This window comes from Sciurus vulgaris (genome assembly GCF_902686455.1).
Source record: "Sciurus vulgaris genome assembly, chromosome: 5".
NCBI classification, from domain to species: Eukaryota; Metazoa; Chordata; class Mammalia; order Rodentia; family Sciuridae; genus Sciurus; species Sciurus vulgaris.
In genome coordinates, this window is record NC_136465.1 from 26027686 (window position 1) to 26099774 (window position 72089).

Below are 72089 nucleotides of genomic sequence, written 5' to 3' on the forward strand. Positions count from 1 at the left end.
TTGATAGAAGCATTAGACATGTAAAAGCAGATTTAATCTATAATAATAACCTTGTTAGATATTTTATTGTATTGGAGGATAATTTTTTTAAATGTAGAAGAATTTTACAGTCTGATAGAGCATCAAAATAATGATGGCAGAGTTTTGAAAATAGAACATAAAAATTAGTATTTTAAAAATTATACTATTTTTTTAAATATAAGTTTTAAAAAGAGCTTTTATACAGAAATTGGGAAGCACATGGATTAAAATTGAAGGCACTCTTTTATATGCCTTCCTGGACATTAGAATACTCCATGGGAAACTCCTGTTTCTCAAAACAGTAAGTGCATCTTAGGTGAGAGGTTGCCATGACAGCACAGGGCAGCAGGTTTGCTCTCTGCAAAGATTTCACATGACTCACTCATCTTTCACTTAAAAGCAACTGACCAGGCTTCTGCTTTCCAGAGGGGCTAATTCTTTGTTCAATTGCATTAGCACTAAAAATCCAGAGAGAAAACAGTTTGCCAACTGGATCCTCAAACACAATTGGATTCCATCCAAATAAGATCGGCAGGACTCAGTTACAAAATGTGGGGAAAGTGACCAGAAGTGGCACTTTCTAATTTTGATGAAAATGTACTTGAAATATTTTCATCATGATATCAAATATCCACACAAGTAGAAACAGAGATTCTACTTGAAACACATGGAAACGTGTACCATCGTTATCTTTAAAAAAATAAAAGACACTTAAAATTATTTTCAATTTAAGCTTATGCTTATGTATCTTGGTAAAAACGCATTTAACGTTGAACATGTGTGCGCACTTCTGATTCTTTACCATCTAGTGCACTTTAGTCCTGTTTTCATTCATTCTTTAGGTCCCTTTTACTGACCACACAAACAGCCAATTCTGCAACTACTTATTATTTATCAAAATAAAGCCCAATCTTGAATTAATAGCCATAAATCTCAATCAGATAACATTAGAGGAAAACAGGAAATATTAGATAATGAATTTAGCCAAAATGAGAAATTTAAAGTTTGGCCATACAGAGATAAGAGTAAATGGCTATTATAAGAATTTGAAGACTCAAGGTTTCTTCATTATGGTAGTATATATAGATTTATTTTTTTCCTGCTCGCAAATATTAAAATTGTTTTATCCTTACATTTGTAGTGCTATCATACCAAAACTTTCAAATAATTTGAAACGCAGACACAGAAATTCCTTGGGGGGATTCCTATTTCCATAGAGGTTGCCTTGGCTAAGCAGACCCTCACTGCAGCTGTTGTCATTTATTTGTCATGATTATTTGTGGGGAAAAAATCTGTTAAAACTGAGTTGGAAGAAAGTCTTTCAATGCTGTATATGCACTGATGGCACAATCATAAATAAATTCCTTAATCATTCTGATTTCTCACCATTCATTAAAAGTGTTAGATTACTGACTAAAACTATTGCCACATTCTGGATTTATGAGAATGAAATTGAATAGGTATAGGGAGGGAGAGAAAGAGAGAAAGAGAGAAAGTGAGTGTGTGTGTGTCTTTACTTTTACATGCACATATACAATACTCTTTGATGTGTTTATGCAAATATAAAATTTATTCCTAAAATTAAAAATGCATTCCTAAAAGTTGTATAAACTCTTTTAGATTCCATGTAAAGAGTAGATTCTTTGTAGTCTATTGAATCTTCTTGGAATCATGGGTACCTTTATTAATCTCATAAGTGTATGGGTAATAGTCCATCAAAAAAGAAACATCAAACAATTTTGTATATAATCTTGGGTTTTGTAGCCTATGAAACTTGTTCATAAATTTCCTCTAAGTTCATTGATTGCAAGTTAAAATCTCTTGTAGTAGGACAAATGTATAGAAAATAATTTAGAATATCTTCTCTAATTCAATTGCCCTAATCTGAAAGTTGTCTTTGAGTCTATCTCCTGATAATTGCCTTAAAACAATATCACCAATACTTCAATGATAGGCAAAAGCAGAGGACAAATTATCCCTGATTGACCACACAGTTTGATCAACATGTCTGCTACTGATTCCACTGATCAGCCCCTTTTCCTGCTCCTAATGGAAAGCCATGATTGCCAGAACTATTTGAACTTTTGCAATATTTTAGTAAGTTTGACTAAGTGTGAATGGAGCTAGAAATAAGATATCTCCTTCCAAAACAAATGTATAAGCTTGTAAATTAGCCTTATAGATTCTATGGATGTTACCAGAAGCACCCACCAACTTAGATATGGTAGACTCCATCACTCAGGGAAACACTTTGGCAAGAAAATTAGTATAGCTGTACTTGCTGCTTTGCCTCCAATTCCATAGGACTATGCAGAGTGTTGAGGTAGCTAGCACATGTACTGGCTCCCCCACAGGAGTTTATGAAAACCACTGTGATAGGTCCCTAAATATTATGTGAGTCTAAGCGCTGCTTTTGATACATTGCCTCACCTCTCAGGTTTCCACCTGAATACACAAGCCAGAGCAGTGGCTCACATGAAAGAACTTGAGGTCACAGTCCTGCAATTTTTGCACACTCAGCAAGAAACATAGAAGTGCAAGACATCCATGATAGACTTCCTTCCAAAAATATAATGTAATGAAATGCATACAACACTTGGAAATTTTGCAATACTCAGTGAACCAAAATTTTTCTAGGTGACCAATGTGTGATGTCACACAATTATACATAGGTAAAACAACTTAGTCAAGTGTCAAAGGAATTGATGGTTTTAAATAGAGCATACTATAAAAGGATATTTTATATGTTTTCATATTAACACTGAAATTAAGCCTTAAGTAACTATGAATGGTGCAGTTTTGGTCTCATATCAAAGAAACACAACCATAATTATCTGACAAAGTTAAAATTCTCCTCTTTTCCAACTATTTATGAAGGAAATTTTATTAAAAAACCTGAATAAATGGCATAAAGTTTCTTATTTCTGTTTTGGAAAGTCTATTATTCTTCTGTTTTGGCAGGAGGGTAACTGGGAATTGAATTCAAGGGCACAAATAACTAAGCTATAGTGGTATTGTCATAAAATAAGTAAATAAATAAATATTAAAGGGACCATAAATAAACACATATATTGTCAAATGATTTTCAATAAATGAACAAAGTTAATTTTGTGAGAAAATGATAGGTTTTTTTTTTAAATATGTATGTAGTTGTCATGGGCATTTATTTATTTATTTTTATGTATATGTGGTGCTGAGAATCTAACCCAGTGCCTCACACGCGGGAGACAAGCACTCTGCCACTGAGTCACAACCCCAGCCCCATGATAGTATTTTTCAATGAACAAAATATTGCAATTACTTTGGGAGACAATTTGACAATGTTTTATATATAAACTACAGCATGCATTAACCATTTATTCAACATACATTAACTGTATATTAACCACTTGACCTATAAACCTTATCAATTTACATAAGTGACATGAAAATCTATTTTCAAAGATTTGTACATCATGAGCCACATAATGACACTTTGGCAAAGAAAGATCATGTAAACCATGATGATCCCATAAGATTATCACTTAGGGACATTGTAGTTATCATAGTTTATATGAGTACACTGTACAACATTCACACAACTAAATCACCTCACAATACATTTCTCAAAATGTATCCCTGGATTACTCAAAGAAGATTTATTTATTTTTGTCAAAAACAGAAAAATAATCAAATAACCATCAATAAGTCAATATATAAACAAACTGTGGTAACTTCATATATTACTCAGTCACAAGAAAACATGAACTACCAATTTAAGAAAAAATATAGGTGAATCTGAACATTGGTGAATACTAGCTTAAAGATACTAGAACAAAAAAAAGTGTATATAAATATATATATATATATATATATATATATATAAATCTGTGTGTGTGTGTGTGTATATATACACACACACATATACACATGCACCGTGATTGCTTCATATACAATTCTAGAAATGAAAGTGATCATCTGGAGGCAGTGTTGGGAGGTAGCTGAATAATTGCAAATCTGAGTAGAAAAACCTTTTTTATATTGATGGAGTTGTTCTTTAGATTGTAATGGTGCTTGCATGGTGTTTTGGACTGAATTGTGCCCCCCAAATTCATATGTTGAAACACATAACCCCCAATGTCATTGTATTAGGAGATAGGGCCACTAAAAGAGTAATGAAGTAAGGCAAGGTCATGAGGGAGGGGCATTAATTCAACAGGACTGGTGTTATTGTAAGAAGAGGCAGAGACACCACAGATGCATACAGATGGGAAAAGGCCATGTGAGGCCAACAGTGGCTATCTGCACTCCAGGAAGAGCCTTCAGAAGAGTCCAAACCTAGTGACACCTGACCTTGAACTTCTAGCCTCTAGTCTGTGAAAAACAGGTTTCTGTTGTTCTGCTAGGGCTACCATCGCAAAAGATCACTTGCTCTGTGGTCTTTTGTTATGGCAGTCCTAGCAGAGTAAACCACATGAGTTTTCACATCTGCCAAAATACATCAAACTTCAGTTTTTAGATGGAAGCATATTATTAAATGCAAATTACACTTCAAATAAAGTTGATTTATAAAACTTCCTTAAGGAATGACAAACAGAGTATTAGAACTACCTCTTTCTACTTTAAGAAGCATTCTTTAAGAAACAGAATATTTGTTCCTTGTTTAGGATTCCTACACAACAACTAGAAATTCTACAAAAGGCATATCGATCTAACAATGGATGTGTAAATAGCCTATATCCTGAATGGACAATTAGAGTGGGCAAGGATGTCTGGCTTTGAGATGGTTTTGTTGGCATCTGTGAAGAGTCAGCAGCAATAAACGATACTCCTCCCTAGCTCTGGAAGCAGAAAAAAATCACAAATTCCACTGTCATGAAAAGTGCAGTCTCTATACAAATACACCATACTCCAGAGAATCCCTAAACCAATTGAGAGAAATTAGAGGAAGCTGGAGTTCTTACAAGTGAGTACAATTAGAAACAGAAAAAGATAGAGTTGACTTGCTATCATTATTTTAACCTGATATATGTCCCCAGGTAGTTGTGTCCTGGGAAAAATAGTCTAACATAAAAATAGAGCATAGAGCTGGAGATCAGAGATAAACACAGTGACCAAGTTAGATAGATGCCTATAGATACAGTGATGTATGGATAGATAAAAATTATGTAAATATACTGGATTCAAAATGCCTAGATAGACATATGTATAAGTACATGAATATAAAGTTGGGTGCAGTTCATTTGGGAGAAGGTTTGGAGTTGTGTTTAGATAAGCAGTCATACTATACACACAATTAAATTAGAACACAGAGCAAGTTCTTGGAAAAAAAACTTTGCAAGTTTTTTTAAAAAATTCAAATTCCAAAATAAAAGTGATCCCAAGACAACTAAAAATCATGTATTTCCCTTTTAATGAGTAAAGTAAATTGAATAAATTGAGTAATTGAATAATTGTGTGTTTTTGCTGAAATTATTTTCCTTGGCTTTTCAAATTGAGATATGTTATTCCATTTAAAATATTCTCCTTGATCAGATAAATTTTTCAATATGTATATTTTGAATTCATCTCCTTTAGAGTGTTCTAAAACATTTGTAACTGTCCTGTCTGCATGAGCTGCATATTACCTGACATAGGTGGTAAACTAAATGTCCAAGCGAAAAGTACTCAATGTGCTAATATACTGCATATAAAACTATAAATATTTTATGATATGTCACTTGAGAACCACCAAATACTGGCACTTTGATGATGTAACTGCAAAGCTTAATCCAAGAAAGCAAGAGATATTCATTGATAATGTGCCATTTTCCTTTTCTCAAGTTTAACTCACCTGAAAAAGCAGGATGATTTTTAGCACAGGAAAAGAAATATCATATTTTTACAAAGACTTTAAGCCACTCAAACAAAACTAATGATTGCATGTAACATTTTCATTTGAAGATACTTTTGGGTAAATTTTGGTTTCAAGGTAACTACTAAAGAAAGCTTAAATAAATACAGTTATCTTATACTAGAAAAAGTCACCATAAACATACAATAGAGAAAGGTAACCTCTTCAACAAATGATGTGGGAAAACTGGAAATCCATATGTAATAAAATGAAATGAGACCCCTATCTCTCACCTTGCACAAAATTCAATTCAAAGTAGATCAAGGACCCAGGAATTAGACGAGGGTCTCTGGTCAACAGGACTCCTACGATGCAAGAAATAAAATCAAGAATCAATAAGTGGGATTGTATCAAACTAAAAAAACTTCACAGCAAAGGAAACTATCCAGAACATGCAAATAGAGCCTATAGAATAGGAGAAAATATTTACTACCCACACCTCAGATAGAGCAGTAATCTCTAGGATATATGAAGAACTAAAAAAACTTACACACACACACACACACACACACACACACACACACAAATTAACCCTATTAATAAATGGGCAAAGGAACAGAACAGACAATTCACAGAAGAAATACAAATGGTCAATAAGTATATGAAAAAAAATTTCAACCTCACTGGCAATTAGATAAATGCAAATAAAAACTGAGATTTAATTTCACTCAAGTCAGAACAGCAATTATCAAGAATACAAGTATCCAGGCACAGTGGCACACATCTGGAATCTCAGCTGCTCAGGAGGCTGAGGCAGGAGGATCCAGGTTTAAAGCCAGCCTCAGCAAAAGTGAGGCACTAAGCAAGTCAGTAAGACCCTGTCTCTAAATAAAAAAACAAAATAGGCCTGGGTATGTGGCTCAGTGATCAAGTGCCCCTGAGTTGAATCCCAGGATACCCCCCACAAAAAAAATTTAAAAACCAACAAAACAAAATGAAAACAAATAAAAGTAACAATAAATGTTTGTGAGGATTTGGGGATAAATGTACAGTCATATATTGCTGGTGGGACTGCAAATCAGTGCATCCACACTAGAAAGCAATATGGAGATTCCCCAGAAAACTCAGAATGGAACCACCATTTGACCCAGTTATCCCACCCCTCAGTTTATACCCAAAGGACTTAAAATCAGCACACTACAGTGATGCAGCCACATCAATGTTTATAGCAATGCAAATCACAATAGCTAAGCTATAGAACCAACCTAGTTACCCTTCAATAGGTGAATGGATAAAGAAAATGTGGTACATATTCACAATGGAATGTTACTCAGTCTTAACGAAAAATGAAATTATGGCATTTGCTGGTAAATGGATGGAACTGGAAGTCATCATGCTAAGTGAAATAAGCCAATTCCAAAAACCAGTGGCCTAATGTTCTCTCTGATATGCAGATGCTGACTCACAATAGGCTGAGGTGAGAGAGGATTGGAGGTTCACTGGATTGCATTGGGGAATGGGAGAAAGGGATGGTGGTGAGGATGGGAAAGATGGTAGGATGAATTCGAAATAACTTTCCTATGTTCATATATGAATACACAATGAGTGTAACTCCATATCATGTAAAATAAAAGCATAGGAAGTTTTATCCCATGTATGTATTATATGTCAAAATACATTTTACCCTCGTAAATAAAAAGAACAAATTTTAAAAAATTTTTTAAAGAAATTTTAAGATGATTTTCAATGAGATATTCAAAACCTAAATAGATTATTATTCATAGATTATGCATTAAACAAATTAATATATTTCTGTAATAACAAAGAAAATCTCTTCTTTTATTTTATAAGCAAATTTAATCAAACAAGGGGAAGAAAATGTCGGATGGCAACCTACAGCAGGTACCATACCACTTTGAGATTATGATGTAAAAAATCTAATTTATAGAAAATAAGATTTCTGATAAAACATAGAAGAGCCTTTAGAAAAGTGAAATATCTTTTTGTTATAATTACCATTTAAGAAAAGGATGTTTCTTACATATTGTGAATTCCTTAGAGTCTCCATTTTTTTTAAATGGCACATTATATTTTATTAGTGTTTAGACAGGGACTTTATTTTACAAATTCATTTTTTTAAGTATTGCTTCCAAATACCTTTATTTCTTTTTTGTAGACAGAAAAAAAAAAAAAAAAAAGTGATCCACTGTTAAAAATACACTAGAACAATTTAATTGAGCTAAGGATACTGCTCAATCTTGGGATTTCTTTCCAACATATTCCAGGGATCTTCCCATTAATTCTTAAACTGCTGGTCTTCCTCTTTCTCAGTCTCTTTATGATTTGGAGGAATAAATGTCATTATGATACTTGGATACTTTGAGGCATAATCTCATTAACAGATTGTGTAAAGCTTATATTTATCTAAGCATAATTATAAATGCTGTCAATATTTTTAAGAAATTAGCTTGACAAAGTGGGAAAAATTATAGTGATCAAGTCACAAATACTAAAGAACCCTGGCAATACAAAAATTGTGGAGTTGCTCAAAACCATTAGAAGTTAGAGGGTATTAGGTTTAGACATCAGGTGTCCCAAAAGGCTCATGTGTGACACAATGCAAGAAAGTTTAGAGGTGAAATTATTCAGTTGAGAGCCTCAACCTAGTCAATGCATTAATCCTCTGCTAGGGATTAACTGGGTGGTAACTGTAGTAAGGTGTGGCTGGAGGAGGTGGGTCACTGGGGCCAGTCTTTTGGAATTCGTACTTTGTCCATGGTGAGGGGAGCGCCTGCTCTCTCTCTGCTTCTTGGTGGTCATGTCCCCAGGTCCTTTCCTCTGCCATGTCCTTCACCATGATGTTCTTTCTCACCTCTGACCCAGAGCAGTGAGTTGGCCATCTATGGACTGAGACTGAAACCAGGAGCATCAAATGAACTTTTCCTTCTCTAAAATTGTTCTTGTCCAGTCTTTTGATCACAGGAGCAGAAAAACTGACTAAAACATTTGGGAAAAGGAAAGCAACTCTGAAGATTTTCATCTTCTTTGAGAGAAGAGGTTACTGCTTAAATTTCTGGAGAAAAACACAATGATCTACATATAGAAATTAATATTTAAAAAGAAACTGATAGAAAACTTTAAAAATAAACATTGAAATGGGATAAAAAAGATGACAATATTGATACTTTTTTTCTTATGTAGCAGAGAGTAATAAGTATTCCTTCAAGTTGATTTATTAAAGAATATAGATATATCAGCTTTTACAGTCAACCATCTATAGGAATATAATGGGAAGTTTCAAGGGTAGGTATCACTGAAAGAGAGATTGATATTTGCAAATGAGGTTTGCCAAGAAAGGTATATTTCATTTGAAACTTTGATACTTTGCAAATTATGTCTCATGTTTTATTTCATTATAATAATATTAGACATACCTCTCAAAATAAGAATAGATGTTTCACTAATATTACACAACAAAAATCCTTGCAATTTCTAGGAAAATGGATAGATACAGTTTGAGAAAATTTATATTAGGCATTTGTTCAGTGCAACTTGTTTGAGAGAATATATAGTTTATCAAGTATTATCTGTAGTTAAAGTGACATGATTATAATAGCTGCAATATTAACCTTTATGCATCAAAGAAAACCTTATGTTCACTTGTATTCCATGTAAACATACGGACTACTTTGGAAAAAGGCCCACACAAATAAGTCCTGATATAACTACCCTTTAAGAATATAAGGAAACTTTGTTGATTTCCTTTCCACATTCTCAATTCATAATAAATAAAATCAAAACTGATTTTCAAAGACATTTGAATTTTTATATAGGTCATAGCTGTAACTTTGAATTATTATTTCTAGAAATAAACAGGTGTATATTTTTGTTTATAATTTATTTATTTATCCTAGGGCTTTGGGGTAAAAGTCACTTAAAATGTGCTCATGTTTGCTTTTTTGTTTAACCAATATTTCAGAATATTTTCCAAATATTTTCATCCACTTAATCTCTAAAGATGTTCTCAAGTATATTCCAGGACAAAATCAATTTTAACAGATTCAATATTTGATTAGATTTGTTATGTAGTGCTGCATTATCATTTAAAGACCATGTTAATACTAGTGTATTTAATTCAATCTAATTCAATGTTCTCTGTTGCAAAATCAGCAGCAATTCAAATGAAAAACAATAGGAAATGGATCATTTAAATTCACAATTAATCCACTGACTTATCTGACAAGCTACTCTGTCATTCTCTAACATAAATATTAATATTGCTTTGACAAACAAAAATCCATTTCATTTGCACCAGAAACTACTTATGTTACAGAACACATACTTATCTAACTTGTGTGATAGTAAAATGAACCTGATATCTAGAAATTACTATTCAGCTTATTATTTTTGTGTGTATGTGTTTTCCCTGACTGTGAACATAGTTTAATTGCTCTATAAACTTTAAAGAGTTTTAAAAATTGCCATAAAATTAAATGAGATAAAACCTATGCTAAGTAAAGTGTCAATTTGTTGAACTATTTTTTTGTTTGTTTTTTAGAAGTGATATAAAAGGGTCAGAGCCATTAAAGTTTTATAGCAACTCCAAAATCAAGTTGACAGTGTTTTTCTAGGTTTTGAAATCCCCTTGACTCCATAAAGTGTCAATTGAAATTAAGACAGAACAAGAAAACAGACCTTTCCAGGAGCAGCTGGGTTGAAGTCCAGCCTCACAAGAGCAGTAGTTGTTCAGCTTCTCTTCACTTGTGGTTCTCCTTCCTTGTAAGACAGGGTGGAATATAGCAGACTGGGAAGGCATCTCTTCATAAAAGCATCCACACTTTCAATAAAAATAAAGTAAGATGGTAATAAATTAAAATGTTTCCCAAATGATTGATCTGTATTCCTGACACTGATTGTCACAATAGATATCCATTTGAAGCATGATCGGTTGTTGTCCCAGCTAGGGACAGAACCTAGTGATGTACTAACCATGCTTCCATAATGAAAGAGAAGAGCAACATTATTTATGCTTTTTGAACCTTACTCTTATTTATATGTTAAGATGAATTTGTAAATCACATATATGGTTCATGCCAGTCATCCACATTAGGACTGTTCCTGCTCAAAAGGATAAAAATTTACCTTATTAGAAGTGTTTAAATTTAGAAGATAATGGTGTAAGGAACGAACGTGTTCTACTTTTTACCTTACAAGGAATTAAATTGCAAAAGTGATAGAACAAAACAGGAAAACTGTTGGTGCCACGCATCATCGCATGCTCTTCCTATCTTTTTTTAATCTCACCAAACATTTTCCTGATAACAAACCCACCTTCCCTTGCATATTCATATGCTTCACAGCAAGTCAAACTCATATATATTCCTGAGAGAATTGAGACAACCTGAATAAATGCACGACTTAGACCTTGCTAAGAATTGGTTGGAACAAGGGCTTACCATGAGTATGGCTCTTGACTGAAGGGCAGTTGTCTTCGTGAGACCTCATCGCATGGATAGCTAGTGACATGCATGTAGATGTCTACTAGCAGACTGCTACAAAGGGATCTCTCGTTCTTCGAGTGATCCATATAAAAGCCTGTTGATTTTGCTTTGAGGTTCTTCCACCTAAACCTCCATTCCTGGTTGAGTCAACTGAGGAGAAGCTGCAACACTGAGGATGGGAGCACCAGAAAGAGGTAAAGCGGAGATTCATGAAGACATCACATAACTGCTCAAGAGATGCAGCTCTGTACCTGCCTTGCTGTTGGGCTTCTTGCTTGGTGTGACAGTGCTTGCTCTTACTGCATACACTAATGCAGGCTAACTAACAGAGGACACCAGCTTCAACAGCTGGAGTTACCTATACCCTCCCAGGATGTGCCTGTTTTGGAATTGCATATGCAGCATAGTGGGGAAGAGGAGGAGAGTTTATCAGTTACACCCATTTCCCCCTCATTTATTCACTAATGTACCCCTTTATTCATGTAAAGAAATTGTATGAGTAAGATATGGTTCTGTACTTTAAGGGTCACCATACACATATAAAGTGTACAGGTACATTAAAGTCATATAAGTAGGGGTCTAATGGAGAAGAAGTTGCCCAATCTATTAACCCTACATGAATCCTTCATCTGATCATTCAGTACAATTGACCTCAATGAGTAGCTTCACATCTGTTTGTAGCCAAATTGAATGTATAGTTACAAGTAACCTTTCTCTTAAAAGTGATAGAGTAAATAGCAAAACACTTTAACAAAGTGATTTTAGAAAGAAAATCAAAATCTTTGATAGTATTTATCCCTTTTAAACCAGAAATTCTTTTTTTATTTGGAATTTACTATAACGAAATATTCAGACTCACAATGCATTTGTAAGTATATTGATTGCCAATCAACTTGTGACACTGAAAAATGGGAATAATATAAATTATCAAAAAGGGTGATTTTTCTTAGCAAATTCCAGAATATCCATGTAAGAGAATAATATGACATTATTCAAAGACGTATTTGGGAAATGCAAGTTATATTGTTAAATCAAAAGCAGAAAGTTAAAAAAGAAAGGAATCCTGGGATCACACAGTTATGCCAAAAAAAAAAAAAGAACAAAGAGAAACTATGAACAAAAATAACTACTTTTATTATGCATTATGATAATGAAAGACTTTTGTACTTCTATTTTTGTATTTTTCTGTGCAATACACATTTTATATTCAGTAATTGTTGTAATCAGGAAATGTGTTTCTTTCAGAGAATAATTTTGACGTTTAAAATGTGGCTTTGTCTCCAGTCTGACAGATAAAAAACATGGGAGTCATCACGCCAATCCTTACAAAAAGGAAAAAGCTTCAATATACAGAAGCCAACATCTTGCCTTATATCCATTAGAGAATTGAGATCTCAGGGCAATCTTCCACCCTGAAAATTGGAGAGAGGTAAATACAGAAAATAACTGCTTCCTGGGAGCAGTGGCCTGTTGCTGGGCCAACACCTGTAGGAGCATATAAACGGTGATTGATAAATTGCTGGAGGCTTTAGTGTGCAAAAGCTTGAGAGTTAAAAACTCAGAGGTGGGGCCGTCGTCTTAAAGGCAGTACTTTTGAGAGTTTTATAAGCTCCATCAGGATCTCAATGTAAAAAGCTTGTTGAAAAATTTCCCACAAAGGATAAAAGTAGTCATTTTGAGATAAGTACAGAACATTCTGTTCTCCTAAACAAAAGTCTGCATTTCAGGAAAACTGTTTTGCTAGAGTCTAACCTGGGGTTATCAGAATTTAACTGAACTGGGAGAAGGGAGATAATTCTGGTACCTTCTAGGTCTTCTCTCTCACCTAAGGGGAAGCGGTTGGGATGCTGAGAGGCATTTGTGAAGATCCAAGTATAGGGACAAAAATTCCCTAAGAGATGGAAACCTACTCAGAACTATAGGACCCTTGCCCCCACCCCACCTGACCTTCACAACAGAAAGAACTGCAAGTCTTGGATACCCTTAAGCAAAGGTATCTGGTGAACCCAAAGCCACCAGGAGAGATGAAACCAAGAACACTAGGGGGAATTGTTAGCCTCTGATATCTCCAGCAAACATCAGACACATCAAAACTACTAGCCAGAGATGCAAAAATGTCACACTAAAGTCCTATTTAACTCAGCTTTATTTTTTTAACTTGCTATGTCACATTTAGCATCAATAAAAAATTACAGGGTATGGTAAAAGGCAAAAAAGAAGTTTAAAGAGGGAAAGCACATGTCAGGATCATATTCAGATATAGTAGAAATTTTCTAAAAACTAGGAATGTAAAATAATTTTAGTGTTTAGAATGCTAAGGGCCCTAATAGGGATATTGGACAGTATGAAACAACAGATGGATAATGTAAGCAGAAAGATAAAAACGCTGAGAAGAACATTAAAAGGAAATAGTAGAAACAAAAAAATATTTTAAAATAAGGGATGATTCTGATTCCTCAGTAGAATGGATGTTTCCAGGGAAGGAATCAGTGTGCTTTAATATATATTAACAAGGATTTCTCGAATGGAAAACAAGAGAAAGAAATGGAACAAACTGGAATAGAATATTTTAAAAAATAGGACTATTAAAATAGGTGTAATATGTGCAAGTTGAAAAGAACAGAAAAGAAAGAGAAAAGGGAACAGAAACTACTTGCAGTAATAATGACTGGAATTTTCCTAAATTATTAACAGAAACTACACATCAGGGTCAGGAAACTTAGAAAACATCAAACGTGCTAAAAGTTCACAAATCTATATCTTAGTGTATCCTTTTCCATCTGCAAAAATCAACCACAAAAGAAAAATCTTGAAAGAAGCCCAAGGAAAAATTATTTTCCTTACTATAAGAGAATAAGGGTTAGGGTTACATTGGACTTACCTTCAAAACCACAAGGAAATAAGAAAAAGGAAGCAGATTAAATAAAAATAAGAATAAAAGAAATAATAAAAATTAGAGTAAAAGTCAATGAAATTGTGAACAGGAAATCAATAGAAAAAATAAATGAAACCTAAAACTGATTCTCTAAAATAGATGAATATATTGATAGAAACTCTATGCAGGCTAAGGAAGGAAGAAAGGAAGGAAGGAGGGAGGGAGGGAGGGAAGGAGGGGAGGAGAGGAGAGGAAGAGAGCGATGACCCCAAATAGATACTTAATAGTGTGCTGGTTTCAATAAGTGTCCCCCAAAGACCCAAGAGTTAAAAACGTGGTCACTAGTTCTGGCACTGTTGGGAGATGGTAAAACATTTAATAAGTGGGGCCTACTGGAACTAAGTCAGGTTACTGGGGACATGCCCTTGAAGGGGATGTTGGAAGCTCAGTGCCTTCCTATCTTTCTCTCTTTCCTTCTGGGTAATCATGAGGTGGATATCTTCACTGCCATGCCCTCCTCCCATGATGTACTGCACTTCCACAGGCCCAAATAAATAGGGTCAAGCCACCATAGACTGAAACCTCTGAAGCAATGATCCAAAATAAACTTTTTCTCCTTTAAGTTATTTATCTCAGATATTTTGTCACAGTGAGGCAAAATTGACTAACAAAAAAAAAAATAATTCAGCATATGGAACTCATATTTAGGTCAGCTAAAAATTAAACTAATACTAAATTGAGTCTAGTACTAGATGTGCATTAGATACCTAGATGTTCCATGCATGACAGAATACTGAAACATTAATCACTAAGCAAAATTTAGGGTTACCTATGTTTTGTCTTTTATTTTTCTCTGGTTCAGAGAAGATATACATATTTGTATCCAATAAGCACATTTGTTAGTACATCTGTGAATAGTTGTACTATAAGTGATGTGTATGGCTAAAAAAAAGCACAAAATGTATGTTTATGAGCTTTGTTTTTCTGCTGCAAAATCTTGGTGTATGATGGTGTTACCCTCCTGTCTTCTAGGCCTTTTCTGACACCATCTCAAATCCTTATACCAAGTGAAGTTGGGAATTCAGGCTCTGTGCAATCTCTCCTCACCCTATGCTAGGCCAACAAACTTTAACAAATGTAACAGAAACGGTTTCATGGGAACTGCGATTTCCAGTAACAAGGGACTCAAGCTAGAAAGAGATAAACAGAAAGATAATAGGAGAACCTTCAAAGTTTCAAACAAATTTCTAAGCATCCCAGGAATCAAAGGTAATATGAAGAAAAATGAATAAAATTGAAAACACAACATAATATTGTGGGACAACAAATGCAATGCTTTTGAGAGGGAGATTTACAGCAATATATTAGAAAAGAGAGAAATAATTTGAAATACATTAGAAAAGCGAGAGAGTCTGGAATCAACAGACTCTAAGTTCCAACCTCAAAAATTTACCGCCCCCCCAAAAAAAAAAAAACGGAAGCCTAGAGTGGCAACAAGTGAGTGTGGCCAAAGAACATTTTAAGAAAGTATTACAGTTAGCAATTCTTAGTATTCAGATATAGTCTATAAATTATTCTTTGGTATAATTGGTATATTTTTTATTTTTTCCCACTATTTATAAGAATAAAATATAATATGCTGAAAGACTATTTCTTCAAAGTTTATATATGATCCAGAAATTTGAGTAAAATTTCATTTAAAGCAAATGGTATAGTAATTTTGAAATATTATTTACCTAAATGTTACATGGATAGAGTGTTTATTGAATCCCCTTGGCACTGTTTTTGAAAAATTGAATTTTTACATTTTTAATTATAATATATACCGTGATTTAAATTGTAATAAAAATTCATGTACTTGAGTTTTTTCCTCATGAGACAGTGAACTAGAATATGCTATAAGAATAAGTTGAATTAAATTAGAGTGGAAAATACGGTTGAATTATCTCTATTTAAGTTATCCAGTTTTTATTTTATGCCAGCTATTTGTCCTTGTTGAGATGCTTTATATATGATCATTCCAATGGCTAATATAATTAAAATTCAAATGATTCTCCCATCAAGAATTTGGTTCCATCTTACCCCAATTAGAATGGCGATTATCAAGAATACAAGCAACAATAGGTGTTGGCAAAAATGTGGGGAGAAAGGTACACTCATACATTGCTGGTGGGGTTGCAAGTTAGTGCAGCCACTCTAGAAAGCAGTGTGGAGATTCCTGAGAAAACTTGGAATGGCCCCACCATTTGACCCAGCTATCCCACTCTTTGACCTATACCCAAAGGACTTAAAATCAGCATACTACAGAGATGCAGCCGCATCAATGTTCATAGCTGCTGAATTCACAATAGCCAGATTGTGGAACCAAATCAGAAGCCCCTCAATTGATGAATAGATAAAGAAACTGTGGTATGTATATACAATGGAATATTACTCAGCCATAAAGAATAATAAAATTATGGCATTTGCAGGCAAATGGATGAAATTGGAGAATATCATGCTAAGTGAGATAAGTCAATCTCAAAAAACCAAAGGAGGAATGATCTTGCTGATAAGTAGATGATGACATATAATGGGGAGTGGGAGAGAGGCAAGAAGGGAGGAAGGAGGGACTGTATAGAGGGAAAAGAGGAGTGGGAGGAGGGGGGGAAGGGAAAAAATAACAGAATGAATCAAACACCATTACCCTATGTAAATGTATGATTACACAAATGGTATGCCTCTACTTCATGTACAAACAGAGAAACAAGTTGTACCCCATTTGTTTACAATAAAAAAAAGAAGAAAAAAATGAATTAGGGAGCTGGTCATTCTAACATTCCAAGTTGTTCTGAAAATATTATTTTAAAAATTCAAAGTTATGTGCTTTATGAAACCAAGCGATTTGAATCATAGTGGAAGTTTGGGATCTATCCTTTTAAAAAATGTTTTCCATTTTATGTGGAGAAATTTGCACTTCAAATTTTTAATTATATTTCCCTAAAGAATGATAAATATCCCTTTAAAATGTTATTTACATTTATATTAACATGCAGAAGGTATTTAAAATTAATTAGAAAATTATGAATCTATAAACTTTGCACAAAAGTATTGTGGAAATAAAAAGTGGAAAGAAAAGTGAATCTAGCAAAGGATGCTAAGCAGTAAAGGTGATACAGACTTTGCCCTAATCAAATTTATAGCACATGAACAATAAATAGGTTAAAAATGTAATTTTTAATGATAATAAACACTATAAGGAAGACATGAAAGGATAATGGATGGAGATAACATATAAACTGAGATCTACATGAAAAGAAACAAATGTCAAGATATAATATTCGGAAAAACTTTTCCAGGTATGTAGAACAATTAGTGCAAATGCCCTGAGACAGAAACAAACAAAAATGGTTTAAAGGATTGAACCGGAAGTTCACCGACACAAGACAGGATACAGGAACTAGATCACTTGTTCCAAAATAAGTTTTATTCTATTCTAAGTATTTTAACAACTATAATCAGAATTCCATCATGCTTTTGATTACATGTTAAAACTACTTCACAATAGCCTGAAAATTGGTTAACATTTTGAGGATTGGTGAACAGGAAGCAAAAAAAAAAAAAAAAACCAGTAAGGAATAATTGTGGAAGTCAGAACAAAAAGGAAAAGGTGTCAGAACAAAAACCAATGGAGGTCTAAGCATAGAGTTCAATTTGCCACAATTAAGAAAACGTGATACTACCTCTAAATAGAATTTCAGATATTAAAGTTCTAAAATGTCTTACACATAGTTGATGGATTCCAAAAGTCTTCATAATATCTAAAACTTCCAAATCTGCTACCTTGACATGAAGAAGATTAAAACATGTCTCCTTGTTTCTACCCTCTTCTCTTCCTTCAAATCCCAATAAATCACCCAACATTCCGGCTCATTTCTGCTACCACAAGCAAATGTCAACAAGTGTGTGAAGCCATGTGTATTTTAGGGATGCATTAGGTCCTAAGGGATAATTAATGTGGATTGTTCCATATAAGAACAAAATGTTATCAAGAAGACATTATAATTGGAAATTCAATTCAGAAAAGAAAAGGAAACATCTGATGAATACTGAACCCCTCCTGAGTTTCTTCATGTTAAACTGCACTTCTTACACTTTGGACCACTAAATTCACATGGGGAAGGTATTTATGGAGTCTGAATCCAGCATAGGTTCTGGGTGCACTGAAGGATAAGTTGACATTGCAATGCATATTGTGACTTCAAATACTACAAAATTATCAGTCTATTTTTAAGACTGAAGTGATTCTCCCTTATTGAAAAGAAGAAATTAGAAACAGAACAGTGAAGTGATTTTGTACAGGTCACATCCCAAGTTAATTGGATAGTTGGTAATAGAACCACAACAACTGATCCTTGAAATTCATCACCAAAAGATCATGTTCTCTTTTAGAATGAATGAAATAAGTCTTCCAATGACATATATTATTAGTTCTCTTACTATTTTTGCCATTGTTTTTTAATCAGCTTTATTTAGGTGTGATTTATATACAAGAAAATGCACCCAGTTTATTTGTGCAGGCCAATGATTTTTAGAAGTAATATCACCACCATAGATCATGGAACAATTTCACTGGGGCGAAATGGTTCTCTGTAGCAAATTCGCAGTCACGTCTCTCCCTGTCAATCTTAGACAATCTATTGCCACTGATTGGTTTTATCTTTTCTAGTATTTCACTTACTTTTCTTCATTTGACTTCTTTTACTCAACATATTTCTTTTGGTATTCATTCATGTCCTTATGTATACCAACCAGGGTCACCTTTCTTTAATTGCTGAGTAGTTTTCCCATGGGATGAAAAATTTCTTTATCCATTGAATTGTTACTGGGCATTTGAGTAATGGCCATTTTTTTTACCAGCTTAGTCAATAAAGTTGCAAAGAACATTCATTTACATACAAGTCTTTGGGTGCGCATATGTTGTTGTTATTTGGATAAATACCTGGGAGTGGATTCATTAGGTTAAAAACTCAATTTATGTTTGATTTTATAACAAATGGTCAAATGGGTATTCAAGGATGTACTCCTGCCAAAAGAGGTAGAAGGTTCAGTTACTCCACACACACAGCAGCAGTTGGTATTTCCAGTGTTTTCAATCACAACCATTGCTCTATCCTTTGTAGCTCCCGATGAGTATTGTGCACATGTGTACTGGCCATCTGTACATCTCTTTTGGAAAGCGTTCATTGAATCCTTTTTCTATGTTTAATTCTTAGTAGTAAATGATGCTTCTGAATTGTCTGCATACTAGTCCTTTGTCAGATATATAGATTATGAATATCCTCTTCTAATGTGTAGCTCACCTCCTAATTATGGTAGTGGTATCTTTGAAAGAGGTTATAATACAATGAAACTTAAAAGGATAATTTTTATTTTACAGTTGATTCTATTGTATCTTTGCCTAGCTATTTCTGAGAAGTCTTTCCTAGCACACAGTTGCAAGGATTTTCTCTCCTAATTTCTGATAAAAAAGTAAACATTGTATTTTCAATTTCAACATATGGTCTGTTTCATGATAGTCTTCAATATGTTTAAAAGGAGGATAAATAGGTTTATTTTTAAAATATTCTAGTGCCTTTCATTGAAATACTGTCTCTCAAGTGTGAGATTTTCTTGGTAGCTTTGTTGAAGATCCATCAACCACATATGTGTTGCTTTATTTCTAGATACTGTCCTCCATTACAGAGGTCTATACGACTGTCTCTGTGTTGGTTCCAAACCATCCTGATGACTGTAACTTTACAGCATAGCTTAAAAATCATGCAGTGTAAGTTTTCCTGCTTTGTTCATTAAGTTGTCTGTGCTCTTTTAGTTTAATTGTGTGGTCATATGCACTTTTAAATAAGCTTGTTTATTTTAAGAAACATCTTTCTGCTGGGATTGCAATGGAAATTGTGTTGATTCTACAGATCAGGTTATAGAAAGATGACTGATACCTAAATTTTAAATCAATGAACACAGTTTATCGCTCTAATTTTTAGGTCTTCTTTAATTTCTCTAGGTAAGATTTTAGAGTTTTATTTTATTTTTTTATCTTTTTTAATTTTTATTTTTACAGACTGCATTTTGATTCATTGTACACAAATGGGGTACATCATTTCATTTCTATGGTTGTACACGATGTAGATTCATACCATTCATGTAATCATACATATTCTTAGGGTAATGATATCTGTCTCAGTCCACCATTTTTCATACCCCCCTCCCTCTCATTTCCCTCTATGTAATGTAAAGTTCCTCCAATCTTCTCTCACTCCTCCACCCCCATTATGTATCATCATCCGCTTATCAGGAAAACATTCAGCCCTTGTTTTTTTGGGATTGGCTTATTTCACTTAGCATGATATTCTCCAATTCCATCCATTTATCTACAAATTCCATAATATTATTCTTCTTTATGGCTGAATAATACTCAACTGTGTATATATATCACTATTTCTTTATCCATTCATCTGTTGAAGGGCATCTAAGTTGGTTCCACAATCTAGCTATTGTGAATTGAGCTGCTATAAACATTGATGTGGCTACATTATCGTAGTATGCTAATTTTAAGTCCTTTGGGTATAAACTGAGGAGTGGGATAACTGAGTATCTCCAAAATTTATCAAGGACTTACAAAGCTTTACATCAAAAATAGAAAGAACCCAATCAATACATGGGCCAAGGAACTGGACAGATACTTTACAGAAGACAAACAGGAGATTAATAAATATAATAAATACATGAAAAAAAAGTTCAACATCTATAGTAATTAGAGAAATGCAAATTAAAACCACCCTAAGATTTCATCTCACTCCAATTAGAATGGCTATTATCAAGAACACAGACAAAAATAGATGTTGGAGAGGATGTGGGGGAAAAAGGTACACTTTTACATTGCTGGTGGAGTTGCAAATTGGTGCAACCACTCTGGAAAGCAGTGTGGACAATCCTCAGAAAACTTGGAATGGACCCTCCTTTTGACCCAGTTATCCCAGTTTCCCAAAGGAAATTTAGAGTTTTAAATGCAAAAACAGATGTGATGTTTTAATGAATTTAAGACATATGTTTTTATGCATTGTAAAATTATTTTAATTTTGTCTTGCAGTCTTTTATTGTTAATGTAGTACATATAAAACGTTTTGCGTGTTGAATTTGTATTTCAAGCCTTGTTGAATCTGCTTCACAGTTCTAGTTGCTTTTGTACAAACTACCTAGGTTTCCTATACATACGATAGATATTTTTGCCTCTTGTTTTCCAACTATTTAAAAAATATTTCGTGACTTTTTCTGACCTGTGACACTTCACCTTCAGAACACCACTGGAAACAAATGGAGCAAGTGTACATCCTTGCCTTATTCTCATAATAAAATCATTCAACCATTCACTATTGAATATATTGACAAAAGTAAGATTGTTGTGTGTTTTTTTTCATGTTGAATTGCTTCTTTATTTCCTGAACTGATTATTATTCATGGCTTTAGAATGTGTTAAATTATATTCTTCATTTATTAAAATTAACATGATTTTGTTTCTTTTCTCATATTAATATGGTGAATTAAATTTTTGAAGGTTAAATCAAATTTGGATCCTTAAGAAAAGACACAGACAGGTCACTTTTTCATAAACAATTATAATTTATTTGAACTCATTTATCTTTTTATTTAAGAAAATATACTTTATAAGAAATATTTTATATGATTTAATTCCTTTTAATAAATTCATTAGGTTTTGTAGTAATGAAACACCAAATTAGGTTTTGTAATAATGAATGTCATTAGGTTTTGTAGTAATGAATATTTTTGCTGAATATCAAAGGAAAAACTAAACTGGAAGTCCTTTTCCTCCCATTTTCTGAGTTTGTTTAGGTTGATAGAATGAGATTTTGCCACATAAATAATCTGCATCTAGAGATTACTTCATGATAAGTTTTGCATTATATATTTATTTTCTTTAATTGACATGATTATACTCAGTTTTTTGTTTTGTTTTTGTTTCTATTTTTTTTTGAAAGGAAGGGTATGAGGATTAAGCCCAATGGTGCTTTACCACTGAGTTACATCCCCAGTCCTTTTTATGTATTTATTGTTATTTTGAAATAGGATCTTATTAAGCTGCTGAGGGCCTTGGTAAATTGCTGAGGCTGGCCTTGAACTTGCAATCCTCCTTCCCTAACCTCCAGAGTATCTAGAATTACAGTCCCCCATGCCCAGCTCAGGTTTTCTATTTCTTTATAAGTCTTTGCTATAAGATATTTCACAAAATTGTCTATTTGATTTAAATTGTGAATTTACTGGAAAAATGTATATATTTTATGATATTCTTTATTGGATCTTTTTAGTTACACATGACTGCAGAGTCCATTTTGATAAAATTATACATGTATGGAATATATCTTATTCTAATTAGGGCCCCAGTCTTGTGGATGTATAGGACTGTGGAATACATAGTGAGGTAATCCTGTGTATACATAGGAAAGTTATGTCACTTTCTTTCCACTGTCTTTCCTATTCCTCTCCCCTCTTCCTTCCCTTCATTTCCCTTTGTCAACAAAGGGAAATTCTTCCCCTCCCTCCCTTATTGTGGTTTTACAATCTTTTAATATTTGCAGTAACTTTAGTGATGTCTTCTTCTTCGTTCTTGATATAGGTCATGACGTCTTTTATTTTTTAAGATCAGAATAGTTAAAGATTCATCAATGTTATTTATCCTTAATGAAACAAGCTTATGGCTTCATTGACTTGACTCTTGTGTATCCATTTTCTCTTTTACTGATGTGTGACTTTATCTGAATAGTTTCCTTTCTTCTGCTCACTTTGGTTTAATTTGCTGTTCACTCCCCAGTTATTAAAGTGAAGTTTAGATCATTAATTTCAGACCCTTTGTTATTTTTGTTACAAGCTTTTAAACCTGTAATGATTCCTGTAATGACTTATTTAACTACTTCTCATAATTTAATTATATTTTTATATTTCAATTTTGCTTCAGATATTCTGTAATGTATCTTGTGATTTATTCCTTGGAACCATGTTTGCTTTAGAATTTGACTGAAGGTCATAAATTTTTCTTTTTTTATATGTTTATTATTTTCAGATTTGATGTGATCAATGAATGTACTATGCATGATGAATGAGATTTCTCCCTCCCACACCACCAGAAAAGTGGTTTCTCTTGAAAATTATCAGATGAGTTATGTCCTACTGTTTTGAGACAGTTTTGCAAAAATCTATTAAATCTAGTCTTTTCTTGGTGCCAATTAATCGTCTAAATCATTAAGGTCAATATTGCCTATTTATCTTACTTATTTGTAAAAGTGCTAAAATAACCTCCAAGTATAATTATAGATTTGTGTATGCTTATTGTTAAAAATTTTGCATTGCACTTCTTGAAGATCTCTGCCAGTACATGAACATTTAGGATTTGTTTTTCCCTTGTTTTATATATCAATTTGACTATTTTAGAATTCTTTATATAAATAAGATCAAATTCAAGTTGGGGACTAACTCTGAAGGATGATTAACTTTGTGATTAGTAAATTCAGAAAACTACACAGGTAAATTAAACTATGTTGACAATATTTTATTTTAAATTCTATTTGATGAATATACAATATTTGTTATTATTCTTTTATATCTTGAATGTCTTAAATTTGTGTTACAATTAAAATATCAATAAAATGACACATGCAATACAAAGTAACCATCCTTTCCTCTTCTGTAAACATAAGTAGCCTAAATAGGCAATATGTAGGACCTTGTCTGAGACTTAATTTGCATAATGCCACTTTGCTTTGGGGAAATTAAACATTGACAAAAAAGATAGTTTTTGCCAAGTTTAAATACTGCCAGAGTTAAAGAGATGATATCTTAAATAAATGTGAGCATATGCCAAAGAAAACATTAAAGTATCAGTGACAGGAGAGCTAATAATAAAATATTGTGTGATGCTACACAGATTTTATTTATGGAAGTAGTCTTGGGGGCACGTTTCTTTAAAGAGTGATGCGGGCCAATAACTATCCTTTGAGAACTCACCAGGGTTAATCTAATGAGCTTCTATCTTACAAAGGAGGAGAGAAAATTACCAAATGACCTAAGAACTCTTGTAGCACCAAGAGATATAAAATAATTGGAGAACATTGAAAAGCAATTATTGGGAAAATCATCGAAAGCTGCTGCAACCAGGAGTGGAAATTGCTGCCAAGAAGTGATTTACTGTAAATTGTTAGGTAAAAAACTAACAATTTTGAAACACATATAGTACTTATTTAATTATGAGCAGCTAACAGGATATCTTTTTAAAAGCATAGCATCACCATTTCACAAATAATGAACTGAAACTCAAAAATAGAAAACTAATCCTATAATTAAACAAACAGCAAACTATAAATTCAGACCCATTTATTTCATTTTTGAAAAGATGTATCAGCAAGATGGCAGATGATATCCCAGTCTTCCTTCTTTCTAGGAAGAACAAAACTTGGCATCTTTTCATGGACAAAAATAATTGTAGAAGAGCAGAAGAGTCCATTTAAGAATACATGGCAATACTGTGAAAGAAAACACAGGAATATGCACATAAAAAGGGTAAAGAAGAGCCTTTTCTTTTTTCCAATATTTCCAAATTCTCCCACCAGACACTGCTCAGTATCGAAAAGGAGCTCCCTGAGGCACAAATCCCTGTCTGAGATAAAATGAGAGTAAACTGAACAATAAATTCCCCCAAATTTAATGGGGGGTGAGGATAGAACAAGTGGCTTTAGACTCACACCCCACCCCCAGATCACAGGAGAGACCTATGAAGATGACAGGGAGCAAAGAACAGTGAGGGTCATCACTACCCACATTACAGCAGGCATCTGCTCCTGACTTGCTCTCTGAAGACTCCTGGCTACCTCTTGTGTCTATCCAACAAGGAGTCCCTAGTGTTCCCCGGTGAGGACCCAAGCGGCTTCCTACATAGCAAACCCAGCTTTCACTGTTGAGGAAACCAACATCCAGCACAGTCACATCAGAACTCAGGCAGATTTTGTCACAAAAGATCCCACCAAGATCCAAGATGGCGGACTAGAGGGTGACTGCATCTCCAGTTGCTCCAGAACCCAGGATTCAAGAATGGGAGGCATTGAGAGACTCGGACTAAAATAGAGCCACGGGGTGAGTCTCCCCCACCTGGTGAAGCCCAGCCCAGGCGGCAGGCCCGAATTCAGGTTGCTTATTAGAGTAGGGCAGGGCAGCCAGAGACTTCTCCACACAGCCCTGCTCCCTCTGGTGGCAGGCTCCTTACACGGCCAGCTTCTCAGAGCAGACCGCCCAGCGAGAGCCTTTCCACACAGAGCCAGCTCCAAGCCCTGGAACCAGTAGCCAGCTAGCGACAGCATTTTTAGGAAGGAATGCATTATCAAGTTCCTCCAAGACTTCACACTACTGAAGGCTGGGAGGTGATATACTGGAAATATACAGGGACACTATAAGCCAATAGAGGAAATCTGCAATATCACAGAGTCCCACTGACATCTGACCAATATGAGAAAACAAGGAAAGAAAATGTCCCAAACAAAGCTAGATGCTATATCAATAAAACCCAATGACAGCACAGCAGAAGAAATGTCAGAAAGGGAGTTCAGAATGTACATATTAAAACAATCAGGGAAACAAACGAGGAGATGAAAGAGTAAATGCAGGCATTAAATGATCACACCAATCAACAGTTAAAAGAACAAATATGGGAAGCAAGAGATCATTTCAATAGAGTTAGAGATACTGAAAAAAAACAAACAAACAGAAATCCTTGAAATGAAGGAAACAATAAACCAAGTTAAAAACTCCATAGAAAGCATAACCAATAGGATAGAACACCTGGGAGATAGAACCTCAGACATTGAAGAAAAAATATTTAATCTTGAAAACAAAGTTGACGGAAGAGAGAAGATGGTAAGAAATCATGAACAGAATCTACAAGAATTATGGGATATCATGAAAAGGCCAAATTTAAGAATTATTGGGATTCAGGAAGGCTTAGAGAAACAAACCAAAGGAATGAACAATGTATTCAATGAAATAATATCAGAAAATTTCCCAAATCTGAAGAATGAAATGGAAAATCAAGTACAAGAGGCTTATAGGACTCCAAATATACAAAATTACAACAGACCCACACCAAGGCACATTATTATAAAAATACCTAACATACAAAATAAAGACAGAATTTTAAAGGCCGCGAGAGAAAAGAATCAAATTACATTCACGGGGAAACCAATACAGATTCAGCAGATTTTTCAATCCAGATCCTAAAAGCTAGAAGGACCTGGAACAACATTTACCAAGCCCTGAAAGAAAATGGATGCCAACCAAGAATCTAATGCCCAGCAAAACTTACTTTCAGATTTGATGACAAAATAAGATCCTTCCATAATAAACAAAAGCTAAAGGAATTTACAAAAAGAAAGCCGGCATCACAGAACATTCTCAGCAAAATATTCCATGTGGAAGAAATGAAAAAAAAAAAAACAATGCAAATCAGCGACAGGAGGAACTAGCCTAAAGGAATAGACAAATAAAGGAGAAACAAAATATGTCAAAAAACAAAAATGACTCAATGACTGGGAATACAAATCATATCACAATAATAACTGTGAATGTTAATGGCCTGAACTCATCAATCAAAAGACATAGACTGGCAGATTGGATTAAAAAGAAAAATCCAACAATATGCTGCCTGCAAGAGACCCATCTCATAGAAAGAGATACCCATAGACTAAAGGTGAAAGGATGGGAAAAAACATACCATGCACATGGACACGGCAAAAAAACTGGAGTATCCATCCTCATTTCAGATAAAGTGGACTTCAAGCCAAAACTAGTCAGAAGGTATAAAGAAGGACATTATATATTGCTTAAGGGAAGCATAAATCCGCAAGACATAACAATCATAAATATCTATGCCCAAACATTGGCTCATCCATGTACATCAAACATGTACTTCTTAACTCCAGAAATCAAATAGACCACAACACAATAATACTAGGCGATTTCAACACACCTCTTTCACCGCTGGATAGACCCTCCAAACAAAAATTGAATAAAGAAACCATAGATCTCAATAACACAATCAACAATTTATACTTAACGGACATATATAGAATATACCATCCAACAAAGAATGAATACACTTTCTTCTCAGCAGCACATGGATCCTTCTCTAAAATAGACCATATTTTATGCCACAAAGCTACTGCTAGCAAATACAAGAAGATAGAGATACTACCTTGTATTCTATCAGATCATAATGGAATGAAATTAGAGATAAATGACAGAATAAAAAAACAGAAACTTCTCCAATACCTGGAGATTAAATAATTCACTATTATATGATGAGTGGATAACAGAAGACATCAGGAAGGAAATTAAAAAATTCTTAGAAGTAAACGAGAACAAAGACACATCATATCAAAATCTCTGGGACACTATGAAAGCAGTACTTAGAGAAAGATTTATTTCATGGGGCACATTCAACAAAAGAAGTAGAAATCAACAAATAAACGACTTAACACTACAGCTCAAAGCCCTAGAAAAAGAAGAGCAGACCAACACCAAAAGTAGTACAAGACAGGAAATAGTTAAAATCAGAGCTGAAATCAACGAAATTTAAACAAAAGAAACAATCGGAAAAATTAACAAAATAAATACTTTGTTCTTTGAAAAAATAAACAAAATTGATAGACCCTTAGCCACATTAACAAAGAGAAAGAGGGAGAAAACTCAAATTACTACAATTCGGAATGAACAAGGGAATATCACAACAGACACGAGTGAAATACAAAACATAATTAGAAGCTATTTTGAAAATCTATACTCCAAAAAAACAGAAAACCTCGAAGACATCAACAAGTTTCTAGAGACATATGAATTAACTATACTGAATGAGGAGGACATAGACAACTTAAAAAATCAATTTCAAGCAATAAAATAGAAGAGGTCATCAAAAGCCTACCAACAAAGAAAAGTCTGGGACCAGATGGGTTCTCAGTCGAGTTCTACAAAATCTTTAAAGAAGAGCTCATTCCAATACTCTTCAAAGTATTCCATGAAATAGAAGAGGAGGGAACCCTCCCAAACTCATTCTACAAAGCCAATATCACCCTGGTACCTTACCCAGACAGAGACACAATGAGGAATGAAAATTTCAGACCAATATCCTTAATGAACATCGACGCAAAAATTCTCAACAAAATTTTAGCAAATCACATCCAAAAATATATTAAAAAGATAGTGCACCACGATCAAGTGAGTTTTATCCCAGGGATGCAAGGTTGGTTCAACATCCAGAAATCAATAAATGTAATTATTATATCAACGGACTAAAAGTTAAGAATCACATGGTTATTTCAATAGATGCAGAAAAAGCATTCGATAAAATACAGCATCCCTTCATGTTCAAAACACTAAAAAAATCGGGGTAGTGGGAACATTCCTTAACATTGTAAAGGCCATCTACGCTAAGCCCATGGCCAATATCATTCTAAATGGTGAAAAACTGAAAGCATTCCCCCTAAAACTAGAACAAGGCAGGGATCCCCTCTTTCACCACTTCTATTCAACATCATCCTTGAAACTCTAGCCAGAGCAATTAGACAAACCAAAGAAATTAAAGGGATACAAATAGGAAAAGAAGAACTCAAACTATCCTTGTTCGCTGATGACCTGATTATATATTTAGAGGAATCGGAAAATTCCACCAGAAACCTTTTAGAACTCATAAGTGAATTCAGTAAAGTAGCAGATTACAAGATCAATGCTCATAAATCCAATGCATTTTTATACATAAGTGATGAATCTTCAGAAAGAGAAATTAGGAAAACCACCCCATTCACAATAGCATCAAAAAAAATAAAATGCTTGGGAATCGATCTCGCAAAAGTGGTGAAAGACCTCTACAATGAGAACTACAGAACACTAAAAAAGAAATTATAAAAACCTTAGAAAATGGAAAGATCTCCCATGTGTTTGGATAGGCAGAATTAATATTGTCAAAATGGCCATACTACCAAAAGTTCTGTACAGATTCAATGCAATTCCATTTAAAATCCCAATGGTGTACCTTACAGAAATAGAGCAAGCAATTATGAAATTCATCTGGAAGAATAAGAAACCCAGAATAGCTAAAGCAATCCTCAGTAGAAAGAGCGAAGCAGTGGGTATCACAATTCCAGAGCTTCAACTCTATTACAAAGCAATAGTAACAAAAACAGCATGGTATTGGTACCAAAATAGACAGGTAGATCAAGGGTACAGAATAGAGGACATGGACACAAACCCAAATAAACACAATTTTCCCATACTAGACAAAGGGGCCAAAAATATGCAATGAAGAAAAGATAGCCTCTTCAACAAATGGTGCTGGGAATACTGGAAAACCATATGCAACAGAATGAAATTAAACCCCTATCTCTCACCCTGCATAAAACTCAACTCAAAATGGATCAAGGACCTCAGAATCAGACCAGAGACCCTGCATCTTTTGGAGAAAAAGTAGGTCCAAACCTTCAACTTGTTGGCTTAGGATCAGACTTTCTTAACAGGACTCCCATAGCACAAGAAATAAAAGCAAGAATCAACAACTGGGATAGATTCACACTAAAAAGCTTTCTCTCAGCAAAGGAAACTATCAGTAATGTGAAGAGAGAGCGTACAGAGTGGGAGAATATCTTTGCCACTCATACTTCAGATAGAGTGCTAATTTCCAGAATCTATAAAGAACTCAAAAAACTCTACACCAAGAATACAAATAATCCAATCAACAAATGGGCTAAGGAAATGAACAGACACTTCACAGAAGAAGATCTACAAGCAATCAACAGATATATGAAAAAATGTTCCACATCTCTAGTAATAAGAGAAATGCAAATCAAAACTACCCTAAGATTTCATCTCACCCCAATTAGAATGGCGATTATCAAGACACAAGCAACAATAGGTGTTGACGAGGATGTGGGGAAAAAGGTACACTCATACATTGCTGGGGGGGTTGCAAATTAGTGCAGCCACTCTGGAAAGCATTATGGAGATTCCTTAGAAAGCTTGGAATGGAACCACCATTTGACCCAGCTATCCCACTCCTTTGCCTATACCCAAAGGACTTAAAATCAGCATACTACAGAGATACAGCCACATCAATGTTCATTGCTGCTCAATTCACAATAGGCAGATTGTGGAACCAACCTAGATATCCTTCAGGTGATGAATGGATAAAGAAACTGTGGCATATATATACAATGGAATATTACTCCACCATAAAGAATGATAAAATTATGGCATTTGCAAGCAAATGGATGAAATTGGAGAATATCATGCTAATTGATATAAGCCAATCTCAAAAAACTAAAGGACGAATGATCTCACTGATAAGCGGATGAGGACATATAATGGGGGGGGGTGGGCGGGGTTAGCGTTAGGGTTAGGGTTAGGTTTAGGGTTAGGGTTAAGGAGTGTGGTAAGAATGGAGAAAGGAAGGACTGCATAGAGGGAAAAGAGGGGTGGGAGGGGTGGGGGGAAGGGAAAATATAACAGTATGAATCAAAAAACATTTCCCTATGTAAATTTATGATTACACAAATGGTATGCTTTGACTCTATGTACAGAGAAACAACATGTATCCCATTTGTTTACAATTAAAAAAAAAAAAAAATCCCACCTTTTTTTTCCATGAGTGTTTACAGGTTCCTAAGTCACCCCAGCTTTTGTGACAAATGTCCCATCCCTGTTACCCAGCACAGCTACTGAACACGTACCCAGAAAAGGCCTCAGATCCCCCACCATGGACATAGGCATTTATAACTGTGTGAGTGCCTACAGTTTACACCACCTTCCAGGTTTGTGAACACTGCCTGCCCCTATAGTTTTATATGTGCAAAGGGCAGTGCACCAGTCCCCCACATTTGCTACACGACCGTGCTTTCACCCACAGCAGACTCCTGCATTTGCACACAAATGCACCATTCTACCTTAGACTTGCAACTGCCCATACCCCCAAAGCCAATCTGATCAATGACTGGCATACAATTTGCTCCTTCAACTGCATATGTGCATATTGTCCATCCTTCTACAACCATGTATATAGAGGTACAGTTGTCCATAGACTTTCCTTGCCTTTTACCTTTCCTGAGTCAATGGAGCACCATCCATTCCCAGACCTGGATCCACCACATCCCCCATATTTGGTTCCTTGTATCACTAGACATGGTGCCACAACACACTTCACTTTACCCCTATGCCTCTGTGAAGCTCTTTCCTTTCTGAAACAAGTCCATAAAGTCTGGAAGAGGTGAATGCTTGTTCGATGCAGAGACCCCTTTGCAAGACTACAAGAATTATGACGAATCAGGGACCATGACACCAACAAAGGGATAAAATACCTATGTATGGCATTATACATTACATGCTTATAGTACTCTATCTTTCAATCATCTATTTATGCATCCATCTGTCCTCTTTATCACATTAGAGAGCCTGGGAGGAAAGTGAAGAAAGAAATGATATGAACAAAATCTTTGAAAAAGCTGAACTTGTCACCTGGAATTGGTTAAGAGAACAAAGTATATGGAGGTGGGATGGCCCGAAAAGAAAGAGAACAAAAGAATGGAAGAAATTGTTTCAAAGACCCAGGGAAACATATTTTGTAGAGAAGGGGTTGAAAGTTGTGTGGAATCTTGCTGCAAGATCAAGTAAGATAAGGACAGAAACATGTCTATTTGTGACAGTGAGTTCTTCATGATCTCAGCAGGAGCACTTTCACTGACTTACTGGGATCAGTGTCTTTCTTAAAGCCAGATTAGAAAGTGACTAGATTTAGGGTCTGAGCATATAGCTGGGCACAAGTGATAGAGTGCTCAGCTAGCCTGCATGAGACCCTAGTTCAGCACCATAAAAACAAAACAGAGTGACTGGATTTTTTGAGGTGAGTAAATCAAAACCAAAATAGTTAATTCCTTTCTAATGTAAGTTTAGCACTGAAGAGTAGAGAGAGAGAAAATGTAGTAGGAAGAAGATTCATAGCTCAGAAAATCAGTGAGGAAGACTAATTCTTGAAAAGGCAAATAATAAAAGAAAAAAAGGACGATTATGTTTATGTGAAGTTTGAGATTAAAGATCCAGAGTCAAGGAGTTTCAAGACTTTGCATTTCTTAAGACGGTAAGAAAGAGTGGTATCTAGAACATGAGGAGTAGCCGTGAGAGGGACGATTCCTCCATTGAATGAAGGACGAATAGAGAAGAAATTGAGGGAAAATATAGGAACTTTTCTGAAGTTTGTGTTTTTTTTTAATGGAAGTAATTCGAGGTGATGCTGCTTTATTGTCTCTGTAACATATAAAACGGAGATGGGTTCTAAGAGGCTCAAACACACCTGATAAGTCAAGAATGTTTAAAATAGTAACTTTTGGATATGACCAGGGTTAGAGCTAATAAATATTCAGCACAGAGTCTGCACAGTGAGACCTGTGATCATTAGTGAGGGGAATTAAAAGCCTAACATTTGTATCGTTTTCTTTAGCTTGTCTCCAAACCAGGACACAGGCATTGAGAAGATGGCAAGTCAGCGTGGCACACAGCTTGTTTGAGCTGGGTTCCCAAGATTTGGGCAAAATACTGATTCAGATGATTTCTCCCCTTGATCCTAAAATAATTATGCACTGAAGTGTAAATTCCTAAAAACAGCAATTATGATTCAAGACAGGAAATAGGCATTTTGGATTGAACATGAATAAATAGCTTGGATATTAAAGGATGGGCAACTTCAATTGGAAACATGGCTGATTGTCCTGGAAGCAGAGGTTCCAGTGGTTGAGAGGAGATGGGTGAACAGTAATGGCAAGCTGGAGGTCAGACAGCTGAACTTCTTATACATGAGGTACCAACCTCAGAGGTTCTAACGCTGGCTGCGGTATTAATTCATCAGAAAGGCCAGCATATTCATGAAAACTTCTTTTAAGTACACGATTTTTTAAAATCTCATCTTTTTGAGTTATCTCTCCATGTCCTCACTCCTGTCTATTGTGTGTAGTTTGAGAAGCTTCAGGATTACATATTTTATATTCATGATTTGTCTTCAGAATCTTTCCCAATATAAGATTAATAAAATCATTGCTTTCTATCTCTGGCTTTTCTCCAGACTTCAGAAGATTTAATTCATTTAATTAATAGAATATTTAGTATTCATAGGAAGGATGTCTTGAAAGTAGAAATAAATGATCCTTCATGATCAGGCTGATTATATTGAACCTAGCCTCAAATATCAAATGTATCAAATGTGTATGTAAAAAGCTCATATAAAAATATATAATCAAGTGATAGAAGCTTAAATTTATATTATCTCTGTAAAAATACTAACATGTTTTTTATTTAAAAATTAATTATACAAGCAATACACAAATACATTTTCATTATAAATAAAGCAGTAAAGATACAGTATATAAAATAGGAAATGCCATTCTTTAATGACCTACTTCCACCTCCTTTAGAGGCAGTAGTTTTGTATTTATCCTACCAGTCTTTCCCCATTTTAAAAGTCATTTTCATTGTAAAAGATGTTAAGATTTATTGAAAAATATAAATGAACACTGTTTATGTTAATCAGTTTGCTATAAGTTGTATATGCAGTTACATTCTGCTGATTTCACTTGCTCTTCTCTATAAATATCATTGATCACTGTATAACATTTTATAGATTTAACTAAAATTGATTTAATCCCCCTATTGCTACATTGTTAAGTCACTCTAATTTTAATTAATGCATCAGAGAATATCTTCTAATCCCTAATAGCTTAATTTCTGATTATTAAAAAAAAATTCCTAAGAGAGAAAGTTATGGATAAAAATCTATGAATAATTTAAAGAATCTTGAATTTAGTCACCAGTTGCTCTTCTAAAAGCAAACAGTTTTGTTAGAGATTTTTACTGATATTGTATAACTTGAGACAATATTTTCATCATTAATAATTGTATTATAAAGTGGTTAGCTAGAATTTGTATTCATTTGATGACTTTTTATAATAAACATTTTTTACTCATTAGCTATCTTTACTGGGCTTATTTTTGAGACATACATTTCACCTAGGTTAATCCATTATTTGTTTGTTTTCCTGAAAAAGATAGTTCATTATCTAACACTAAGCAAAAACAAAAAAGACTCATTTGTCTAATTAATCAGTCTCTGGTGAATTTTTACTTATCTTACAGTTCCTTCTGGCAGCAAAGAACAACATATGTATTATGAGAGGATGTGCATATATATTTCTTTATCTTCTCTTTCTCCTCCTCCCCTCCCCACTTCCTCTCTTCCTATTTTCCTTCTTGTCATTTGTTTTATTTTATTCCACTTTTACATTTTGGGGAATATGGTCTATAGGAAGACAGAATCCTAGGTATGAAATGTTACTTAAACAGTACAAGATACTGTTATATATGGACATCCTCTTCACTCCAACCTGGGAAGAATGAAAAGTGAAAGAAAACAATGATTTTTAAAGTGCAATTAGAGGGTAGGACTGACAGATGAGTGGTGGAAGATTAAAGTAAACTTGCTTAGTATACATTTTATCTGTCCTCTGCTGACATGTCCACTTCAGACTTCGGGAGTGTCATTCAAGAACTTCCCGAGGTGGGGCAATTTCTCATTTGCCTTTTTCAAATACTTGTGTCTACGTAAACAAAAACTATCAAACCATTATAGATGTTAATATGACCACAAAGGATACTCCCTTGGAATTGGAGAGAACATTATTCTGGAAAATTAGCATGGTATAATTGTTTAGAAGATATAAATTCGTGGGAGGAATATTAACCTCTTTAGCAGAGTGGAAGGAGTAGTAACATACAGAGTCTGTGAGGGGGATGTCAATTGGAAATTAACCAAATATCCCCACAGAATACTTGAGACATTATAGCCTTAGTGCACACAAGTCACAAAATGTGGGGATAGAACATGGAAATAGGAATAATAGCACAAAGGCTGGGTGTGATGGTTGGAGCATGGCATGATGTTATCTACTTTATACCTAGAATCCAGGGGACCATGTACTCTTTTCCCAATACAGGCAAGAGACTTCAGGTTTACTCTCTGAAGAACGTGAAGGTAGTACCTGTGAACCTGGATATACAGGTGTTGGCAATAGAACATAAGATGAAGTGTCTGATGAAAACAGGGTTGACTAAAAACTTTGTATAATGAATTCTGGGAGATAACTGGAATTTTCCTTTACCTACCTATTACAAAAGCTGACAAGCTCACCCTCTCTATTTCTTGCAATCTTGTTCCCCAGGAGCACATGAAGGATGGAAAATGGTGGAAAATTCTGGGAAAAAAAAAAAAAAAAAACTAAGGGTACTCATAGAAAAATAAACTCTTCCAGAGATTGAGAGTGAGGAGTTAGTTACATTAGATAGTATGGGTACCAGACTAAAAAGAAACTTATCTGGCAGTTAGTTGCCTCCACAATCACAAAACCATCAAATTTTAATACTTCATTGTTAACTGTGAATGATGAGCAGATAAATATCACCAATCCATTGGAGAATGATTGCAAGAGGAAAAATGTCAGTAATATCAGGTAAAAATATATGAATAAGAGGTTAAAAATAATTCAGAAACAGAAGAACAAAGTAAAATTATTATTATCCACAAACAAAAGAAAACCTAGATTTCCATAAAACAAGAATGTGATTCTATGATAAAGACAGAGAATAATGAAGGTTTCTTGTATATTAAGTATGTGGTAGATGAAATTAGAATAATAAATAGGACTATTATGATTTGGATATGAGAATTTCCTGGAAAAGCCTTGTGTGAGGCAATGCAACAATGTTTAGAGGTGGAAGGATTCAATTATGAGAGATTTAACCTAATCAGTGAACTAATTCATTGGATGGCTTAATAATTGAATAGATGAGTTTGTGGTAAAGGTAGGGAAATGAGGGGTGAATGGAAGATCACTGGGGGGAGGTGTCTTGGGGGATTATATTTTGTCCCCAGCCGCTGCTTCTCCCTCTCTCACTCTCGCTCTTGCTCTCTGTCTTTTTGCTTCCAGGATGCCACCAGCTGAACAGCTTCCCCCCACCATCCACCATGCTCATCTTCCATAATGTTCTGCCTCATCTCAAGCACAGAGCAATAGAGCCACTGACCATGGACTGAACCTCTGAAACCATGGACCCCAAAATAAACTTTTCCTCCTGTAACTTGCTCTGATCAGGTATTGTGGCCACAGCAACAAAAATCCAATTCACATAGGGATCATTGAAAGAAAAAGTTCAGGAAATGTAACAATCAATTTTTAAATCATTAAAAACAGAAGGTAGAAGTGGAAATAAAGAATGTTAGAGAACATGGAGGAAACAGATTGTATAGATGACAAATTCCCATTTGAACTGTCTAAATTGTGGCATTTTCCAACAATATGAATGAAAAAGATTCTTGCTAATGAGGTTATACATTATTAATTTTTAGATTCTGTGTATCACAAACACACGAAAAGTTCCTAAAATATATAAAGGAGAAAAAAGGACAATAAAACAGGTTATATACTAAAACATTGAAATTCAGCGGTATCATGTTTCAATAGCAAACACAAAGCAATGTTTGCAAAGTTTTGAAAAAAACATATTAAATATAATCCTACATCCAAATTATTAATTCAAGTGCAGAAAGAATACAGATCTTTCAATGACCAAATACTTACACTTTCTTTTAAACTCCTCTTAGAAATCTGCTCCTGAAAAACAAGAGTGCAGCTTAGAAAGAAGATGAAATGAAACTCAGAATAGAAACATTCCCAAATAGGAAAGGGGTGAGGCAAATTTCAATGATGCCAGATACCTTAGCCTCCAATATGATAAATAGACCTGTTTGAAGTAAATTGACCAAAGACTTCAGGAAAGATAGCCCTATGGATATCAACCAGTACAATTTGATAAACAAAGATAGGTAAGTCGCAAAATGAAAGCAAAAATACTGTAAAAACCATAACAGTGATTTTTTTTTTTTTTACACAATAGACTTCGAGTGGGGAAAATATAAAGAACAGGGCAGCTTTTCACTGTAAAATCTTAAATATATAAGCAATACTGCTCAAATATTTTTGATAAAATGGAAATATGAATATCTGTCAAAATTAAACCAAAAATGACTACAAATTGAAAATAACTCAATAAAAGTAGACTCAAAAAAGGGAGAAAATAAGCTAATAAATGTAGTAAGTAGAAAATAAAAAGCAAAAATGTCTATATTTGATCATTAAAACCAAAATGTCAGAAAAAAAAATCAATAAACTGAACTCTTCTTCAGCAAATTTTAACCAAGAGAAAGGCAGTGCAAAATATTGCAATTAAATCAGGAATCTAGCCAGAAGTGGTGGTGAAAGCCAGTGCCCAGTGGCTTGGGAGGCTGAGGCAGGAGGATCTAGAGTTCAAAGGCAGCCTCAGCAAAAGCAAGGTGCTAAGCAACTCAGTGAGACCCTGTCTCTAAATAAAACAAAAAATAGGGCTGGGGATGTGGCTCAGTGGTTAAGTGGTTCTGAGTTCAATCCCCAGTACCCGCCCCCCACAAAAAAAGGAACAGGAATTTAACACTAACAATGAAAGAGAAGAACGACTCAATACCAAAATGGTATATAGAAGCCAAAAATTTGGAAATATAGACGAAATGAATAATTGCTAAACAATTAAATTATATCAAAATTACCTGTATTCTAAAATGAATATTCAAATGATCATAAAAGAAATTAAAAACTGTAAATGATCTAACCAAACGTAGCATATCCAAGGAATTTAATTGGTAAATCCTATCAGCCCTAGGAGGTTTGCTCTGCCGCAGGAACACAGATTTTCAAAGCATTTCTTTCATTTGCACTTGAGCTTTTCTTCCCCCTTTTGTTCTACTCTCTGTTTTTTCAGTTTCTATCTTCTCTTTAGCTCCCCATCTGTCCAAAATTGCTGAATTATTGCCAAATGTTCAAAAAATGGATAGTGAGAAAGTTGTGTTTTTTTCATTCATTTATTCAGAGTATTTTTTTTTCTTGCATGTGATTGGTGTATGTGTGTATTATTCGTAGAGTTGAACAGGAAAAAAAAACAGCTAACACTTTCTCCTCCCACCTCAAGCCACAAGAATGAACTGTGACATAAGTAGCACTGATTATGCTCTGTTAGAACAGGTAGAGATTAGCTACCTCCCGTGAGCCACAGGGAACAGGGTTCCATGGGTATTTGCAAGATATCTAATACTGACCCAATCAGGAATAAAGATTATTAATTTGAGATAAAAATATTTTAAACGTATAATAAGAGATTCATTCCTTCTTTCTGTTTACATCATGTTCAAAACCAGATCTGTGGTTTTGGTCTACTTGGTCCAGGTGGTGTTAAATCCAATCAGTTAGTTGCAACTTAGTATTATTGTTGTGTTAAGATATTCAAAGAGCAGTATTTTTGGTAACAAGTGGAGTTTATTTTCAGCAAGTTGAAAAATATGGTGTGATATCCTTCTTGTTTTTTTTTGTTTTTCACTTAATGAAAAAAATCCATTTACATTTTGCAATGTGGGAAAACACATGCTGGATCTTAGCGACTTGTTTGTGAGAAATAGAAAAGTTTACACCTACGTTCCCTTAACGCTTCTCTCCTTATTTTTGTTCATTACATTTGCAGATATGAGTCAGAAGTCTATATCGTCTGGAGGAAAAGAAAACACAGATATCTCCTTTGGGTGTGTGAGAGATTTTAAATGGCATGCCAATGACGTATGCAAGAAAAAAGTGCTCAAAATAGGAACAAATAACAACAGTCAGAAAGTCATAATCTCAAACTTAACTGTGAACAGCTAAGTAGGTAATATGTTAACAGCACATGCAGCTGTAAAAGCATCAAACAGTTCGAAATCACTTCAAATCAATCAATGTGTTTAATCATTTTCTCATATCCTGAAGGGCTACCTTCATCTTCCTCTGATATATATAATACCACAGAATTATTTATTAAATTCATCTAATGGTATGCCATTTTAAACATTAAAAGTACAATAATTCTTTTAACAGTGAATCTGACACCAATTTTATTTAGAAAAATACTGTTTCTCTCCAACTTTCATTCTGATATGCTATTTTGAAAGCTTATGAAAGCTCAAGAATTTTTACATACCCAGAATTACCTATGAATATATGCCCTTCATGAATGCCATTCATCTTATGTGTATCTGGAAGAAAAATGTTTAGAATAATTTTATCAAAAGGTGAAGCTAACAGCCAAAATAAAAATTGTTCAGGTAACATGTAAAAGGCGGTGATTTCACTATATGGTGTCTCTCTGTCCCTGTCTCTGTCTCTACCTCTGTCTCTGACTCTGGCTCTCTCATTCTCTTCATGCCTATCTCTCCCCCCATCTCCCTTCAGTGTCGGTATAGTTGTGTTAGGTAATTTTATTTTGATAGTTAGCATGTAAATACCTTACATATTTTAGTAAATGTTTCTAAATCCCTGTAAATATAATTTGATAATGAGATTTTTAATAGTATTTTATTCCTTTGTACTCTTTCATCATGGCCTTCTTTCTGACATCAGACAAAATATTTTATTTTAGATACTGTCACAGTTACCTCAGGGTTATTAACCAAGGTTAATCTGAACATTTCAGGATTTGATGGTGATAGCTTAAACTACATTTAATATTATTAAAGTATAACTTGGGCTTGTAATGGCAGCTTTTGGCATGGACACAAAGATTGATATGCATCATATTTCACTCTAAATCACAAGTAAAATGAAATAGTTCCCTTGTGCTTGATCTGTTCCTTGTGACCATCTTAGTGATTGATGCAGATAACCACACGATCAGTAGCACCTGAAATAAGTATTGATCTTCCTGATGGCTGAAAGGAGCAGATGAGCTATAACAAGTCGTTTGACAGTTTGGACTTTAAAAAGTACCTTTGACAAATTTGAAGTTTCAGTTATTTGTCTCTGGATACGCTCTGCTTCTAAGTATTAGAAAAGAACAGGTATCTTTCTCTCTTTTAAATACTTTGGATTTATGACTCACTAAGTGATTCAGAAATACTATTCTAATGCATGAGTTGAAACCTTTCTATGAAATTTAAAAATATGGGTAACAAGGCACTCTGGTGAGTGGGGAATGATACTGAAAATAGAAGCAAAAGATGTAAGTACAAACGAATCCCTCGGGAGAACTTAGGTCCTACCACTGATGCCGTTTAAAGCAAAATGATAATGACCTTGGATAATCACAGGTTTTTTAAAAATATGAAGGAAAATATCAATGAGAAAGCTTTCTAAAATTGTAAGTTATACCTTATTACAAACTAAAACAGTAATTGGTAAGCACTTGCAAAGTATAAGCTAGGTGATCAGGTCAATAAGGGGTGTGAGGAGTTTCATTCCTCCTGGTCCCCACACATGATCTATGCAAATTAATCTGTTACTTACATGCCAATTGTAAATAAAAAAACAACTACATAAAAGCTGTCTACTTGCTACATAATTGGTAAATCGTCACAAACCCCATAGATCCCATCTGACCAGATCATGGGTTCCAAGATATTCTCAGAGTTTCTAAAACTGTTAATACTACCCTGTGAAACTATGAATATTTACACATGAGTTATTTTTTCCTTGTTCATTTTTCCCAAAGTTCTGAAATGGAAATTTCTACCCTTGAAAGTTTTGATTTTTTTAGGAAAAAAAATACATGTTTCTAAGTTCATTTCATCCATAATACTTAGAAATGGAACATCATAATATTGAGCCTTGGTCTCAGAAAAGGAATAAAATTTCAATCTAAGTATAAAACCCAGAAAAAAGCTCAAACCATTACTCAAAAACTTGATCTCAATGTCTTATCCACCAACAAATCCTTGGCTAAATAACCTAATTTCGATACCTGTGCATAGCAGCTTCCGTCAACCAAACCTGTAGGATCAACACAGGGAGAAATTTTTAAAAAGCTAAATCCAAAGTAGAAATGTAGTTTCTCTTAAAACTGTCTTTAGTTCAGACATTTCACTATGTCAGTTCTTTCTTATTCCACTCTTGTCATTTTCCAGTGGTTATTTGGAAATGAAACATTTCTTCTCTGGTAATTAAAATTATTTGCAGGTATTCAACTTTTTAGTTTCTGTTAATTAAGCCCTCACATTTTGAACACCTTCATAAATTATTATTGTGAAATTAATAGAAAAACAAGGGCAATATTTTTTAGTCTATCTAAAAAAGCTTGTCATTAAATTGTTACATAATGGTCACATTTATCCTTTAAAGACCTATTTTTGATGTAGTGATTCCTATTTTCTATCATTAATATTAGAATTAAGGAAGAAGCAGCATTTTTGAGGTGAATATGTACCAAGATTGACTTCTCAAACATCAATGCACTTTCAGAATTTCAAAGGCAGAAAAATAAATATAAATAATTAAGCCATACAACAATCTTCATTTCCAGTGTAAAAGACAATATACATTTCAAGATATTTATATAAGTCCTATAGTAATTTAGTTTTTTAAACTGGTTAAGAAAACGATTATTAAAAATAAACTGAAGGGGCTGGGGTTGGAAGTCAGTGGTAGAGCACTTGCCTATCATGTGTGAGGCTCTGGTTTGATCCTCCACTACAAACAAATGAATAAATAAAATACAACTAAAAAATCAAATAAAAGTACAAAATAAGCAAAAAAATTAAATAATAAATTTCAAAATAAATAAATAAAATAGAAATTTCACAGATCAACACCAAACTTTTCAAGACAAATAGAAACAACATAAAAGTAAAATTTTATAGTTATATATAAGGACGTTGTAAATAGAAGCTTTGCTCCCCTAACCCTCCTCTCTCTCTCTCTCTTTCTCTCTTATTTTCAGTACATGAAGACAGCTCTACATTTTTGCTAAGGATACAGCAGTTGTGAAAAGGATAACTGGAACAGAGAATTCTCCTTCAGGATAAATGACCCTTGCTCAATAAGAAGGGCAAAAATGCTTCAATTAGTCTGAAAACATCATTGAATGAGTCAGTCCAGGGAAATAAATTTTCTAAAACTCATTTTTATTTTTTAGAAACTTCTATATTCTCAATGATAACAATTTGGGATAAAACTTTTAAAGCTAGGTATATCTATTTGCTTTCCTCCAAAAAGAGATCAATTTACATGTATAACTTACCTTGAAGGTTCTATCATTATTATAATACAAATTACCATGAATATTATAATGAACATATTTATAAATGATATTTTAATTTCTGCTATTATACTAATACCCAGTGGTATGACTGGCACAAACAAAAATGTACTAATTAATTAAACTTTTATTCAGTTGACCAAATGCTAATAAAAACACAGATAATAAAGATGATAAAAATTGTTTTAAAATACATTTTAGAATGAATAAACTGGCTAACTCTTATTGTGGCTACATTGTGCTTGAAGCTATTTTAAAAGTAAGAATAGAAAGGCAATTCCAAAAGTTATTTCAAGACATGAAATAATATATATTTCAAGATAGGAGAAGACATGATATATATATATATATATGTATATATATAAATATACATATATATATACCAACAAATGAAAATGTATTTTAAATATCTAATTTCTTGAATGCTACAAAAAAGAAAAAAAAACATACGCGTAGATAGTTTTCACATAGCTATGTAATCATATATGTTATATGTGGTTTTGTGCTGCTGGTTACCTCTTTTGTACAAGTCTTTTATCTGCAAAAGCAGAATTATAATCCATGTTTTTAAAATCATCTAAATCATATGTCAGCACTCTATGCTACTCTAATCTTTTCTTCCCAAGCTTTTGATTTTTCTTTTTTAATTTTGGCAGAATATACATACATAAATTATAATTTATTCTATTTGGTTCCCACTCTTATGGTCATATATGAGGTATTGTTACCCTGGTTCTGCATATAAATGCAAGACTAAGAAACTTATGAACGATTAATTCTACTGTCTTTCCTATTACTTTCCCCTCTTCCTTCTCTTCCTTTCCCTTTGTCTAATCCAATGGATTTCCACATTCCCCCTCCCCAACCTCCTTATTTTGTTTTAGCATTCACAAAGCAGAAAGAACATTCAGTCTTTGTGTTTTGGAGACTGGATTATTTCACTTAGCATGATAGTCTCCAGTTCCATCCATTTACCAGCAAATGCCATAATTTCATTCTTCTTTATGAATGAGTAATATTCCATTGTAAATATGTATTATGTATGTGTGTGAGATATATATATATATTTATGTATCTCACATTTTCTTTATCCATTCATCCATTGAAGGACACCTAGGATGTTTCCTTAGCTTGGCTATTGTAAGTTGGGCTGCTATAAACATTGATGTGGCTGTGTTGCTCTAGTATGCTGATTTTAAGTAGGTATAGACTGAGGAGTAGGACAGTTGGGTCAAAGGGTGGTTCCAGTCTAGGTTTTCTAAGGAATCTCCAAACTGCTTTCCAAAGTGGTTGCACCAATTTGCAGTCCCAACAAGAGTGAATGAGAATATCTTTCTCCCTTGATATTTCTTGATAACAAATATTCTTTACAATTGACATTCCCACTGGAGTGAGAGTATCAGAGTAGTTTTAATTTTTTGATGCAAAAACATTAGAAATTGGAGCAGTTTTTCATTTAATCCTCTTTATGATCAAACTAATTTGAAGGCAATAACTAAAGACAGAAATGTGCAGCATTTTGTAACCAGAAAAAAAAATCTGTCAAATGAGAATTAAATTCAAGACTTTGTTGCTATGAATTTCTAAAATGTTTCTGCACAATCTAGGAAAGTGCTATGGGCATCAAAAACTATGGTAATTAAGTTATAATAACAAAATGGAAAAGAATGAATTTCATCTTATGATGCTGTATTAGAAGTATATTTTAGAGGCATTTTGTGTGTGTTTCTGTTTTAAAATTTTTCCCCAACCAGCAAATGATATAAAATGTCTTTCTAATTATTACTTAACCCCACAAGGACATAAAAATATGTGTGCATCTATCACATATATAATGCATTTTAGTAATAAATCTGTATCACTACTTGTGGCCCTAAAACTGTGCAAATCATATTTCAGTGGCATATAAAGGATGTGAGGGTGTAAAGTGAGTTTAGAAAGAGGATTTTGTGTGTGCACACAGGTGGGTCTGTGTGCATGGGTGTGTGTGTGGAGAGAGAGTCATGCACAGACAGTGGAAGTAGTCAGTTGGAGAAGTAGAGAAGGATGTTTTCAAACAAGACAAAAGTAGTTTTCTCTTCATTTGAACAATGTACTTCTTCTTAAAGACTATTATATTTATAATCACACATTCTTTCCCCTATATAAAATCAAAAACAACTTAAAAAACTTTTCACCAAAAATACAAAGAACCCAATTAATAAATGGACTTAGGAACTGGGCAGACACTTCACAGAAGATATATAGGTGATCAACAAATAAATGAAATATATGAAAAAGTGCTAATCATCCCTAGTAATTAGAGAAATGCAAATTAAAACCACCCTAAGATTTCATCTAACTCTAATTAGAATGGCTATTATCAAGAACACAAGCAATAATAAGTGTTGGTGTGGATGTGGGGAAAAAGGTACACTCATACATTGCTGGTGGGGTTGCAAATTAGTACAGCCACTCTGGAAAGCAGTATGGAGATTCGTCAGAAAACTTGGAATGGAACCACCATTTGACCCAGCTATCCCACTCCTCAGTTTATACCCAAAGGACTTAAAATCAGCATACTACAGTGATGCAGCCACATTAGTGTTTATAGCAGCTCAATTCACAATGGCTAGATTGTGGAACTAACCTAGATGCCCTTCAATTGATGAATAGTTAAAGAAATTGTGGTATATATACACAATAGAATATTACTTGGCCATAAAGAAAAATAAAATTATAGCATTTGCTGGTAAATGGATGAAATTGGAACACATGCTAAGTGAAATAGTCCAAACCCCAAAAACCAAAGGTCAAATGTTTTCTCTGATAAGTGGATGACAATATATAACGAGGTGGGGTGGTAGGGGGAAGAGAAGAATGAAGGAACTTCAGATGGTGTAGAGGAAAATGGGGTGGGAGGGGGTGGGGGACGGAAAGATAGTAGAATGAAACAGACAGCATTACTCTATGTATATTTATGATTACATGAATGGTGTGAATCTACATTATGTACAGCCATAGAAATGAAAAGTTGTACCCCATTTGTGTACAATGAGTCAAAATGCAGTCTGTAAACATAAAAAATTTAATTAAAAAAAAAAAAACAAAACACACACAAAACAGAGAAACCCAAAGCAAGGCTTGAGAGAATGAGTTCAAGCGTTCTTCTCCTCCCATCCTTCCAGGATGTAGCAGAAAGATGCTTTGACCTTGGACTTGCCAGTCTCCAGAACTGCGGGAATTTGATTTGTGTTGTGAATAAATCGCACAGTCCAAGGTTCTTTGTTACAGCAGCAGGAAGAGACCCAGTTATCTGGGAAGTCCTCCATTTCCTCCACTATGGGAAGGACATGTTTACTGGTTCTAGGATTCTTGGCTGCCCTGTTTTATGTCTCTCACTTTGAAGGTACCAACCACTGCCTTTGTCGATCCAGGGTTTCTAGAGTGAAATCCAATGAGGACCTTGTGGGGAAAGGACAATGAGCGTTCTGTCTCTCAACAGGTGTTAATGCCAAGCTCTAGGGCATCTTAGAGGACAGAGCATTTGGGGGTCTCACCACCCTATGAGCACCCCGGCCCGAAACCCCGGGGCCCAGCCCCTGCATGATCCTCAGCAGCAGGGGTGGCAGAACACCCCAGCTCGTCCTCCCAGGGTCCCTCCTCAGGCCAATCTGCTGACAGCCGCAGGGGCTGGAGGCGGGTCACTAGAAGGATCGCCACCTGCCTTCGACAACTCTGCTGCTGTGTGCCCTGCATCCACCCGCCAGCCTCCACAAGAAGAGTGGCACACATGCAAGGTAGCCACTGATGCCCTAGGTCCCCACAGGGAACATGCCCTGATGGTTCAGGTAGAACAAGGGACAGTCAGAAGTGCCAGAAATCCCAGTATTGTGACCCGGGTGGCGAAGTCACCCGTCAGGAGTGAACTCAAACAGCTTCAGCCATGAGGTGTGTCAACTGGCCCCAGCCTCCCTGGGAGGATTTCAGCCAAGAGCGCATCTGCATCCACCACGACTCTCCTCTGTCAGCACCTGCCACTGACTTCAGAGACTCTGTTCCCTGGGACACGTCCCCCTGCCCTGCTCTCCCCTGGCCTTCCTCCTGGGCTTCTGGGATGGCAGAGATGGTTCCTAATGAATTTCTCTTTCTCACCGATTATATAATAAAATTGATGTTCCAAAAAAAATTAAAATAAAAAGGTCATTTTCAAAAATTAAAATGTATATCATCTAATTTAACTTTAATGCTAAGCCCTTTCATTAGCACATGCTAAAAACTTTATTTTTAATGTAACCACAATAAATAAAATATCATGAAACCATGTATAACTGTACATTTTATATTATAAATTATAAATTTTTGAAATGAGAACTTTAAGTAGCACAAGTAAAAAATACGTAAGGTGTTCTTTTCCCTCCTTCTATTTTTTTAGCCATATGTGATGTAAGTAACAATCAGTTTAGAAGAGTAATTTAAAAAGTCCTGTATAGTGCCTGATTAAGTTTAAAAGACTGTCAATTTCCAGCCGAGGGTGTTGATTAACAGAAAAGAATTTTGCAAATGGTTCTCAGTCTCTTACTCATTTGCACAAAGGAAAATATATTCACAAATTTATGCTGAAGTTCAAAATATGTAACCAACATTCAGGCATGTTAAGGAGAAAAAGAACTCTGTAAGTGTGAATACTTTCCATTTGGAGTTATCATGTTTCATAACTTCTGGTAGGTTGTGTCCTCATTTCTCCACAAGGATTAGGTTTTCATCATGGCCTCTAATGACCTACATCATAAAATGCACTAGATGCTGAGACCCAAACACAACCCCAAAACTGCTGAATTGGTATTTGTGCATAGTGTGTTAATCCAGAATCCCATTAAAAAAAAAAAAAAAAAATCAGCATGAGATCGTAGGGTGTTCAAAATAATGAGAACTACAGCAATTTTCCACACGCTTTCCAGTGATGACTGTGCTCATGCATTGTTGTCTCAACAAACACATGCTGAGTGTGTTGGGGTACTGGCACTTGCTATTTATTGATCAAAGTTGTTGCGTGTGAATGACAAGGGCTTAAAGCTACATGGCCTCTATCCCAAACAGGTGCCTCAGAATTGAACTTGTCGGTTCCTGTGACTGCTCATGTGATATTGATGTAGATCATAGTCCAGTGAATTCTTATGGAATCTTAAAAGCAGAAAAAAAAAGCAAAAATATAAACAAACCTTTGGAAAAATATAAACAGTGGAAATTAGTAGTTTTGTAATTATCTAAGAGTAAACTCTACACTCTAACTTCTGTAGATACATATATTTCATAGGTATATTCTTGTGTTCAATGTGTACTTATGTATTTATTGAACAGCTGTTATATGTCAGGCACTGCTGTATGCATTGGGGATCCAGCAGTGCACAACCTATGCGGAAGCATATTGTCATTAATGATCTATTTCCTCCAAATGCTACTCTTATTATTTTAAATGAAATCCAAAGTCCATAGCATAACTTACACAATTCACATCACCACATCTTCCTCAGGCTCTCAGCCCAACTCCTTTCCATTTTCCTGCTCCCTTGCTCCTCTTCAGCATGTAGCTTCTTCCAGTGCACTGCAAACTAAGACCTTCCAGTTGCTGTTAGCCAAACTATCTTTCTTCAGAATTTTTATTTGGTTTACAAACCACTTAATTCAGGTCTCTGTTTAAACTCCATTTCCTAGGAAAATATTTCCTTTTCTACCTTATGCCAAGATGCATCACTCTGCTACAATACCTCTTCTTTTATTCATTGTACTTACTTCCAGTAAGACTTGCAATTCAAACAGAACTCTGAAGTAAAATAAAGAAAATGTGTTGTGAAGATATAATGGTATAGTATTCGGTCTTTAAGTGAAATAAGTCAATTACAGGAGAAAAACTGCAAGATCCCTTTTATATGAGGTACCTAAAATAATCAAACTAATTGAAACAGAGGAGAAGATGGTGGTTGCCAGGAGATGGAAAGAAGAAGAAATTCATTCGGTATCAAGTTTCAGTTATGAAAGAGGAGTAGGTTCAAGAAATCTGCTGTACAACATTGTATGATAGTTAACAATATAGGCCCCCACTGATCCAGCCCAATGCCACGCCTACAGGGAAGCTGCAGCTCCCCTCTACCAACACTTGGCAGCCTCCATCTTGGAACACCTCCACCATCATCTTGGGTTACTTCTGCTGCTGCCACTACCATCTTTAGTTGGGGCAGTTTTCATCTTGGGACACCTGCAAGAGACTAGAAACCCAATATCAAGGTGCCTACAGGTTACTGCTGTTGATGCCACTCTGCATCCATCTAGGGATAACAGGCAGGACCTGAAAGAACCTCACCAAGGCCTCTGCAGGCTTGGTTACATCTGAGGTTTCCCTACTTGGTGTGCTAATGGTAACCATCTTGCTGTAGAGACTGGAGAGAGCCTTGCAAGAGGTGGGTAGGTGGGAAAAGGGTGTGAGGGCATCTTGATCCTGGCTCATCCAGTCAACCAGCCTGGCACTCACTGGGATTCCAGAGACAACTCAGGCAGAACTTGGTGGCACCCAACATCAGCCTTGTCAATGCCTCCCTCCCCACACCCACCTATTATCTTGTCCTGCTGGTTTGGCAATAAATAGCAATCAATAGGGCCCTCTAGCTCTTCAATCTCTACTCTCCCAACCACTTCCTAGCTGCCAACATGGTCCAGCACTTGCAACTAAATGGCTGGTCCCACAGCTTTCAAGGCCTGGATTGATTTACACAATACAGAGAAGTTTTCCATGACAGGCATGCAGGTCCTAGTGCTGAGCCCTCAGGAACTCTGGGGAGGGAGATTCCTGACTGGGGATTTGAAAGGGTGGGGGCAGAAGAGATACAACTTAGAGACTAAATTAGAGGCCAGGAACTGTGGGGTCTACAAGTGATGAAAGGGGCTAAGACCAGGCTCCTATGTCACATGAGTGGACTCTAAAGGAGAGTCCAATGCTACAGTCTTCCAGTGGGACTGGAGGTTGCTATACCCTGCATCCAAGAGTCCCAACTCCAAGTCTAACCCTCCCACTCTAAAAACTTTCATCATCTTTAGGGTGGAGTTACCAGCAAACTCCAGACAACCCCACCTATCAGAAGAGAAAGGAAGCAGAGAAGATATTGGACTCCAATAGAAATAATTGTTCAACTTTCCTTCAAGAGTCTTGTTTTTTCCCATATTTTTTCTCTTTTCTTTCTTCACATTCACATCCCCAACATCTTTGAAATCACGAACTTTTCATACATGAGGTTTCTGAAGACTGGAAGGTTTAAATACTATTTTACAGTGTTGAAGATTCTCATTTCTTTTTTACATTTTTTTAATTCTCTCTTTTTTTCTCTTATTTATCTGTTTCCTCAGAGTCTTTTTCTCTCTTTTCTCCTGCTAACAACCAACTTCTTTTGACTCCTCTTTCACCCTTCCTGTGATTCAGTACCTCAATGTTCTCACTCTTACCTCATTAGAATCATATTCCACACCCCTCCTCCATTCTCTCTTTGTCCATCATGAGAAATTGTAGGCCTGATTGCACACCTATTATTTATGTTGTAAATAATATTTGAACACATCATCTCTGTTAATTGTGACAAAACTATTAATGTCTTAATAGGGGCTATTTGGTGTAAGGTTGCATATTATTTGCATTGGGTACTGTTAATATTGATTTCCCCCTGGAAGACAAGGTATTGGAAACCTTGGATTTGCACTGCTAGGGGGGAAGACACAAGAAAAACACAAAAAAACAAAGGAAGAAAGCACCTCAAACACACCAAGATGATATATAAATAGAATCCATTGACAACACAGTAAAGAAAATGTCAGAAAAGGATTCCAGAATGTACATAATTTAAATGATTTGTGAAGTAAAGGATGATATGAGAGCAAATGTAGACAACAAATGATCACTTAAATAAACAGTCCAAAGAAAAAATGTAGGAGGAGGAAATATTAATTCAATAAAGAGGCAGAGATTCTGAAAAAAAAATTCATTGAATTTTCAAAATTCTTGAATTTTAAGAAATTCTTGAAATGAAGGAAACAATAAATGAAATTAAAAACTCAATAGAAAGCATCACCAACAGACTAGTTCACTTGGAAGACAGAACCACAGACATTGAACACAAAGTATTTAATCTTGAAAGTAACACTGACCACACAGAGAAGATGGTAAGAAATCATGAACAAAAACTCCAAGAATTATGGGATAACATTAAAAGACCAAATTTAAGAATTACTGGGATAAAAGAAAGCACAGAGAAACAACAAAAGGAATGAACAATCTACTCAGATGAAATAATATTGGAAAATTTCCCAAACCTGCAGAATAAAATGGAAAATAAAATACAGGAGGCTTATAGAACACCAAGTGTACAAAATTACAACAAATCCACACCAAATTACATTATAATGAAAATGCCCAGCATAAAAAATAAGGTTACAATTTTTAAAGGCCACAAGAGAAAAGTGTCAGATTACATATAGGGGGAAACCAATTCAGATCTCAGCAAATTTCTCAATCCAGACCCTAAAATCTAGGAGGTTCTGGAACAATTTATACCAAACTCTGAAAGAAAATGTATGCTAACAAAGAATCCTTTATCCAACAAAACTAAACTTCAGATTTGATGATGAAATAAAAACCTCCCATGATAAACAAAAGTTAAAAGAATTTATAACTAGAAAGCCTGTGCTACAGAACATTTTCAGTAAAATATTCCATGAGGAGGAAATGAAAAACAACAATGAAAGTCAGCAAAGGGAGGAACTACACAAAAGGAAAAGCCAATCAAAGGAGAAACGAAGTCACATTAAACCAAAATGACCCCGATATACAAATTGTATCTCAATAATAACCCTTAATGTTAATAACCTAACTTCATCAATCAAAGGACATAGATTGGCAGATTGAATTACAAAGCAAGACCCAACAATATGCTGCCTTGAAGAGAGACTCATCTCATAGGAAAAACACATCCATGACTGAAGGTGAAAGAATGGGAGAAATCATACCATGTACTCAAACTCAGTTGAAAAGCAGGGGTTTCCATCCTCATATCAGATAAAGTGGACTTCAAGACAAAGTTAGTCAGAGGGGATAAAGAAGGACACTTCATACCGCTCAAGGGACTCATACATCAGAAAGACATAACAATCATACATATTTTTGCCACAAATAATGGAGCATCTCTCTACATCAAACAAATCCCTCTCAATTTCGGAAATCAAATAGATGACAATACAATGATACTGGGTGACTTTAACATACCTCTTTCACAACTGGATAAATCTTCCAAACAAAAACTGAACAAAGAAAGGATGGAACCCAATACTATAATCAATAACTTAGACTTCACAGATATATATAAAATGTTCCATCCATCAATGAATGAATACACTTTTTTCTCAGCAGCACATAGGTCCTTCCCTGACATAGATCATATGTTATGCCACAAAGCAACTCTTAGCAAATACAAAAAAAAAAAAAAAAGAGAGACACTACCCTGCATTATATCATATCATAATAGAAGAAAATTAGAAATTATGACAAAATAAAAAATAGAAGCTACTCCCACTTTAGGAGACTAAATAATACACTATTGAATGATGCATGGATAGTGGAAGACATCAAGGAGATTTAAAAAAATTTAGAGGTAAATAAGAACACTGATACAACATATCAAAATCTCTGAGACATTAAGAAACCATTACTAAGAGGAAAGTTCATTACATTGAGTTCATTCACTAAAAAAATAAAAAGTCAACAAATAAATGACCTTATGTTACATCTCAAAGCCCTAGAAAATGAACAGATCAACACCAAAAATAGTAGAAGATAGGAAATAATTAAAATCAGAGCAGAAATTAAAGAAATTGAAACAAAAGAAACATTTCAAAAAATTGACAAAACAAAGAGTTGATTCTTTGAAAAACTAAACAAAATTGATAAACCCTTTTCCATACTAGTGAAGAAAATTAGAAAATTCAAATTACTGAATTCCCTGATGAAAAAGGAAATATCATAACTGGCATTATTGAAATAGAAAAGGTAATTAGAGGCTATTTTGAAAATCTATACTCCAACAAAATAGAAAACATTGAAGACATGGAAAAATTTCTAGACACATACAATCCTCCAAAACTGAATCAGGAGGACATACATAATTTAAACAGACCTATTTCAAACAATGAAATACAAGATGCCATCAATAACCTACCAACCAAGAAAAAACCTGAGACCAGACAGATTCTGACCTGAATTCTACAAGACCATCAAGGAAGAATTAGCACCAATAATCCTCAAATTATTCCATGAAATAGAAAAGGAGGGAACCCTTCCAAACTCATTCTATGAAGCTAGCATCACCCTGATACCAAAACAAGACAAAGACACATTAAGGAAAGAAAACTTCAGAACAATATCCCTGATGAACATAGGTACAAAAATCCTTAATGAAATTCTGGCAAATCACATAAAAAATATTAAAAAGATAGTGCCCCATGATCAAGCAGGGTTCATCCCAGGGATGCAAGAGTGATTCAACATCCAGAAATCAATAAATGTAAATCATCACATCTATAGACTTGAAGTTAAGAATCATATGATCATTTCAATAGATGCAGAAAACATATTTGATAAAATACAACACTCATTCATGCTCAAAACACTAGAAAAAATAGGAATAATAGGAACACACTTAAACATTGTAATGTATATCTATGTTAAGCCCAATGCCAACATCCTTCTAAATGGAGAAAAATTGAAGGTGTTCTTTCTAAAATCTAGAAAAGACAAGGATGCCCTCTTTCACCACATCTATTCAACATAGTCCTTGAAACACTAGCCAGAGCAATTAGAGAGACCAAAGAAATTAACAGGATAAGAATAGGGAAATAAGACCTCAAACTAATACTATTTAATGCTGACATGATTATATACTTAGAGGACCCAAAAAACTCCACCAGAAAACTGCTAGAACTAATAAATGAATTCAGCAAAGTATCAGGATATAAAATCAACATGCATAAAACTAACACATTTTTACTCATAAGTGATGAATCCTCTGAAAAAGAATATAGGAAAAGTACCCCATTCATTATTGTCTCAAACAAATAGAATACTTGGGAATCGATCTAACAGAAGAGGTGAAAGAATAAAGAACTCTACAATAAAAACTACAGAACACTAAAGAAAGAAATTAAAATAAACCTTAGAAGATGGAAATATCTCACATGTTCTTGGTTAGGCAGAATTAATATTGTCAAAATGGCCATACCACTGAAAGTGTTATACAGATTCAATAAAATTCCAATTAAAATCCCAATGATGTACCTCATAGAAATAGAGAAAGCAATCATGAAATTCATTTGGAAGAATAAGAGACCCACAATAGCCAAAACAATTCTTAGCAGGAAAAGTGAAGCAGGAGGCATCACAATTCCAGACCTGAAAACTATAATACAGAGCAATAGTAACAAAAGTGGCATGGTATTGGAACCAAAGTAGGCAGATAGACCAATGGTACAGAATAGAAGGCACAGAGACAAAACCACATAAATACGGTTATCTCATACATGACAAAGGCCCCAAAAGCATACAGTGGAGAAGAGATAGCCTCTTCAACAAATGGTGCTGGAAAAACTGGAAATCCATATGCAGCAAATGAAATTAAACCCTTATCTCTCACCCTGCACAAAACTCAACTCAAAATGGATCAAGAACCTAGGAATTAGACCAGAGACCCTGCACCAAATAGAAGACAAAGTAGGCCTGAATCTTCCTCATGTTGGCTTAGGATCAGACTTCCCTAACAAGAAATCACACAAGAAATCAAAGTGAATATCAATAAATGGGATGGATTCAAACTAAAAAGCTTTTTCTCAGCAAAGGAAACAACCAATTATGTGAAGACAGCACCTACAAAATGGGAGAAAATCTTTACCACATGCACTTCAGAGCACTATTATTCAGGATATATAAAGAACTCAAAAAACAGCACCAAAAATACAAATAATCCAATCAATAAGCGGGTGAAGGAACTGAGTAGACACTTCACAGAAGCAGACATACTGTGTAGGCAAAACCAGATCTGGTTGTGAAATGAAATTATACAAACGTTATGGTAAGAGACCAATGCCTGGGGAAAGAGGCAGTTCTGCTCCTCCTCTCTCTCTGCCTTTCTCCAGGAAGCCTAATTAACCATGGATCCCTTCCTTTTGGATTGTCAGTAACTGGCGTAGAGGTCTGACTACTTCCTCCTGAAATGCAATAGATGCCTGTGAAAAGTCTTCTTATCTGTTCTGTGAGCATGCTTTATCTTAGAGACCCTGCACAAAACCTTCAGCCACATGGATTAGGATTTAATTTTTTTAAAGAGGAAAAAGCCCCAATGATAGGATGGATCTAAGATGACATCAAAAAACCTATAAATATTGTGAGAAACTGTGGATTAGGGCTCAGAATTTGGAGATTTTTTTTTTTTTTTTTTTATTCTGGTGGACCTGCCACTGTAAAATAGTTTGGAGTTCTCCTCCTCTCCAAGAGCAGCTTGCTGCTTCTTGACAGGTCTGTTTTGGGCAACGATACAAACAATGAATACAAAATTTGTAACATCTCTAGTAGAGAAATGCAAATCATCTCTAAGATTTCATCTCACTTCAATTAGAATGGCAATTATCAAAAACACAAGCAACAATAAATATTGGAAAGGATTTGCGGAAAAAGTGTTGGGGGCTATGCCATGCGGACTACGCCAAGATGGCGCCTGGCAACCAGCCAGAAGTTGTTTTGATCACATTGGGTGGTAAGGAAGTCGGTTAACACACCCAAGTGCATTATCATTGGCCATATTCAAATAAGTCCACGTACACAACGCATGCACATGTATTCCCGAGTGCTCCTGCTCATGCTCATGCCTGTTTGACCTTTACTGTGATTGGACAGCTAGCTCCTCGCCTGATCTTGGCTTAACTAGCGTTGGCCCTACCCTTCACCTCCTAGAAGGAACATAAACCGGCTCTCCTGGAGCACCAGTGTTTCTGGGTTCCTGAATCATCAATAAACTCCTTCAAATTCAAGAGTCTTGCTGCCCGTTCCTCTCCCGTGCCACATTGACTCTGCTGGACGACGTCAGAAAGGTACACTCATCATTGCTTGTGTAATTGCAAATTTGTGCAACCATTCTGGAAAGCAGTATGGAGATTCCTTAGAAAACTTGGAATGGAACCACCATTTCACTCAGCTACTCTACTCCTTGGCCTATAGCCAAAGGACTTAACATCATCATACTACAATGATGCACCTACACTAATATTTATGTATAGTAGCTCAATTCACAATAGCTAAATTGTGAAACCAGCTAAGATGCTCTCAATAGATGAATGGATAAAGAAACTGTGGTATATATACACAATGGAATATTAGTCAAAAAGAAGAATAAAATTATGGCATTTGTAGGTAAATGGATGGAGCTGGAGAATATCATACTAAGCAAGATAAGCCAATCCCAAAAATCCAAATACCACATGTTTTCTCTGATAAGTGGATGCTGATACATAATGGGGGACAGGTAAAGAACAAATAGAGGAACTTTGGATTGTGCAGAGGGGTATGAGATGAGGGAAGGGAGCAGGGGGTAGGAAAGATGGTGGAATGAGACAGACATCATCACCCTATATACAGGTATGATTGCACAAATGGTGTGATGTGGGGAGTCACCTATGACCTGCAAGAAAACCAAGCTTGGTGGACCTATTAAAAAGGAAATCTGGCTTTAGGAACTCACAGTTATAGAAAAATTCCAAATTACCTCCCTGTAGTTGGTTCACCAGTGGAGTTTGAATGCAGACCCTAGATATGGGAATGAACCTCTAGAGCCAAATGGCTTGCTTAATTCCACTCCATCCTGTTTTTCTTAGAAGAAGCTCCTACGGGTCCCCATTTGATCTTTGCCACTATAAACCAAGTGAGGCTCCTTCTTTGGTTAGAGCCAGACTTATGGATGGTTTAATCAGTCATGCTCCTGCTCTTAAGATAGTTCTGTCTCCTGTCATTTTTTTATGATAAATAAATATCTTGACTATTATTTCACAGTCATCCCTTCCCTTCTACAGGAATCCGTTCCTTCACCCACGCACAACGTCCAGAGAGTGACTCCACATCTGTACTGGGAAATGAAAATTTGTACTCCATTGTGTACAACGAATCCAAATGCATTCTGCTATCATGTATAACTAAATAGAACAAATTTTAAAAAAACAGTATAATATGCATTTGAAAATTTGTTTAGAGGTTAGATCTCCAGCTAAGTGTTCTTACCAATAAAGGTGGGAAGCAGGAAGAAACTTTTGGAGGTGATAGGTTTGTTTATTGCCTTGATTGTAATGATGATTTCATGAGTATATGCATACATGCAAATCCATCAAACTGTATATATTAATCATGTGAAGTGTTTTGTACGACAATTATGCCTCAATAAAAATGTTAATAAAAAAAGTAAAACATGTAAAAAAAACCTAAAAGGGTGCACAGAATGCACTTTCACTATGAATAATTCAACACCTTATTTTCAGAAAAAGGAAATTAATATTTCTTTTATGTAGCCTAAATACTATATCAAAATTTTAGAGAATTGAAATAATTTGTTTTCTCTTTTAAGGATGCTGTTTTGATTATACAGGAAAAAGATGCACACATTCACACTGTAAAATGTCAAATAATACAAAATAGATTATGTAAATCTAAAGGCAATGACCTTGTGTTATTGTCTTAGTGGCTTCATTTTTCTACCTTCCCTGAAGATAAAAAAAAATTGCTATCATTTTTGTTAGTTTCCTTATTGGCTTTATTCAGTGTATTTTTATCTTCATATGCCTGCATGAAAAAATATATAAACAAATTTTTTACTTTATGTTCATCTTCAATAATTAATTGATTTTTACCTGTTACCTTGCACCCAGATGGGTGTCCTTATAGTTGCCTACAGTTTTTTTTTTTTTTTTAATCTGTCGCCTCAGAGTTGACATTCCCCAAGAACCATCCACTTTTTCATGCAAATATGTTTCAGTTTCCCTGTCAGTCTGGACCAATCACTTCTGTTTTCTGAGATTTTTTAATAAAATACTTGACTTCCTAAAGACCTTGCATTAATTAGAGTTCTTTGATTACCAGCTGAATCTAATAAAAAAATTAACTATATCAAATAATAAAACCTACTCATAGAGTAAGCATGACACCGGGAAAAGAGGTTTGGGAAGAGGATAAAGTACAAAGATAGCATAATGCAACAATGTGTCCACTATCTTTGGAATGAACCTGAAGCACTTCTACTTACTCAAGATAAGTTAGGAGAAGGCGTGATCAGAAAGAATACTAGCACGCATGGTTTTAAAATTCCTAAAATGATGAACAAAATAAACTATTTATAATACAAATAGAGTAATAAAGGATTATATAGGAGAAAACAGTTGACAAGTCTGAAATTTACATTTTCGTTATACAAAAACCCAAATGTCATTTCTCTTAGTGATGTTTCTTATTAACAAACAAGATATCACAATAGCTCTGAAAATGCAAAATATTATCACCTAAATGCCTGTGAATTACATTGTCTTTTGGAATTATGATTAGTATATGATTGGGAATTATTTTCTAGAAAATGATCCCAGATAATGAAAAGTCTAAATGAAACACATATATATTTTTTTCTTTATTATTTTTCTCTAAATCACTGCATCAGACTGTATGTATACTGAAATGTGCATTTCGTGAAATTGAAGAAAATATACAATTCTTTGAATTGCATGCATTTTTCAGAGTGCTAATACATAGAAGGAACTCAATTCAAGTTTGTTAAATAAAGATTTAATAAGTATGGAGATAATCCTTTAGTTTCATTTCAAAATATTCCCTAAGCATCAGCAAAACAGGACAGGCATGCATTTACTTTTATATGTTGTTCAAAATTGAATCATATTAGTCTATTATGTGAATATTTTTATTAACTTTCCAGTTTCATATTGAAGTGAAATTTCATCCCAAAACAATTGAAAGAACTTTGCTACAGTTTAGCTGTCTAAAATACTGTAAAACTAAGAAATCAAGAACCATTCTTACTTGGAGAGAGTCATAAGATGTTCATTATGTTTGTTGATAATTGACAATATTATTAACTGCTCATAATTAATATATGCAAAGTATATTCTCATTGGAGAAAAATGCTCATAAAACCACAGAAAATCAACAAAGGTTATTATTTCTAGAATCTTAATATGTATTTTCTGCAATTTTCTACATTATGACAAGTAGCTTTACTCCTTCCTCCACAAGGTAAAGATTTTAGTTTGTTTTAATTTTTTTTCTTCTTCCTCTTTTCTGTGGAGACTGAACACTGCCAGTCAATTTCTGGACAGCAAAACAGAAGAATGGGGGATATAGGGAAAAGGTAGAGGGAAGGGAGGATGGGAAGTGGTTAGCTAGGGGTGAAGAATAGGAAATAAAATCGTTAACACCTTTCTTTCCGTCCACTGAGTTAAAATTTTTAATTTAATTTCAGGTAACTATCTATCTTCTCTCCCTAAATCTATATCAAAATCTATATCTATATCTATTCTATGTCTGCCTATATCTCTTCATAACATATTTTATGCAATTCCATGCTTTGAAAAAAATAGCCAAAAGTTCTTGAATTTGTAAATGTCAAACAAAAACTTTTTTTTTTTTAATGCCATCTTACTTTTCATTCAGGGAGAAGGGTTATGCTCTCTGCTAAAACATGAACAATGAATATGTGCTGAACTCTACAAACAATCCCTCGGAAATTTTGGTGGGATGATTCATTTACACAGTATAAAAAAATAAGCATCAGACATTAAAACAAATAGTTGTGACGTTGCTATTACTTATATCGTGCTGTAGATTTGTGTTTACAAAAGAGAATCCATTTCCTCAAACTTATTATGTCATTTCTTAGTACTTTTAGTACCAGAAATTATATTTACATATATATATATATATATATATATATATAAATATATATGATTGCATACAGCTATCTATCTACATACATACTTCTAAAAATGAAAATAATGCCCTCAGTTTTGTCTATAGACATTTCTAGAGTCTATACTCATCAAAACTCTCTTTCAGGTCTCAGACAGAATCGTGGCACTACTCCAGTAATGATTTTTAAGAGGTTCTGATGAGCACACCCCTGGTTTTAACAAATACAATTTCACTGATTGTATATACAAACATATTTTAGATCATTAGCATTTTTGTGCTCACATTTGTTATGCAGAGTGGTGGTTTCCTTGTGGCATAGTTCTGCATGCATACGTGGTCAATTTCACTCCTCAGTACCTTTCATCCTCTCTCCTCATCCCTCCCCCAATCCCAGTCCTCTACCCTTCTGGTTTCCCCTCTAACTTCATGGAATCCTCTTCTTGTTTGTTTTTGTCCTTCTTGCTTCCCCATATGAGAGAAAACATATAGTATTTTCTCTCTAAAGCTGATTTATTTTTACTCAAAATTCATTAACATTTGAACAAGTGACTTTTATGCAATAATATCTATATGTCCCCCAAACTAGACAAGATCCATATTATCAGTTTATAATAAATATTATTGAGCCATAAGTAAGTTTCCAAACATAATGAATATTATAATTTAATTATTTTAAATAGCCATATACACATCTTTCTGCTCATACATATATGCATATCTGAATCATGAATAATATGTCAAAACACTAATAGTGTTCAGATGTATGATGTAGGTTAAACATAATTTTATTTTATTTTTTAGCTGTCTAGTTATCAGATTTTTTGTGTTTTTACTATAGTGCTGTTTTCATATGTAATGAGACATGTTATCACATTTTCTAACTAATTAAATAAGAATCAAAACTTTATTATTAATGCTACTATCCATTTCTTGAACTTTTACCACTTTCTGATATTGGCAGAAATTTATATATGTGAAAAGGAAGAGGAGGCTTAAACTGTTTTAATAAGCTTTTCCTCAAAATCTCTAGTAGCCAATATCTTAGAATTTTAAAAAATATCTCTATTATTGATAGCTACCCATTGTTTTATCTTCCTCTAATATTAATTCCTAATTCCCTCCTTGTATTTATGGTTATTTCAGTGTCTGTTCGGAGGATATAGAAACCAGAAAATAAGTTTCCTAATTCTAGCTAGAGATGAATGTGTTCCTATTTTCTTCTTTGTTTTTATTCTGAAAAAAAGTACTCACAGATTTAAAAAGAATTTTTTTCCAGCTTTAAATGCATCATATATTTATTCTTAAAATAAGATGCCACTTTCTTTTTTATAAAGCAGAACTCAGGAAAATCATCATCCAATATCAATAGGCAAACAGATCCCAGACTTCCCCCAAATAGTCTAGAGTTCAAGTTTAAATTTCATTTCCCTAGAATACATTTGAACTGTGCTATTGTGTGTCTTAATTTTATCTTTGAAAAAGTTACATGTGATGGAAGTGAACCACCTGAGTACATTTTGTCAGTAACTGTGTAATAGACGCTCCTCTGGAGCAAATTCCAGTGAGGCCCCTCTAAGGAGTCTGGACTTTTCTTGACTATGCCCTAACATGGTCTCTAAAAATTGCCAAGATGATCAGCAAAAATATTTTCCTTTACTTCCTTGCTCATGCTGAGGAGCTTGAGCAAATACCAGTGCAATTTCTAAGAGTCAATGTCACATCCCTAGGATAATGACTCAATTCTCTTAGCTCCTGCCTGGGAACTTAAGCTCAAGACTGAGAAAATAACCTAACTATTTGATTCAGCCAACACTTGAAGGGCCCCTGTCTCCTGAACACCAGGTCTCTATCAGAGGGTAGGGCCTAACTTCAGTAATTGGTAGTTGGCAAATCCAGATGTCCTAGATAATTAACCATTCTCCTTTTTTACTTTTTGTGAACTTCTGCCTCCCTGACTCTACTCAAGCTTCTTCCTTCCCCCTGCCCACTTTTTCATTCTCTTTTAACATGCCCAATCACCTCTGCACAAATCCAAGTTGAGTTCACTTTACACCCAGCTCTCCTCTCCATTGCAATAGTTATTACTAAATAAAATACATTCTTGCCATGGTAACTAGGGCCTGACTTCATCTTGGACTAAAACTGTATTAAACTGTACATTCATTGTCTCATCTCTATGAAGTAGAGATTTTATCTGTGTATTGCACATGAGTTTAAGAGAGCAAGAGCTTATCCAAGATCAAATAGTTATGATGATCTGGCATCCAGAATTATGGCTTCAGAACATTTGACCATAACTATTTTCCATGTGTTTCCTGTAAAAAATCAGAGAAGTCATTTCTATGACTATCCTCAACTGCAAAGTACACGCAAATATTTTTCTTTTGATAGATAATGAGAATAAAGTTTAAACCTAGTCTAGCCCCTTTCAATTTATGGATCACAGATACTTCATCCATTCCTCATTCAAAAGTCCTGCCCTAATCCTATTTTACAATAAAATTCCTGATTATGACAGTCATTTAGATATTATTTAACTATACAGTGTAGATGGTGTTGGTGCTGCTTTCTTTTTAGTTTTTGAAAAAGCGCTTTGATTTATAAAATATTCCTCATATTACTTCTATTGCTAAATTGAATATCTACATATGTGTATGTATGTAAACATATCTAACATGAGATATACATGATATATATATATATATATACACACATGCACATATACACATAAAAGACATCAGAAAAGAAGCAAACACATCTGAAAAAATCAGGTATTTAGAAGCTGATATAATAGTTTTGAGGTCTAACTCAATTATTATTTATTAAACAATAAACATCAGCACTATTATACTTTGCTATGCCATGGGTGAAGGAATTGCCTACATGATCCATAAATACATTCATTCATTATCAGCAGGCATCTCTATTAGCTTTAGGCACTACATTATTAAAATTATAACCTCACTGAGCAGTCAACTAACTTTTAATCTCTGTTTTTATATGGTGGTAAAACTCTACTGCCTGGAAATAACAATGTTATAAAGAACTTTTCTATAAATTTACAAACTGAGAAAAATCTTAATAACTTTCTGAAGTAATCAGATTTCATTTGAGCCTAAAGCGAATTGAAATGGTAATGTAAATGAGCCACAGTTTTTCCTTGTACGGTATATGTTATTGCTCTAAAGAGAAGTGATTAAAAACATACCAGTATTCAGACAGTATTATTCACCATATAGATGAACTCAGGTTATTTCATTGTGCATCAAAATAATACATTTGAAGAGGACATATTATCCATCACAGGAATATGCATACTAGAGGGAACTTTGTGAATCTCCTGGTTTGTGGCATGTTGATTGATTTCTAAGAGAACCTCTACTTTCTTGTGTACCCTGGAGATTTTCCTATGCCAAGGCGATGCACCACAGTAATTTGTAGAGTATGTAGGGAATGTAGCTTTCTTCCATAACCTGGGGAAGTCAGTTACAAATTTAGGAACATGTTCTAGAATGTAATACAGATAAAAAGTGTGAATCTATAAACAGATTCTCCTAAAATTATTTTGTACTTCCCCTGAATGTGTTTTTTCCATCATGGAAAGTAGTATCCTAGTTTGAAGACAACCATTACAGATATTTTAGATATCCTATAATTTCCAAACTCTCTATTAGTGAACAAGGGAGCAAACATACAGATATCTTTATAATCCTTAACTATTCAATGCCATCATTCTGAAACTATTTTTGTTTTGATTTTACTACGTATTTATTATTTCATTACTTACTTTCTCTTATTTTTTGACTTATTTTTCTGAAACACTTGCCACTTTCAATATTTCTAATACTACTTATATTAATATCTAAAATAAATTAGCAGATTGTGACATGAAGCAAAATAATTTTATTTTGTTAATATGGAACATATTATTAGGAATTGGAATGCACTGGAGTTGGATGTCAAGAAGAGAATAGATAATTCTGGATATAGATGCACAGTGAGATGATCAGAAAATGGAAGAGGGCTTGCAAAACAAGGGTGGTATACAACATCAGCTGAGGTTTTGAGCACATATAATATTACATTGCTGCAGTTGTTTGAATACTTTCAGGAATTAACTAAGGCTTGCTAAAAGCTATTCAAACATTAATTAGTAAAGATCTTCAGTATCTCTTTAGGAAGGAAAAGATTGATATATACCACTTAGAACTGTCAACCATACTGTCAAATAAATTTTACCTGAAATGTTCTTTGTGATTTTTCCTTTATTTTACTCTGTTCACCTTTACAATGACAGGCAATTCTTGAAATAAAATATTTGGGTACTTTTAAGGTTCTTAAATAATAAAACAAATCTAAAAATATTTATAAAGGACAATTTGCATACTTTTCCCAGTGTTTCCTTATTTTTCTTGGGGGGTTCCATTTGAGAAGACTTCAATATAATGTTGCAGTTTTAACATAATTATATCAAAACATAACACAAGAACTATATTGATAGAGATAAAATAATATTCATAGGTAAACTTCTATGTACCTGATGCTCATTATATTCTCAGCATTTATTTTTAGCTCTAATAATCATGCTCAGTGTATTTGTACTAGCTCATTGTACTTCCCCTCATCTCATTATTGATATTACTATATCTGGTGATTGGTGAGAGCACTAATGATCACCGTCTTTTCCACATTAACATTGGAAGATGACTTAATTTAGGCCAATATGTGATCTGGATCATAAAAGAGTGGAGGAACTTTGTCCATATTGCAAAGCAAAATATGGCAGAGACCAAAACAGGGGACCAAGATCAGTTGACTAGCCAAATCCAGCAACTAAAAGTTTTTATTTGGTTTAGTCAACTTTTTCACTTCTGTGATTAAAGATCTGACCAGAATAATTTTAGGAGAGGAAAAGTTTATCTGGGGCTCCCAGTTTCAGAGGTCTCAATCCATAGACAGCAAACTCCCCTCCTTGGGGTTCCAGGTAAGGCAGAAGTCATGGCGGAAGAGTATGGCTGAAGAATATGGCAGAGGGAAGAAGTTCATGTGATGATCAGAAAGCAGAGAGAGAGACGTCTCTGCTCTGCCTCCAGTTATCACCCAGTTAATCCCACAAGGGATTAATTTTTTTCTGATTAGATTAATTAAAGTTATAACCCAATCATTCTCCTCCAAACCTTCTTGCATTATCTCATAGGTGAGCATTTAGGAGACACCACATCTAAACCATAACAATATTCTTTAGATTTATTTTTTTAATTTATTTTTGGTAGTGGAGATTGAACCCAGGGGAACTTTACCATTTAGCTATATCCCAGCCCCAGTATTTTTCTTTTAATTTTATTTGAGACAGGGTCTCACTAAGTTGTTGAGGCTAACCTTGAATTTATGATTCCCCCTGCTTTTGGTTCCCAGGTCCTGGAATATCAGATATGTACCACCATACCTGGAAATAGTTAAAAATTTAGAATTAAGTGAGTAGAGTGAGGATTTAGGAAGAACTACCTCAACAACTGTTATAAAAATATTTGCAGAGTCTCGTTGTCTATTTTTGTTTTGTAGGGTTAGGGCTCAAGTCTAGTGCCTCCAGCATGCTGGACAAGTGTTCTACCACTGAGCCAAATGCCCAGTCCTTGGTTTATCTCTAATGGCCAGCACATGTGCTCTGAATTAGTAGGATAGGCTGCCTTAAAAGTATATGATGAGCACCAACAAATTTAGTATTAACTATATAATTAATCAGATATTATTAAACTGAACAACTAAATTGTTACCTCACAGCCATTATCTATTCAAATATTTGGATACTGATGGAACAAGAAACAGAATTATTACTGATATCTGAACCATTTCTGCATCATCAGTTGGTCCTGTAGGAAAAATAAAATACAACAAGGGATCAAAGCAATAGCATCAATAAGTAGCTAAATAAAAAACAATACATATATTCTCCTGTTTTCCATACATATGCTAAATATAGCATGACAATTATCCTTGTGGTAAGCCAATGAAGTCTACTACAGTTTTAATGTTAGTTTTGAATTGAAGTTAATGTTTCTAAATCCTTCTGTAATAAACAATATAAACAAAATAAACAATTATTTGTGGGTGTGTGTGTGTGTGTATACATACATATAAAACACATATTCCTCTGCATACTTAGGCATCAGAAGGGCACTTTGTTAAATTACAGAGGAAGATAAAGTGTATATTACCTAATTAGAGCAAATAGTTGGGATGTTGCTGTTTACTTTCTCATAGAAGCACAACTAACACCATTAATTGTTTAAATGCATCTGTAATTTCATTCCAAATATGACAATGAATAACTACAACGAGCAGTTATTGTACTCAGTTTGAACTGCTATAACAAAGTATCTTAGATTGAGTGTCTTTTAAACAACAGGAACTCATTTCCCACAGTTCTGGAGCCTAGAACTCTGAGATCAGGATGCATGCATGGTCAGATTCTGTTGAGGGCTACTTTCGTATTGCAGATTGCTGACTATTTGACAGAAATCTGAATAGGCTGGCTGGAGCTTCTCTTTTAAGGAGTGATTATTCTTTCAGAAAGGATCCACCCTCATGATCTAATTACCTGCCAAAGGTCCCAATACCATCCCATTGGAGGTTGAGATTTCAGCATTTGATTTTTTTTTTTTTTTGTAGTTGTAGATGGAAACAATAACTTTATTTTATTTATTTATTTTTTTATCTGGTGCTGAGGCTCCAGCCCAGTGCCTCCCATGTGGAAAGCAAGCACTCCATCACTGAGCCACAGCCCCAATCCAGCATTTGAATTTTTGGAGGACATAAACTTTCATTCCATAACAAGTTACAAATGATTACATATTCATTTTTCACGTGTTTCCTTTACATTCACAACACTAAAAGGAAGTCACTCTTTATAAAGCAAAACTTCTTGGATTTATTAACTTGAAATTAGTTAACATCCATTCAACAACATATTGGAAACTTAAAGAGTTTGTGAGTGTTTTCGTGTGTGTGTGTGTGTGTGTGTGTGTGTGTGTCTGTAAAGAAAAAGAGAATAAGCATAGAGTTTATGGAGATGAAGATAAAGTCAGATATTTTACTCATTGATATCTGAATTTATTAAACTTACTATACACAAGGTTGGATGTCTTCAGGGAATAAATGGTAAAGCTACTTTAGAATTTACTGTTAAGCAATGGACTTCCAATGTAAACAATTGCTAGATTTCCATAGATTGGATTTTTTATGTTTTGGTGACGATGTTCTTGTTTGTTCAATAAAGCAGAAATTCCAGTAGACAGCACTTTTAACCAACAAATTCCATCAAATCTTTTATTCCTTAGCATACTTTTTATCTGATCTTATTTTCACTAAGAGTTAAGATATCTTTTAAAAGAACTTGCTGTCTTGGGTTTTCCTTTTCCACTTTTTAAGATCCGTTTCTCTCTCTCTCTCTCTCTCTCTCTCTCTCTCTCTCTATATATATATATATATATATATATATATATGGGTAGGTAGATAGGGCTTATTTCTTAGTTTTGAAGAAGCAATGAATCAATAGAGAAATAGTTTGTTGAGGTTTTTATATAGGAAGCAGGAAAGATAAAGCAAGCATGTACATATATATACTTGCCTGCATTAATAAGATTGAGTTTGTGACAAAAACCTAACTAATAATGCATTTTAATCCACTCAAAAATAATTTAAAAATTGTATAAAAACGTTAGAAAGATATCCAAAGGACTTAAAATCAGCGTACTACAGTGATGCAGCCACATCGATATTTACAGCAGCTCAACTCACAATAGCCGAACTATGGAGCCAACCTAGATCCCCTTCAACAAATGAATGGATAAAGAAAATGTGGTACATATACATTATGGAGTATTACTCAGTCTTAAAGAATAATGAAATTATAGCCTGTGCTGGTAAATGGGTAAAGCTGGAGAATATCATCCTAGGCGAAATAAGTCAATACCAAACAACAAACGGGTCAATGTTTTCTCTGATATGAGGATGCTAATTCACAATAAGGGGAGCACCAGGGGGAAAATAGAGGTACTTTGGATTAGGCAGGGAGGAGTGAAGGGAGGGGAGGGGTACAGGGTAGGAAGGATAGTAGAATGAATTGGACATTATTCCCTATGTACATAAATGATTACACAACCAGTGTAATTCTACATCATGTACAACCAGAAAAATGAGAAGTTATACTCCAGTGTTGTATGATGTGTCAAAATGCATCCTACTGTCATATATAACAGATTTAAAATGGTAGAAAAATTTTTAATCAAAATGGATAATTTGATGAAATTAAGGAAGAGTGAGGAAAATGATTAAGAAGTGTAACGAATGGATATTGAACTCAAAGGAGAATCATGGTATTGATGCCAAATATACCTGTAGGGGACAGTAGGAGGAAAGAAGTGAGGTATAATTAAAAGTCCACAAAGTAAGAGAGAAAGAAGAAAAGAGTAGTTAGCAGTGAAAATAATAGATTTAAGGAGGAATTCTGGACAGTGAAGGGATTTGAGGGAGATGGAGCCTCAGGGTTTACAATCACCAATATTACTTCTGAAAATCGACCGGGAGAGAGTAGTTTCAGAGGGAAGGATTCTTATTCACCCCACAGAGGACAATGGCTGCGAAAACACACCACATCTCTTAGAAAATCCTACCTTCGCCAACTTGCCCTCTTAAAGTCCAGATCCACCGCCTCATCAGCCAAGTCCCTGGGTGAGTCATGACCAAGATGGCAAATGCACTCAGATTCCCGTCTTCACTTGGTGGAATCAGACCTTCTTCACTGTCCTAGATGATCTTCCAACTCTGGATTGACTGTTTAGAGTGTCCACATACTTCCCAAGTAATGGGATCACGATGCCATGACAAGCCATTTTGGTGCCACAAATAAAGGAAAAAATGGCAATGCTGATGCTACTTTTATATGCAACTTTTTATATTTTGTTCATTATAGTTGAATATAATATTAATTAACAAAGTTAATTTGCATTAATTAATTTCAGAATGTAACCCTCTATATAATTTATCTTGATTACTTGTTTCTTAGGCATGCTCTCAGATTTTTGCCAACAAGGATAGTACATCATTTAGTTCCCTCCCTCCCCAGCCCTGCAGTGTCCTGTAACTATCAAGCAAATGATCAGAACGGATTCCTATTCCTGTTTTCCTATTATCATATTAGCAACCCTGATGGTCAGCTGATTTAGAACTTTGCTCCAAACAGAAAAAGAAAGTAACAGAGTAAAAATCTGTTTTTAACTGAATTCTGAAATCTGAACTAGTTTGAAAAAGTAGTGTAAACAAAACATGGGAGAAAATCAGTGACTGAATACATAAAAAAAATTTGGCCGGGTTTTGTCCGCAGTCCCTGGGAGGTGATCTCCAAATTCTCAGAATTTCCTGAATGATAGAAAAACACCCCCATACTTGATAGATTATGCTAAGGAGATGACTCAGGATGAAAGCAGGTCAAATCAGAAAGAGTCTTTGTTGAGAGGGTTGGAGATTTGAGCCAAGTGATGTCAGCCTGAATTCATGGATGGAAGAGGAACTGGAAATTGAAACACTTAGCCAATGATTCTGTCCATCACGTGTACATGATGAGTTCCAGTAAAAATCATGGACACCAAAACTCGGGTTAGCCTCTCTGGTAGATGATATATTGTCACAGGTTGATGTGGCAGGAGAAAAATTAATGCATGCTAACTCCACAGGAAGAGGATAATCCAGGTTTCCGCTTTGGGACCTTCCTATAATTTGTCTCAACATTGGGTGAACTCTGATTTTTATCTTCCTGCTGTAATAACTCTTGTTTTTAAGCATGGTGCTTTCCTGAGTTGTAAGAGGCATTTCAGCAAATTTTCAAACAGGAAGGTGTAGTGGGAATTCGTGAATTTGTAGCCAGCTTCTCAGGAGTGAAAAAGTTCTGGAGACTGCTGATCTTGCAGCCAGTGCCTGATGTGAGGTCAGTCTTCTGAAGGAAGTTTGGCCTGACTTGAGTTCTTTTTGTCAGAAGTTATTGCAGCAAAAAATTAATGCTTTGTTTTTGATAAACTTTTCTATGTGATTCATAAACCACCTGAAAAGCATGACTCACAATCACATTTATGAAACATCTTATAAATTCCAAGTTAGTTTGTCCTTTGAACATCCAAAACTCTTGTCAGTACTTGAATTAAAATGCAAGATCAAGAGGCTAGTGACTTTTAGCACAGTGCTTGGTGTGAAGTACCTATTTCATATCTTGGTTTAAAAATCAGAAAATAATATATTTGGAATTTTCTAGTGTTTGTAGCAATCAGCTTTTGTTTAAGAGTGACTCTTCCACATGATCTTTTCTTTTGCTTTTAGTCTCATAAATATCAGTATATTTCTGTTCCCTAAGTAGTTGATATATGATATATATCATATATTTTAGCTATTAATATAATGTTGACTCTGTGTGTGTATGTGTGTGTAAAATTCTATGTATTATGTGTAACAACCATTCAACAATTTATAAATTATTGAGATTCTGGACTCTGCCAAATATTTCACTGTTACCAAAACAATAAAGTAACAACTAGGTTTCAGTAAGTAATAGAATTCGTAAGGTGAAATTTAAGGATGAAAAGTGAAAAAGACCAAATCATGCAAATCTGAAAAGTAGCATCTGTCCCTAATTTTGTGCCCAGACTGCTTTTTCTCATATTTATTCAGCCGAGAATCAAAAATATCACATGCTGTTTGGTATATTTCTATTAAGTGAAGCTATGGGCAAGTCTTTTCCCCACACCCCGCATGCCCAAGTTTGATCAAACTGTTTGTCAATCATACAGCAAATTTAAAACCCTTTTTTGCCTGTGTCTTCATCCTATTAATGTTTATGGTACAAAGTTAAATCGTTGATTTGGGGAACAGAGTAGAGAAAAAGTACTCTAACCAGTAATGTCCACAGTGCTCATTTATGCTCCTTTGCTTCTGTTTTAATTTCTCATATCTATGTTTCAAAAGTTAGGTACATTAAATACTGTTTTAGCTTAAACCATTTATCATTTATTTATATTTGCTTCACATAATTTTCATCATGTTTCATCACATTCTAATGTACATGCATCATTGGAAAATAATGGAAGCCCTGCTGAAGCTCACAGGGAGTACTGAAGTTGAAAAGCAATCAATATGGTGTTTTTATAAATTATCAAAAATTTATAGCAAGTGACCTGATAATTAAAAGATCCTCAGTGGAAACACTTTTCCTTCTCTTTTTTTTCATTTCTACATTCAGAAAAAAGTCTTTCTTCATCTTTACCTATTTTCAGGAACAATACATTGAATTAGAAATTATCTCAAACATAAGAGAATATGAAGTAACATACAAAGAGGAATAATGAACTTTTCTATACAATTTACATGGCTTATTTTGCTTCTGCTGATCTTTAATAAACTCTGATTTAGAGAAGCTCGTATATTCCAAACTTTGATGTTAATTATATGTCACTTACCTAATTCCAAATCGGTAAATATGAACTTTGTATAGTTGTGTATAACCCTTTAGTCCTTGGCTTGAAAATTAGATTGTATTATAAGCAGTTTTTATAGATGTAAACACCATTAAAGTTAGAAAATCTTTTGACTCTATGTACATATTCATCTCAGGCTGAAAGTGACTGCGAATATGCTGTGCTGCACAGTAGATATCACAAGGCCTATCTTCATGTACACAGTAATAATTCTTTTATTACAAGTATTTTAGTGACTGATTACTATTATTTATCTATTCTCAATTCCCATATCACAACTTCTGACTTAAATGAATAAGGACAGTTTATTTTTTTTTTTCTTCAGAACTAATTTAATGTATTCTTACAGCATTCTGTCTGAATTAGGCAAATACAATATTTTCTTGTGTTTACAGATGCAGTAGCATAGTGCATTTCTGTGCTGCCTTGGGAACTTCCCTGTACTTGACCATGTAGTTAAAAACAAAGACCATCATCACAGATTGTCATAAAGACCATGCAACAAGCCAGGCATTTCCCACAATCTCATACTGGAGCATACATAACCTCAGTAATCAAAATTGTACCTGTGCCACTCACAATTGCAGTATTACATGAACTACCAATGCGCTCAGGAGTAGCAGTTCAAAGGTGAATAAAACAGAGAAAGAAACCTATGGGGGAGACAGTATCCATCCCCAGGTTAGAGAAAGCCTGATGGTTATGGGAGTAAAACCTAGAAGAAGCACAAGAATCAAGGCAAAGAAGATGACTGAAATTATTCTGTGTGGTTTATCTGACAAATAAATAGCTATTTTGTATCATATCTGAAACGACTGGGTTCCTCCTTTAGTGGAGGAGCCACTTGTGAAAATTCCAATACCTCCCCTAATGAGTTTAGACTTCAGAAAATGAAGTCATCCTATTGTCTAACTGTATAAATTTCTAGTAGAAATTCTTAGATATTTGGTCAATTATAGGTTTAAATACTGTTTTCAACAAGTAATAGCATCTTTCCATCAACCAGACAAAGATCTTATCACTCAATCCCTTCCTTTTATATCAGACTAGAATTATTTCAGATCAAGTCCCAGGTAGTATTGAATTTTCT

At 34.6% G+C, this 72089-nt stretch overlaps 1 long non-coding RNA gene across 1 annotated transcript; it reads right to left on the reverse strand.

Annotated features, from left to right (window-relative positions):
- Positions 1 to 10554: 10554 nt before the first annotated feature.
- On the reverse strand, positions 10555 to 36986 carry LOC306662828. Its single transcript, XR_013764275.1, has 3 exons — positions 36961 to 36986; positions 35489 to 35577; positions 10555 to 10670 (listed from the first exon to the last, which is right to left on the reverse strand). It is a non-coding gene; the product is annotated as an uncharacterized lncRNA (long non-coding RNA).
- Between the last annotated feature and the right edge of the window lie 35103 nt (positions 36987 to 72089).